This window comes from Typopeltis vanoorti, chromosome 8 (genome assembly GCF_054136105.1).
Source record: "Typopeltis vanoorti isolate ZY-2024b chromosome 8, IOZ_Tvanoo_1.0, whole genome shotgun sequence".
Taxonomy (NCBI): Eukaryota; Metazoa; Arthropoda; class Arachnida; order Uropygi; family Thelyphonidae; genus Typopeltis; species Typopeltis vanoorti.
In genome coordinates, this window is record NC_143556.1 from 143,479,950 (window position 1) to 143,552,038 (window position 72,089).

Consider the following 72,089-nt stretch of genomic DNA (forward strand, 5'->3'; position numbering starts at 1 on the left):
AATAACATTTCTCAAAGTGAAGAAATGAGAAATGCGGTCATACCTCACAGGATGTGTAGCTCTCATAACGATATTTCATACTGTTTATGATGGTGTGCAAGTGCTCAGTAGGGAATAGCAACCATTGCTCCTCCATAGCTCTCCTAATTCCTTCAAGTTTTAGAGAGCGGTGTTGAAATCAGAAGAATAAGATTAAAGTTAAGACGCCTGGCTGACCAGTCTATATGCATGATAGTTTCTTCTTGAAGATTAATCAACGAGTTTCACTCAATGCAGGATGAGCATTATCGTCTTGTAGGATAAATATCTTCCCTGTTATACCCGCATATGGACGAACATAGGGATCAGGACTTGGTCTCTATTATTTTCAGCATTCATGGTTCCGCGAGCAAGCACATACAGATCGGAGCGTCCACCCAATGAGATACCGTCCCCAAACTATCGCATCATCTTCACGATAAGCGTCCCTTTCACAGATCAGGTGTCATTTTGTAGAGCAAATCAACGCTCGTCTGTAAACAATTCCGAAACTCTACTGCTATTGGGTCCAGTTGACGTGGAGTCTGATCTATTTCAAAGGTTCTCTCCTGTGCCATGCAGATAGGAGCATGCAATCTACTAGTCGCCTATTATGAAGTCTTCTGCGCACAGCGGAAGCAGACACCAGGTCAGATCGTAACTGATTAGGGGTAGCACTCCTGTTTTGGCGAGCAGATAATCGAAGAGATCGGTCATCCACTGTGGTTATAGCCGGTGACATTCCTTCAATATCTCCAGAATACTGTGTGTGACTGTTGGAATTGATTCAACAGTATATGAACCACAGAACGACTCACGTGCAGCAATATGACCACCTCCGAATGAATTTAGCAGTTTACTCCATGATGGTTCACCACCTGAATTCATCAGTTAAGTTATGCCTTGTAGCCATATCCAGGAGTTTTGCTATCACGAAAGGTCCTGTTCTCAATCCAGACACAAAATGGAAAACAACTTAAAACGCCAACTTTTATATTGCTGTTCATATAAATATACAGCTAAAGCACCACTTATTTGAATATGTGATAAGCGGACGGCATCACTTTTAACATAATGTACCTGGCGTACAGATGTTTCTCCCCTTTTCTTTCCAAGAAATCATGATTTTTCTCTTTGTTTCTTAAGCTGACGACCAGTGTAATCGAACTAATTCTGTTTACCGAATGTATACCATCGTATCGTTGCCAGTCAATAACAGAGCTCTTCCAAAGAAGAAAAATACATCTGCACCCTCTGACTTCCTTCCAGTTCCAGCTGTTCCTGCTTTCTTTCGACTTTTTCATAAAGTGTTAGCTAAACATTTTCAGCCATACATCGAGCATGATTACAGGCAGAGCCTTCATCTCTTCAGATGGCTGTGCTGAGAACATTCTAATTCTTTCCTCTCTTCTTCCTCTGACTCTCTGGGCATTCGTGGGGAGTTTGGCAATGTCTCCCTTCTAGTTCTATCTATTGGAGGATGTCCAGAAACTGCTCGCTTTCCTATGCTTCAGAGATTTATTCTGTAAATTCCCGTTACTCTAGCTTCCAGATCGACGCCCATCCCATTACTTCGGAGTTTACATCAAGAAGACCTTATCTCTCTTCCACTCTTCTTTTCTTCAAGTGCGCCATTTATGAATTTCTCCACTCTCTCTCTTCCAAGCCATGTTGGCTACTTACTTGGGACAACCACAGTTAAATCTATATTTTTCTATAATCTTATAATCTATAATATTTTGCTATAATTAAGGTCAATATCTATTAAAGAAGGCTTACAGGAAATCCTACAACAAGCAATCCAAGTCTTCCCAATGTGAAGCCTAGACATCAACGTGACAAAGTTGAATACTCTTTCTGTTAACCCCTCAGGTAGAGACAAGAAAACGAAGGTGGAGAACTTTGAGTATTTCCTGCATGGCATATCCTTGCATTCTGTTTCGATTCTGGAGGGGGAAATTCCTTGCTGATCTCTCTGACAGGCCACTCCCCTTTCCCATCCATTATAGGATATTTTCTCTCTTCTTTCCGAAAATCCCCACTTAAACCTCAACAGCGGATTTTCAATCTGAATTACTTCCTTCTTTCGAGACTCTACCTCAGGTTAGTCCCAGGTAAAGTCGCTCTCTCTCTCTCTCTTTATTTCTTTCAGTGCGCTTTCCCGGGTGAATGTAGCTGTTCTCTCAGCAGTTCACTCTTGGTTACGTCTTCATCACAGTGTGTTATTAGCCTTTTCTAACACGCTACAGTAAACCATGAAGTTCATGAATTCCCTCGTTCCTATGCTTAGTGTCTAGATTTATGCCTACCCAGACTAAAGAAAATTGCTTTCTCCACTTCAGAATCATATCTTGCTGACTTCATGTATTGAATGTTTATCGATATACCTCAGGATGGGTGCTGGATGGAAGGACACCAATTACAATTACCTCAACTGAACAAAGGAAATGGGCTTTAATGCAGCAACATTCAGTCGATGGAGCTACAGTACAAGAATCTAAACATGTTCCCTCTCAAACATCTCATTTCTGTTGAGATGGACAGGACTCGCCTCCTACCTGGATTTGAATATATGATAATTAAAAATATTTAATTAAAACAAGAAGCAGTGCTCTGTTGACTCTAGTTCGTACAACTTTGGGAAGACGTCATGACAAGAAAGCAGAGCAGGCTGTTACAGTATAAAATCTTTTGCTCGTTTATTTAAGTTAAGGGATATTATATCCCATATTGTTTCTTAGCCGAATAAGAAACTCAGAGTTTCATGCCGAATATAGTAGAACCTATATAAAGTTCGGCGATTCCAATATATATATATATATATATATATATGCTTGTTCGGTGAATGTGGTGGGAACTGCTATTCATTGGCCAACACGTTAAATGCGAAGTTCTGGGCATTGATGAACATGAATCTATAAAAAATAATTCAGAACCAAGACTCACAACATGGGTTTCCATAGTAGTATCACAATAAATATTCAAGTCCCACATTACCAAAAACATGCAGTGAGAAGGGAAAGCTTGGAAAGTTGTTTTATGAAGCGCCAAATTACGCTACACCCTCTACTACGCAGATGTAAGAATGTGGGGTAGATATCTGGTGAACATCTCTTACCAGAGTGCGTAACCCCCAACTATGAAATTCAGAGGTGGCGATGTGATGGTATAGCCTGTTTTTTTTATCGGTTTGGCCTCATTTTTTTTTTTTTTTTTTTTTTTGGAACCACGAACATTGAACTCTGGTAAATGTCTGAACGTTGTGGACAATGCAATGCTGCCTACGTTGTAGCGTTTCTGCGGAACTGACCATTGTCTCTTTCAGCAATCCAATGCACTGTGTCATACGGCTGCTGTAACCACGTGGTTTGTGGGCATGACCGTCACCACGATTGACTGTCCTTCAGAGCCCTGATCTGAACCTTATTGAACATTTGTGGGACAAACTGGATCGTCCGGTGAGGTCAATGGACGTCGGTTCCACAACAGTCCTGGACCTTATTACATACCAACAGGAAGAATGGTTGCAAATTCCCACTGATCGCTATCGTGCTCTTGTGGAAAGTATGCCCCGTAGGATTGCTTTATTCATTGCAGCTTAAGTAGACGCCATGGCTGTTTGTTCCTCACACTCTGGTGTCCGTTGACTTCTTTCAATGCAGTGTATATAGAATAGTAACTACCAGGAAACGTTTGCAGATTTATTACATATACGAATTTAATATATAATCTAAAGTTTGCAAAATCATCAGTGTTACTTTAATACGTTAGTGACGGAGATTTGTAAAACAATAAATTTTTAGAATAAGCTAATTTTGTAAATATTAGAGAAAATAAATAAATTTGTCTGCATAGTTGGTCGAAGTTATTATATCCACGCACCATCTAACAGACTGCCGTTTCGTCATGGGATGTTTGTGACTATGTGTTTAGGTGGGAGATGAATTTCATAGCCCGGTGTGAGACCCCCCCCCCTGCATTTATTGGAGACCAGAAAAGTTCCATGCTGGGTGTCAAGAGAAATGTTTCTGCATTAAGAAAAAATAAATAATAAAAATAGAAAAATTATGTAATTAACAAAAATTGACAGAAAAGTCCTTTGCTTTCTCACGGTACGAATGTACTATAGTTGGCAACCTTTCGTGCTGTGTGGTTGTATAAAAAAGAAAGTTGCTTTATTTTTCCCAGCCAGAAATAAAATGCCCTTACCATTCGTTGTATTTCCATAGCAGTCATTCTAATAATATGATCCTCAATAATTCAGAAATGGAAATAATACACCTCCTGGGGAGCACTGCCATATTGGGGGCGAAGATGGCACTGCGTGCTTCGATGTTGAGAGTGACATACATATCAGAAGGGTCACCCAAGTCAGGCATGTGTCAGCTGAATTGTCAGTTTCACAGTGGTTTATTCCTCCCTCTTCCAACTTAAAATGAAAGCAAGAAGAAAATCACACAATGGATCTTTCGGTGCGCGAGTAATTCAGGACTGCATTAAACGACAGGTTGGTAACAGGAATCAAGGTCACCTTCTGGGCTACAAGAAACAGAAGCTGGAAATCGACTGGCGAAACCAAACAGGAAAGAATGGACTTTAGAAAAACATAAGGAAGTTGTGAAATGTTTTTATGAAACAACACTAGAAAAATTTTAGGAAGTGTATGCACATGATTTTGTAACAAAATCTCCAGAGTCTGCGATAACAGGAACAAAGAATTACAGACCAAAAGTATTTTATTGTCAAAATATTTACTGGACTCGAGTTTCAAGAGCTACTTATGAAATGTGCTACAATGGCAACAAATCATCAAAAGCCTCGAAATGTAACTCAGTGATGATCAAGTTGACACCTTCCTCAGAATGTGTTGAAAGAAATGCAGTGTGAACTGAAGTCGGCAGTATCAGAACACAAGGCCGCTAATATTAAAAGTACTGCATAAATGAAGCTAAAACAGATGCTGTTAGACGAAAATGCGGTGAACAGTGACAGTCGAAAGTTTAAAGGAAACAAATCACCTCTTGTTTAACACAATCAATATCGTCACCAACCAGCTTGATTGCAAATTGCAAGATGAAAGTCAGAGATGAAGCAATTTGCCCATGTAGTATCTTGTTGAAACAAAGAACACACACACACAAACAGGCAAACCTCATACCGATAATAACAAAGGTAATTAATTTTAAACTAGGGAGAGCTGGAAAATAATAGCATCCTAAAACAAACAAATAAATGTAATTTGACCAATAAAATAATTGCTGAACAGCCAAAGCAAAGAATTATTGCAAATGAATAAAATATTAACATACAAGACGCAAGATGCAACGAATAGACACAAAATTTCGACTGAATCAACGCCAGTTTTCGATCTCTAGAGGGAAATAGAAATGCAAACCATCAGTGGGGGAAAAAAAGAAAAAAGAAATACCCGAATTTTGATAATCAATCTGAGATAATCCTGTTTATCACAATAAAAAAAGCCTGTATGTATAAAATTACACGCAGAAGTTCAAAAGGGAAAAAAAATGAATTAAAACGTGGCATGGATGGACTACAAGAAAACATTTAATTCTTCAACATTCTCGGATCCAGAAATCTTCATAATATTAAGAATTTGAAACCCCCCTTTCAAAAAAAAAAAAAAAAAAACGTAAAACATACGTTCTTTTCTGGCTGCTGCTATGAAAACATGGAAAACAACTTGCATAAATAAATCTAATATGACTTATTAGACTTAGCATTTTCAAGGTGATTCCTTGTCACAACTAATATTGAAGATTTTGTTGATAACTTTGTCTATTATTACGAATAAAACACAACTTGGGTAAATAAATTCGCTGACGCCTTTTATTCTCTATAGGGAGTAGGCAAGGCTGTTTAAGCCCTATCGAACTTTGGAGACGAAGCGGCAGTGCAATCTTCCCCAGCAGCCAGAGATATCTTGCTCAAGAGCTACAGCAACTGTAAACAACATCAGATGAAACGTGGTTTCTGCGGTACATTTCCTTGCGTTTACGGCACGAAAAACCCGAGTTTTCAGGAGAAAAAAACTCGCTTGCCGTGCCAGCGATCGACTAACTCGCGAACTGGTCGAAGAAAGGGTCAGAAAAAGTTCGTCTAGTAGAAGACGAGACTTCAACTCGGAAAGGTTTCATTTGTTGTATGTGGATGACCTGAATACGTTCCTTAATGTGATCTTCGGAAATTCTGTTGAAGTACATAAACCTGGAAGAAATTGATTAATAGCCGTCATTTGAAATTCGTTAGATTTTTGATAATGCAGGGTTTTTATATTTCTTTCGCAGTTCTGTCAAATCATGTCGAAACTTCTGTTCACATAGTGTAGAAGCGCTAACTTGGAAAGAAAAAAAAATAAAACTTAGAATAGAGTTCTTTTGCATCCGCATCTTGATGGTATCAAAACAAAGGTGTTTTCAACTGGTGGAAAATATTACCTATACGTACTGTAGATATAGTTGTGGCAATTACATTTTGGATCTTTTGAATTAATTCTCTTATTTGAGGTACAGTTTAGAATAAAGACGACGGCATTTTTTGTTCAATAGAAATCGTACTCTTCCAAGGAGAGAGGGCAGTACTTTCCACATTTTTTGTCAATCCAAATTAGAAAGACATTCCTCTGAACCTGTCGTTGAGACCAAACGGGTTTCAATTCAACTCGGTTAATTTTCTTTAGGAAATTCATTTCAGAAAATAAAAGCCATTTTTCATAATACAAACACATCGAGAAAAGATAACTTTTTATTTCATATAATTTTATTGCTCATTTTGGTTCAATCATCTTATTTTTACCTCACTAGAAAGTTTTTCAGAATTTAAATTCAAGGTTCAGGTACAGAGAAATATAGCATTTGGTTCACTCGTAGTTCACGTTAATCCAAGGAGAGGGCAGCACTTTCCATTTCTTCTCAGTTTTATTTAGAAGTAGCTGAATAGTAATTAAAATAATTTACAAATGTGCATGAAAAACATAATTTTACGAATATACAGAATAGAATAAAGTGAATAAAATAAAGTGAAAATACAAGTAGTAAATTGTGATTTTACTTTGATTAAAAAAATCGTTTTTTGGAATATCTTCCTGCGGTGTTTACTAAAATTTCAGAACGCTATATTTGTTTACCATTAAGTTATTAATTTTTCTTTGAAATACTTCCTTCTATTGAAATACCTTCGATTGTTAATGCTTCACTAGTAGAGGTAACTTGTTTGTTTTCAATTTCAATCAGTAATGGATGACAGCACATATTAGAAAATAAGATGTTTTTTAACCTCGACACCAGCTTTGGAAAATACAGAGTCTTGTAATTGGTTTCGTTTCAGAAACCAACATTCCAACGACATATTATTGTTATTATTATTACATGACATCTCCAAGGAGTCCAAGGACTCATCGCTGGAGAGCATTCTACACACGTCTAACCGTCTCCCCTACTACCAACGCCATCTTCTTATCGCCATCACCAACCATATTTTTTGTCTGCAAATTCTGTATATTTTGTGTCATCGAATAACATTATGAAATAGTAGTTTAAACATTTTTATGGCTTTTTTTTTTCAGCCTAATTCCAATCATTCCTAATCCCAATCCTAACAAGCCTCATTTCCTATATATCAGAAATACTTATGAGAATCCTAACACGAAGAATTGCATCTAAGGTGAAAGAATTTCTTGGAGAAGATCAGTTTGGTTTCAGGAAGGGTAGGGGAACAAGAGATGCGATTGGACTATTAAGAATAATAAGTGAAAGAAGTCTGGAAGTGAATAAAGAGGTTAATATCTGTTATATAGATTTTGAAAAAGCTTTTGACTTTGTAAAATGGAGTAAGATGGTGGAAGTAATGGAAAAGATTGGTATAGATTGGAAAGACAGAAGACTAATTATTTCACTGTATATGGGACAAACTGCCATGGTGAGAGACATATCTGATACAGCAGAACCAGATATCATTGGACGAGGAGTAAGACAAGGCTGTTCTCTGTCACCAATTTTGTTCAACATGTATTCCGAAGCAATGCTAAAAGAAGCAGTGGAGAATTCGGAAGAAGGAATAAAGATTGGAGGTAGACAGATATTTGCAATACGATGAGCAAATGACAAGGCATCAAATATTGAAACAGGACTACACCATTTGTTGAACAGATTACTGGAATCCTGTCAATTATGGAATGAAAATTAACATCAGAAAAACAAACATAATCAAAATAGCAAGAAAAGAGTCAAATATGTATATCAGAATAAATGGGGAAAAATTGAATCAAGTAAAGACATTTAAATATCTAGGAAGTGTTAGTAGTAGCAGTGATGAAAGATGTAAAAGTAACATAAAAGCAAGAATAGCGATCGGAAGAGATGCCTTTAATAGAAAATGGAATTTATTCAGAAGTAAAATGGATAGAAACCTAAAGAAAAGAGTAATAAATGTTATGTGTGGAGTGTTGCTTTCTATGCTGCTGAAACTTGGACATTGAAGAAAGAAGCAATTAAGATTTTGGAAAGTTTTGAGATGTGGATTTGGAGAAGGATAGGAAAAAAATCAAATGGACAAGTAAAATAACTAATGAAGAATTAGTTATTTTACTTAGAAGAAGGAAGGTGTCTGTTAAAGAGGATAAAAAGAAGAAAGGGAAACTGGATCGGACATATTATGAGAGGAAACAATCATCAGATATGCCATTCAAGGAAAAATAGACGGGAAAAGACCCAGAGGAAGAGTAAGGGAAACAATGCTAGATGACATGCTGAATGGAGTCAGGTACACAACCTTGAAAGAAAAGGCTCAGAACAGAAGAGAGTGGAAGGAAAGTTTCTGCTACAAAAAGAAGAACCTGCTCAATTGCAGAATACTGAAGACGAAGAAGAAGACTGTGGTAAAAATAGTTTCGAATTACTCACTTTTCATTATATAAACAGCCTTCTGGAATGAATTAAAACGTCTTTGCGCTTATAATAATTTTAATTTGTAATATGTTAATGCCAAAAAATTATTTATCACAAATAATTATTCATTTTCTAATGGCACAACCCTTCTGCAGTCTATTAGTTGATCGAAACTAATGCGAACTGTGGCTTCACGCTAGCGCATGTGAAGTAGCACTTTGCTCCTGAAAAGTGGCCTTGAGTAATATGTAGGCTGGGTTAGCGAGGTTGTCCTATTAATGCTTTAACCTCGATACATTTGATTGAAAGAAGCAGATTTAAGCATGTTAAACCACAAACGTCTTTTATTTCCCTAGAGAGAGTAAGTGAGACATATTAGGTCTATCTAACATCTGGAGACTGAGAGGTACTTGTTGTTCACAGTTAGCCAATTAGAGATAGGTAGCCCAAGATTGTCACTAATTTTAAATAGCATCAGGTGTAGAGACATACAAGTGTCGCCATCTCGTGGTACTAACCCTAACTCAGTATATTATTATAAAATTAATACAGTACTGGCAAAAAAAAAAAAAAAAAAAAAAAAAAAAATATATATATATATATATATATATATAAAAGTAAGGCAATTTAATAAAATACTTATTTAATACAACAATATTGTGTACTGCAGATTGATACAATGAAGCACAAATATAACAGAGGTTTAACATGGAGAGTTCCAAATAACAAACTGTCTTTTATTTTTTTTTTAAATTCATTCAAAACGAGACACACGTTGAATGCAGGGACGAAATATCATGAGTGTGGGTTATTGTTAGAAGATATAAACGTATTTTCTCATAGCCTAATTCACTGATGAGTAGATCTCTTATGCATGCTGCTTAGAGATAATAATTATATCATCAGGCCTTCGTTTTTATTATACTAGATTAGACATCCTATCATCTCAGTAGCATCAGTATATTTGGAAGTATATAAGTATTAAATTCTAATTATGGAATTTTGGTAATTTATGGATCGACCTGATGGTTTCATTGGGTGGTGCGAAAGGCCAATCCTGATTTATGAGCTCATTTATCTGACATTATTTTTGACAGATTGCTCCAAAACATCCCCGTCTATCCAATGTAACAAATACCGCAATTGCAATAGATTTTATAAACTCCTGGTCTCTTCATAGTTGTGTGGTGTTCAGGCTTATCATCGTGAAGATTTTTTTAGTCTTAAAAATGGTCTTTTAAGGCCATTTTTAAGCTGTGTTCTTGTAGGACTTTGACTGTTTTGTTTGTAATGTTCTTGATATAAAGTAAAAATACCGCGCATTTGTAGTTGTCTGCGTGTAATTTTCCGGTGATATTTCGGGAGATTAAACCTGCTTGCCTTTTCCAGAGGTCGACGAATTTTTCCCAGCCAACAATGCAGGAATTGGAAGAGAATAGTAATGCCAGTAAATCGGCCGTGCCTTTGGGTGAAGTGGATATGATACCATCTGGATGTGGGCGTGGTGGAAACTTGGATAAACAAAAGTTGCACCCTATGACCTTGAGAAGGGAGCCAAAGGTTTGACTACCATTTGGACAAAAGGCGAGTTTGTCCTTTTACAGTATGATTTGGATTTGTTATGAGTTATATGCAGCTGTTGTGACCTGTGATATAGGCGGAATGAGAAGTTAGAGTTTTGGTCTTGAGCCACTTATGATATGCTATATTTTTCTTGTACTACGTTGACATTTTTTTTTTTTTTTTTTTTTTTTTTTTTTTTTTTTTTTTTTTATAGAGAATCCCCGCCCGCCATACAAGCTATGGCGGGCGGGGAGTTTGGGTGGAATGAGGACGCAGGTCTTCGTTAATATGAGGATGATTTCTGTTCTGAGCGGGTATTTATTTGAACAAAGCTAAAGACAAACCATGGAAAGGCAGAACAGAGGTCACGGAGTTCATTCCGTTTGGGCACCACTGCAGTGCCAAATGAAATGAGACTGTTGTGTGAAGATGGTTTTGTGGGCAAAGGCGGCGTATGAGGTTGTGGTCTGAGTCGCCAAGAAAAGAACTGACATCTACAGTGTATATGGAAGAGGAGCTTGTCGTGAAGAGATCAGTAAGGTATTCCAGTTTGAAGTTGTTGCTGATGGCGAATACATTGGTATCCCTGTCTCCCTGATCGGTGAAATTGGAGAATAGAAGACGATTTGAGTTGTGGACGTTGAGGTCCCCAAGAGGACTGACATCACTAGAAAATCGAACTTTTGAGGACAGCAAATGGAAGTGACAGGATGGTTTGGTAGAGAAATTTAAAAATGGAGGATTCCAGATTTTGCAATCTTTGAAATGGGATGTCGGTCTTACGAATGCTCAAGTGATGCCACTGTAGCAGAAAGAACTGTGTAATGTGCAGTTTGGGAAGTGGTTGTTGAACGTATTGCCAGCTGGGCGTCTGTCTGTTATTCTAGTTTAGATAACTCTCAATGGTGTCGCGCATAGTTTATATTGCTATTTGTGGATATGAACCCCCATTTTATTTATTTTTGGTAAGAACTAATGTTGATGGTAGTTTTAATTTTTTATTGGATTTTTGTTTATTCGGTTTCGATGGGAGAATGTTTGTGATCCGCAGCAAAATCCTGTTTTGTTGATCCATTATATAACATGCAATGACAGGTAACCGATTCCCAAACATACCACAGACACAGAGGGAACCTGGTCTCCTGTCTAGACGTTGCTCTAGCGACCGAATATAGCTGGAAGTCACCTTAAGCCGCCAATAAGCAAAGCAATGATATTTCACTGGTTAGATAGCATGGAAGTCGTGAGAAATCGATTAAGTTTGCTGTTTTACTGTGCCATTTATTATCATGCAAGGAAACTTCTAAATGCTTTTGATGACGAGGAGCCGTTACAACATGTGTGCTTTGGCTAGAAAGGTCAGAAAGATCGAATCTGTTATACAATGAAAGGAACATTTATAAAAATAATTTTGTAACTGAGGTTGCATTAACCGGTCTCAGTTTTCGTCTCCCACGAAAAACACACAAAAAAATGATAGTCTTATAAAAAGTAAATTGAGAAGAAAAAAAATTGAATTATTTGATTGTAGCAAGTCTTTTGTTCTAATACATAAATGTAGGTGATGAAAACATTTGTGCGTCAGAATGGTTGCGAAGAAATTTAGTTTTCATGGAAGTGAACTCAGCATTAAGCAGCATTGTGCAACTTTAGCACTAGTTAGCTACACAATAAACAAAAAAATCATATGCATTATTAAGGAACGTCACGTATGGGCCACATTTTACTCCTTTATAGCGTATTAATTATGACTGATACAGAGAGATCGCTGCTTATGGCTTTGTTATGTGTAATTGATGTATTTCATACAGAAAAAACGAACTATTCAAAATTCTACGAAATATGATCAAAACATTTCAGAGTTGACCACCAGATGACACCACTAAAGTATGTCGACTGCGTGCAAAGGTCGAGAAGTAATACCTTGTAAAGAGTGATTATACTGTATACTATGACCGTCTCGATTCCAGTTGCTTCATAATATAAACATCCTCAGAGATCAGACCGTTGTGTGTGTTCGTGTTCCTCCTCAATGCTAGGGAAAAATTGTCAATGCTAAATGTTATGTCTGGAGAGGACACAATAAACAGAACTGTTTATTGTGTTTTTTTGGAATTTAACAGTAGCGCGACGACTATTAATTACATGGATATGCAAATCGAGGGGCACAGATGAAAAGGGTTCCTGTAAGAGCTATGTTAAAAACTGACACCATCTTGAAATGGGAATACTACTAATATGGTAATTGATATCATAATACGAGGTTGGTCTGAAACGATCTCGGCCTAACAATGAAAAAACGAATTTATAATTTCAAAATTATTTTTATTTTTCAACATAATCTCCCTTAAGACTAATACATTTATTCCAGCGATACTCCAATGCTCCATTATTCGGTTCCTGCAGTGGTTCTCAGTAAGATCTGCAAAATTCTCCTCTGCAGCTGCAATCACCTCTTCATTCGAAGAAAAACGCTGACCAGTGAGGAAGAATTTTAGTTTTGGGAAGAGGGAGCCAAATCTGGTGAATAGGGTGGATTTTCCAACAATTCATAGTGCGAATCCCTTAATTTTCCCATTGCCAAAACACCTTTGTTGGCAGGTGCACTGTCCTGATGAAAGATGATTTATTTCTTCTGCAAATCGGGTCTTTACTCACAAATTTTTTTGTCTAGTCTGGTTGAAAGATCGAAATAACATTCCCCGGTATAACACTTTTCAAGATAATTAATAAACAAAATGCCTTTAGCATCCCAAAATACCGATGCCACGGCCTTTCCAGCTGATGGAACCGACTTTGTCTTCTTTGGCGCTGAACAATCAGCTCCTGTCCACTGTTTTGACTGCTGTTTGGATACTGCTTTGTAATGGTGAATCCAAGTCTCATCCATAGTAATAAATCGACGCACAAAATCAGTTTTATTCTTGTTAAAACGCTCCGAGCACTGTTCAGAGATTTTCATGCGAGTGCGTTTTTGATCTGCTGTGAGCAAGCGTAGCACCCATCTTGCTCAAAGCTTTTTCATTTGCAATTCTTGACACAAAATATATCCTACACGTTCTTTTGAAATGCCTATAGTCTCAGCAATTTCACGCACTTTGACTCGCCGGTCATCCAATACCATACCGTGCACTTGATCAATGATTTCTGGTGTTGTTACATTTTGAATGTCCTTCACGTGGATCATCTTCAAGGCTGGTATGGCCACGTTTAAACTCGGCAGTCCATTTCTTAATTGTCGAAAACGAAGGAGAAGAGTGCCCATAAAGTTTAAGAACTTCGAATGAATTTCTTTTGGCGTTAAATCTTCTTTTACAAAGAATTTTATACCAGCACGATCAGCTGCCATCCATCATTCCTTTGCAGTACACTTTGAAACTCACAGAACAAGTTTCTTCTCCTCCTCCTTCATTCCTGCAACTGCTGTACTGTGAAACAGTCTTCCTCCTGACGTATTTCCCAAGGAATACAATACGAAGGCTTTAATTCAAATGTAAACAAGTTCCTCCTTTCCCACCCCACTACCCATACACGGTTCTAACGTATCATAGGTTAGTTAACCAACTAAGTTGTTTGATCTGCTTCACATCTTTTTCGTTCGTTTAACTTGTTTTACTTGCATGTAGAGGTTCCCAAAAATTAACATCACGATTCAGGGCCATGCAAAGGAACAAGCTCCATTAGGGGCCGCCTCAAACATTTTGATGATTTGTGTTGTTGTTATTGTTATTCCTAAAAAATCCTTATTTTGAAATTTTATGTATACCTCTCTGGTGAGAATAAAATAGTTTAATACTATGGAAAATTTAGAAAGATTTTGTGGTTCAATCGCTCTTAGAATGTGTCTTATTTGAATATACTCCAATCCTTCCGAACAGCAAAAAAAACCAAAAAAAAACCCATTTTACTTCATCTAACTGGTTGCATCGTAAGCAAGAAGGAAATTAATTGCCACAAAAAAATTAATCATATTAATAAACATAACACTTTTGTCATAATTTTTTAAGAATTTCATTATTAATTTTATAAATTTAAAAATTTATAAATTTTATAAAATTAAAAAAGGAAAGCCATCAACAGAGAGAACTGGAAGGACATGGTGCTGCACCCTCTCACTGAGGAAGGTACATGAAGAAGAAGAAAATTTAAAAAATTAAAATCTACTAATCTCTTTTATTCTCCTATAGGGAGTATTTAACTTTTGGAGACTGAGGGGAAAGTTCAATCTCACACTATTTCGGATGTTTGTAATTTTCCAAAAGTTAGGGCTAAAATAGCTTTGCCTACCCCCTTTACGAGAATAAAACGCGTTAGCTGATTTATTGTTTTTTTAATATTAAAATGTTGGGATTCATTATTATTTTTGCACTTTGTTACTGCTTAAGAATAAAATTACAATCATCTATACTTCTAAATTCTAATTTTCATTTAAGAAAATAGAAAGTTCACAGTAAGCTATAGGTACTCCTCTTTTCAAACTCGAAATTTAGGCCAGGAATTTAATCTTTCCTGAGGCATGTTTGAACTGAGATAAGTCTGTTGATCATAATTAGCTAAACGACCGCTGAGCTTCTGCCACATTTAGAAAAAGGAATCAAATTACGAGGGTGGTCTGAAAAGTTCTCGGTCTCGACCATAGATAGCAACACTATCGTTAAGATTTTTTTTCTAAGTTCGCGCATCTATCATCAGCATTCGTGTGATATTGCAAGTCAATCTATCAAGTAGTTTGTTTTATACAGCTGTCTGAAGCAAAAGTGTCGTCTGTATCCGTTGAAATGGATAAAATCGAGTATCGTGCGGTTAAAAAATTCTTTATAAAAGAAGGTTTAGTGCGAAGGAAATTCATTCGAAGTTGTTAAACTTCATGGGCACTCTTCTCCTTCGTTTTCGACAATTACGAAATGGATTGCCGAGTTTAAACGTGGCCGTACCAGCCTTGAAGATGATCCACGTGAATGACATCCAAAAAGTGTAACAACACCAGAAATTATGTGTTTCTAGTGTTCAGTGATTCAGGCAGCGGTGTTCAGACGGACTTAGTACTGATCGGGGGAATTATGGATGCTATTTTAGATGAACATTTGTTATAGAAATATTTATAGAATTCACATATTTGCAGAAATCAAACGCCTGTGCGAAAGTGGGAGGAGTGGGTTCGTAAGAGAGAGGTTATCATTCAATCTCTTTGCCTTCCTCCTCTGTATTGAATGAAGCATTTTGAGGAAGCAGTTAGGGCCCCCCACTCCAAATGTGAGAGCAGTATTCAATATCTAGGCGGATTTGTGACTTGTAAAGTGTTTTAACAGCTGTTCAGAGGTGAAGTAACGTCTTGAGTTAAAGAGAAATCCTAGTTATTTAGAAACTGAGGATACAATGCTTGTGATGTGTTTATGCCAGGAGAGGCTTAATGTCAGAGTGATTCCCAAAAGAGAAATCTCATCTTGTCTCGGAATTTGAGTATTGTTAAAAATAATAGTGGAGGAAAATGGTTCTTTTTCGTGAGAAATAAGATGGAATTGGGTTTCACTAGTATTGAAAGTGACGAGGTTATCTGAACCCTATTGGAGGATGGCTTGGAAATCAGAATTGAGGGCAGTTGTGGTTGATGTTCTGTAGGTTGAGGTGAATTGTTGATAGTAAGGTTTCAAATGAAAGGGATATTGGATTGGATATATGTATTGGATTGGAGTTCAACAGAAGTTGGTCATTGATATATAGAAGAAAGAGGGTTGGTGAAAGAAAAGAACCTTGTGGAACCCAGAATTAGTTGAATGATGAGAGGATAAGGAACCATCCACCATAACATACTGTATGTATCCAGACAGAAAGCTGGCAATCCAACTGCAGGAATCCTGCGACAGACAAATGATGTTTGCTTAGTAAGCTTTTGTGCCAGATCCAGTCAGAAGCTCTGGAGATATCAAGTGCAACCACTTAAGATTCACCAAACTCCTCCATAGCATTTGTTCAGAGATGGGTGATATATGCGAGTAGATCCCCCTGTTGATCGGCAACGACGGAATCCATACTGGTGGTCATTTATTAGTTGAGTACGAGATAGAGTAGGAGTTGGGAATCGATGGTTCTCTCCATTACTTTAGATAGGACTGAGGTGAGTAATTTAGGGCGGTAGTTTGACGGCAGTGAGTCACCCTTCTTGGGAATGGGTTTGAATATAGGCCAATTTTCAGGCTGTAGGATAGACACCAGTAGAGTAAGAGAATATATACAAGCGACATAGGACAGGAGTCAGTTCTGGTGCACAAACCTTCAGGAGAACTGGAAAAATGCCATCAGGGCCAGAGAATGTTTTGTCTAATGTGGACAATATTTTACTGATCTCTTTCTGGCAAAAGTGGGCACTGCATATTGGGCATCTGGAATGGTTGGGGACATTTACCATTGTCAGTTATGCATGCATTAGAGGCAAGTGTGAAGCCAGGAGATTGTTTTTTTTTCTGTAGGTGATGATATAATAGAGCCATCTGGGTATGATAGGGATGGGAATAGTCTTGGGCAAAAGTTAAGACGAATTGCTCTGGTAAGAGACCAAAAGGCTCGGCTGCCGTTTGGACAGGCTGCAGGTTTCCTGCTTTTTGCTCATTCAAACTCTGCTTTGGAAGCAATGATCACATAGAACTTTTCAAAGTCTATAATATCGAGGGGAGTTGTTTCTGTTGAAGATGAAGTTCATCTCCATTTAGAGAAATTCTGTAAAACCTATGCTTAGTAGGGATTTGAATCGACAACCAGTTGGATGTTGAGTAGATATGTCACTTGGCATTTGAAGTCAGGTCAGTTTGGCCATGTCGATGTGCTGAGATTGCTTTTCAAAAAGGCGATTGCTGAACTGGTGATTTGGACTCCTTTTTACCATTCAAGTAGACACTGAAGGGAAGATTTCATGATATCAACAAGACTAAAATATTCGTAGGCTGTAATTTCTTACGGCAGTCCACTCCAAGTTGAAACTGTTTAGCAAATTAGTATCACGCATAATAAGGTTCTGTAATAAGGAAGGTTAGCTTTAGAAAACAAAGGTGGAACTTTTTTCAAGCTGTTTCCTTCAGGTGTCCAATGTTGTGGAATCACATTCCGCTCAAAGACTTCCACAAGCATCCCTGCAAGTTACGTCTCATACAGGGATGGAAAGGTGTTTTCTTCGTTACAAATCTGCCAGAGAACACTCGCAATTAACGTACATAATACACTGGCCTCGTAGCCTTGGTTGCTTCGGCTATAATTCGTTTGCGCTTTATTTTGCTCAAATACATTTTCTTTTAAGTATGTTGAGTTTTTCGACCAAAAAACTAATATAATAAAAAAATAACTAACACTGGGTTTATAGGTCGTAATAATTATTTAATAACACCTACTAGTTTTACCACTCAAGCTAATTGCTTCATATGAATCATTACATAACTAAAAACACCGAATGTGTAGGAATCGTTACACTCACACACACACACACACAGAGAGAGAGAGAGAGAGAGAGAGAGAGAGAGAGAGAGAAATAAAGAAATACCCAAATACCGACTAATTCTGTCGATAATACAGCTAAGTTGCTTTATCGGAGTTAAAACGCATGTTCTTTGTACTATATTTTTTTTTGAAAAAGTGAATTCAATAACCATTTATAGAAAAATGCATCTTTCAATTCTTTTATTGTTAATTTGAGCCCTTGTAATATTATATTGACAAAGGAAGGAACAATCAATAACTTAGTTTCAAAATATCAACGAAACGACGATGTTTTAATTTCATAAGGAAATAAAATACGTTTAACTTTATAAACTACTCAAGTATTAGAACTTCGCCTTTAGAAAAAATATTCTTAAATATGATCAAGACGATTCCGGCTTAATTAACATGTTTTGCTCATTGGTATTTTAATCACGCACTTCAATTAGTAGACATTTAGGAGCCATTTTCAAGCTCATTTATTAAGACGTTCCGATCGTTTTATTGTTTCCAATTATTTCAAGCAGCCCTGCAGTTATGTAACGCTGTACAAGCGGAAATGAAGCGAAGAACTGCTTTTCTTAATAATAAACTTCCACCATTAAAATTTATGTCATAATCAGCCTTAATTTAATTTACATAATTTTGACTTCACGTGTGTTATAGCATGTTTCGCAGTGCATCCTGGTTTCGAGATTGTACGATTTCTACTCGTGAAGCACACAGAGAAGTAGTGGGCGCGTCTGAAGGAGCGAGAGAAAGAGAAAGAACGTAGGAATAATATGATTTAATGCCATCCGTCTTGATAACATTTTCCACACGTGATACTGGAGAAAAATCCATATGTAAGGCGTTGTAGTTCTGAATATGCCCACGAGACTCCGTTTTTGAAGGAAAAAAAAAAAAAAAACACTTTTGTGATAAAAAGAAAGAGCGTGAAGAAGTATATTTTTCTCCAGGAAAAGTTTTAAACACAAAAATAGTGTCATATTTAAGTTTTACATAAAGAACGTACAACAGAGTATGCAGTTTTGACTAAATGTAAGCTTTATATGATCAACACTTTTTACCTGTTTCGACTTTATAAATAGCCTGTCCCCGCTTAAAAAATTCACCTGAGATATTAAAAAAAAAGCAGTGTAATGAGACTGATATAAAGTGTGGCACTGTTGCCATTTACTTGGCTCACGCACAGACACTGACTAAACGTCGGCATTGTTGATTTACTGGTGATTTATCCTTCTACCACATTATCCAAGTCAAACTACAGAGGCTCTAAAAGCTTCGCTGCATTTGCTGAATTCAGTGATGACTTTTTATATATATATATAATTGTGTGTGGGGGGGAGGTTTCTTACTTTCTCATTTTTTTCCATGTTATTTAGTTCTCGAGTGGATTTTTTTCCGATTGTGATCTGCGGTTGCTTGCTACACTGCAAACGACCGACAGCGAAGTTGTCTTTCCACTCAGAATTTGAAATTGGGTCATTCAGGTGTTGTGTCAGAGGAGGTCAGCCTCGGCTCCACCAAGGAAAATTGCTTTACTGTTCATGTGTACGTAAGAATTCCAGCCATGTAAAGGACGCCCACGAATGTTGTCTTTTCCCGGTATTAGTAATCGGCAAGTGCGTTGTCTACACGTAGCGTAAAAACATCCGGTTTCCTTCATAGCACTTTCTGCCCGGAGAAATCGTACAAAGGAAGGAACACCTGCTTCTTTAGAGTGGCTACAATGGGTGCAGAAACAGACGAGAAATGTTTTAAAAGTCAGCAAAAGCGGGCGAACGTAAAACAGTAACTTTAGAAGCAATGCATTTTAGAGCAGGCATTCGAAAGATTAATTATTGAAATAAGTGGAGGTGAGGTATGCGGTAGGGGAAACAAGCTGTTCTTAAATAGCCTCCCAATATCTCTCATTTTCAGGAAAGAATTTTCTGTCAGGGTTGAATCCAAAGGAAGAACCAAAAATAGCGACGGAGGGAAATCATTCTTTGGAAACGCACTGTTTTACAGTAAATAATTCGAACAAACAGCACTGTTGAAGCTGTTTGAGGGAGTGAGTGACTACACGATTAGTGAGTGATTACCAGATTACACGAATTTGTGCATTTAAAGAATTAAAAGTATAAAATCATTAAATTAACCAGAGACTGGAAGTGAGATACTTCTTTTTCTTTATTCTGAGAGAAAGAAATATATGCAGAAGAATATCTGTATAGAGACATTCTACTGGATATATTACTATGTGGCCTCACTGTCGCAATATGATTCTGAGTTGGGTCCCTAAGTGAGGTTTTGAAACTTGCTTGCAACTGGAATTGCGACTGAATGCTAACAAGTGCAGATCTCAAGCAGTTCGTTAACTGCTTGAGATCTGCTGGCAGGCTTGGCGGGTTGAAAAACTATTGACACCTCTGTATAATGATACTCATCTTATCGGTTTACTCATCTTAATTTGGAAAACCTTATAAAGTACTTTGCATCCCAGACGGGACTCGAACTCAGATCTTTGTAACCCAAAGGCATCGTCGAAACCGAATCTTCTGTGGAGATTTCCTATTAGAATAAGATTATATTTTGTTTACCCGGCGATTTCGTCAACTTGTAGCGGATTTAAATATCATTTTGAATTTTTGAAATGAACCTCCAGCTAACAAGCAAGTCTTTTCTTAATATCCATTTATCGAAGCAGATGGGATGAAAATTCACGGGCGTACTCATTTCTGAATAAGAAATGCAAAATGAAGTTTCTCGTCTGGTCTTCAGTTGTTTCATAGACGTGCAGAGACTCATAAAATACTCTTTTTCGACATAATTTCCTATTCAGAAAAGAATGCGTCAATGAGATTTAATTCAGCAGCAGCTGAAACAATATTTAAGAGGGGAAAACTGTCGAGTAATTTTTATGATGACTGAATACTAATCCCTCCCATTTCACAAAGACAAAGATACATTTTTCACTGCGACAACGAGAGGAATAACTTTTTATTGTGAGTGATGCATGGGTAGAGACTGAGTGGGCAGTTCAGTCTCCAAAAGTCAGATAGGATTAAAACAGCCTTGCCTACTCCCTATGAGGGAATAAAAGACGTGAGATTTTTCTGTGTAGCTCAATGGAAGTGGCATTTGCTTCTTCTGCGCTAGGCCGCCTGAGAAAGGCTTAAGTTCAAGTCTACTTGAGGAAAATTTTCTAAGTTTTTCTTTGACCGTTCCCGAGTTAGTCAATGTCTGGCACAGGCATTCGGTTTTTTTTCTCTCCAGAAAACTCTAGTTTTTCGTCCCGTCCCGTGCTGTCTAGTTTTTCGCCAAGAAAGTTGACCATAGAATCCACAATATTTCAAACAATAACATTCTGTTTGGGTTAGTGACCATGAGATGGCGACACATGTCAACCCTCTCTTCATCAGAAGTCGCTTATAACTAGTTATAGTCTGGGGGCATCTCTGATTGGTTACCGTTGAAGAGTGAGCTGCTGCTCAGTCTCCAAAAGTTAGGGCTAAAACGGGCTAGCCTACTCCCTATAAGGAAATAAAAGGTGTTAGCTGATTTTCTTTTATTCTATTTCCCTTATGATAAGGTTCCACTAATCTTTTTTGCTCTTTATTTAAAAGTAAGAGCGTTTAAGTATTATGTAAATATCGTTAACATGCTTGCGATTATTCTATTTATTTATTCCTAATTACTTTATTTTTGTATCCTCTCACATCTCCGGATTCACACACAGAGAGAGAGAGAGATTTTGCCAAAAGCATTTGAACACCCCTGCAGAAGAGTAACGTGATAATAGAGGCTATGCAAATTATACAAATAGATTTCTCGGAAGATTCGTATATAAAGACGATATCAATAAGTACTTCTTTTATTAGATTATAATGTACTTCTAAACTGACTAGCCAGTTCAAGGCCTCCATCTAAATCTGATTAAAAACACCTTCAGGATAAAACTGAACGACGTGTGAGAGCTCTTTCCCGGGTTGCCAACATCGCTTCTAGAACTTAAGAGTCTCCTGCGCAAAGAATTTGCCTGTTCAAGTTTGCCACGTAGATAAAAGGCTGCTGTGATAACAGACCAATGGTGAATATCCTGGGCTTATTAAAAAACTAATATTGTGATCACTATGCCCGTTGCTGGAGTGTTCAAATGCTTTTGACAATATGTGAGCGTGTGTGTGTTTTTGAATCACGTTTTAAAACAAAGAGGACGGCAAAGCATTTTTGTGACTGAAATGGGCTTTCTTTGTTGTCAGCTGTATCGGTTTGGATTTGTTTCATATTAATACTTATTTATCTGTTTATTTTAGTTTATTTTATTAAATATATATTTTATGTAAATGAATCTTATTGCAAAAATTGTCTTTGCAATAAGAATGATTTTTAACGATAATTTTTTTTTGATGCCATTTTCACTTTATGGTTTGTGCATCTTAATGCTGGCATGCGCACTTGCTGTTCATTGTTGGTATGCTTATCACAATACTGATCTAAAGTATATGATTAAAAATGTAACTACTTGAACTAGTTAACAACCACACTCAAACTAGTTCCACAAATTCCACGATACTGCTCAGTATGTTATGGAAGTACGGTAGCACACAGCAGTAGGATAGCGCTGGCTTATCATAGTTTCAGAGAGCGGAGTAAAGGTTACATTTAATACCTTGTTTGTTCTCTGTATTTTTAATGTCCATTCTCTGTTGCAGCCTTTTGGTTTCATTTTTTTATAACTGTATATTCTTATACATGCCATACTGAATTGTATAATATTCGGTACAATAAAAAGCAAAATAAATATTACACGCATATTTTCTTCAGTCACAAGAACTCTAGTGGAGTCTGTGGAACTGGATATTAATCTTTTTCTATTGTCCAGATGTTTTTACTCTCATTAACCGCCACCACATCGCATAATTAATCAGAAAGCTCTAAAAAACATGATGAGCCTCACGAAACCTTTTTAGCGGCAAAAAGACTTTATGTAGTGTTGATCAAGAAATAAATAAAAATTAACGACTTGATTATTAATTATTTCAAATGGAAATATTAAACTTTATTTGTAACATTATTTGACGACATGTACACAGTTCCTTATAACTGCGGATATTTTCAGAATAAGAACATTCTTTGTAGACTTTCAATGCCCAAGTTGAACGTGTTTTCGTACGTGACTATTGAAGCTTGTTTACTTGGATAAGAATGCACTTTATCCTTCCTCCCTACTATAGCCTGTTTGTAGGAAAACGACCTCTAAATATTTCCGGAAGAGGAGGCTGCGCGTCGCGTTTATATCAATGTCAGTTCGTAAATATGAATTTCTGACAAAATTGGCTCAAACTAATTTAATACAAAAGAAGAAAATGGTTTGAATTAAATACTATCTTCAATGAAAAGGCATTTCTAACGTAACTCGATATATGAGGTTAATAATTATATTTTTATGGCAACATTATTAGCCCGCTGCCCTCTTTTTTCAGATTAGATTATCAGCTGTTTACTACGAATAAAATTAGCTATTTTTGTAACCTCCAATTTATCAAAGTACATAGCGGCGCTAGGCATGGAAAAAAAAAAGTGACCTTTGCCTAGGATAAACTGCGTTAGTCTTCCGTTTCTCATGGAAGGACTTATTCAGATTTAACTCCTTCTCCCCCCCCCCCCTCCCACATCGTACTAATAAATGCGTATATTGCTTTTCTCTCTGGAAACATTTTGCACATGCTACTGATAAACATGATCGTTGCAAATCTGCACACTTCGAGAGGTTTGTTACAAAAATATCTTAAAGACCACGACTAGAGTGAAAGTACCGTTGAAAATGGCAACTCTTTCAAATATAGTTTCATGTATTTAAGTTAGCACCAGCTGATGTCAAACCTTTTAGCAGCTTCTTCTCACGCACAACTAACCTAACTTCGTCCAAGTGAATGAATAACTCTAGCCCAGTGCATTCCAAACTGTGAGCAGTTAGTTGTGTTGAGGGCTGGGCCCGGGAAATAATGAAAACAAATTTGAAATGTTTGAAGACTAATAAGATAGATAATATCTATCTATATAAAAATATAAGATAATGTTCCATGTTAAATGTGTATGTAAGATGCTAAATATATTTGCATTTAATTTTTGCAATAATCGCTGTGTATGTTTTGTATTGAAAATAAATACAATAAATATTGTAATAATATATGTCTGTATTACGATTTTTTTTTCGATGGGGGCAGTGAAATATTTACATTTTTCCAAAAGGGCCTTTAAATCCATAAGTTTGGAAAGCACTGCTCTAGCCTACCTCGTTCTTTCAGTGAATGAATACTGGATGTTGCGTAGAGATAGACAGGAGCCGCTCGTGCATAGGAACTGCAGCACGCCCAATTTTTCTCGATACATAAATATATTTATTAATATTTACTTGTAATATTTAATTTTATCATCAACAATGTTATACAATTCTCTTGTTTGTATAAAAAATAATAAAAATCCATCTTGTAGCACTTGGAGGGCGAAGGACGCTAGCAGTGTCATATTGCTACGCGCGCAAGCATATCCACGTCATAGTGAGATACGAGCCATTAGCGTAAGGCCGGACTGTTCGTCGCGCAGTTCCACTGTTGTTTATATGCAGTTTGCCAGTAGTGGAGTGTTCGTAGTGCTTATCGTGTTTACTCCATCTCTTTAAATATTTGGACATTAAAAAATGTTATGTCTTTAAATTGTATAGTTTTTATTTTAGAACATTATTGGGGTTATGATAACGGATTTTATTTGTAAATAATTTTGAATTATACTAAACTGTATAATTTTATCGATAATAAACAATATTTTTTCATGTTTATTTTTTTTTTAATTTTTACCATAATTTTGATATTTTATCCAAACACGTATACACTGTAAGTACAGTGTGTATGTATATTTCGAAAGTTTCAGAACCCCCACGCTTTCAAGCCACGAGCCGCCATTGGATAGAGACGAAACTGCTTTACGATTTCACCAAACTTTCAATGGGACTCTGAGTTCTTGAGAATTTTTGTTTTTCCTACTCCCAGGGAAAAAGTCCTCAGACTCGTGTAAACTCCCAGGTCGCCTTGCATTTCTAGGTTTAATGACTGGTAGCTATGCCGCTGTGTCTTTCAACAATAAAGATATACGTGCCCGCTTTCTTAATTTTAACTGTTATTGTACCGACACGAATCACATGCGCACCAGCTGGCTAACGGTTACTGAAGTTAGCTTGAGGATATAATTAGAAACTTCGAGAAATTATTTTCTTCTGTGTGCAAGTTTCCCTTCTGTTATGTCCTTCGTTTTTTATATTTATGTGTTTTATAGTGTAATGATCATTTGTATTACTGCAAGCCTGAAGACAGAACAGAGCATAAGCGATTGACAGACATAATGCAGTCAATAATGGTGTTAGTTACCTGTCATCCTTAAACATTGCTTGACAACTCGAGTTTTTTCTTAACCTACACAGAAACCAATGAACACGCACTTTCAACATGCATAAGAAACTATGGACACAGACCCGGCCATCTTAACGTATCGGTCTTATGAATCTCTTAACTTTTTTTCCCACCGGTCGGCAATTTCATTTACTCTCACTGCAGGATATGGCTTGCCAAGGTCTAAGCTCCCCCTCCTTTTCTTATCTTATATATTTAAATCTGTAAAGTGTCCCATCCAAGTAAGACTAAAACCGTACTAGGATGGGATTCACACATCGTCTCTTTTTGGTACGAATGTGAGGTAACACATTGGTATCTTTTTATGAGTGTTAAGAATTAGATAATCTCCGGAGACCAAACATGGAACTTGTTTCATGCAGTTTTGTAGTCTCGAACAAGTCGCTGAAAATCGTCTATCACCTAAGGATAATCACAAACATCAATCCTCAAGGTGGATTCGAACCAGAGTCTGGTGATTGCAAAGAAAGGACGCTATACAGTCGATCAACTTCGCCGGAAAGTTTAACATCTTCGTAACGCCAATAAATCTCGGTGTAATCATTCGCTGAGTGTGATCTCAGTGGTTGGTCAAACGCTGATTTAAAAGAAAAAGTCCCTTTGATTATTGCTGTTCTTCAGGTGAAGAGATCAAACTGAAGCAGAGCAAAATTAGGCTTGTGATTTCTGACACATTTTTGATTCGTCTACTTAAATTTGTAAAAAAAAAAAAAAAAAAAAACAGTAAGTAAATAAAACTCTAATAAAATATCAATATTCTAGTAGGGAAGTAATTATAATTTCGGAAAGGATTAAATGTAGAAATGTAAAGAGAAATTCAGTCATTCATATAAACTATATCTCAACAGATTTCTTATTTTCTGTCTATTTCAGAGTAATACTGGACTTACTAACTGTAAGAAACGTTTATATTAAGTTAAATTCTTGTTTTTAAGTATCCCTTAATTACCAGCAAAGAACGGTATAATTGTTCGCACTTACATAATGTCATCAGCATCTAATAAAAAACTTCCCAGCTTTTTCTGAAAATGTACCGCGACCACATTTTCGATGGCCTTCCCGCTTGACAACGGAAAACCGTAGATATGCTTTGACCCAAAATCTTTATACGGGGGAGACTTCATCCTGCCTCGTAACAATATAACTCGAGGCATAATGCGGTGTGCTTTACGAGAGTATTATCGCTATATCATGTAAAAAGAAATAGTTACCTAATGCCCTCGTTTTTTGTAAGCCTGACTGAAGAATCAACGTATGCAATTATCTCGTTTTACGCTTTAATTTTTGGGGGAGAGGGATTTTTGTTTTCTCATCAATAATGAAAAATACATTGATAGCCCTACTCCCGCTTTTGTTGTTTATAAAATATTAGTCTAATGGAGAAATATACATAATATAAATAGACGTTTTCGCAAACACATGAACTCAAAACCAATTTTAGCGTCAGTATTGCAGACTATTTTTGTCATATTTTTGCCCCAAATGGTCCGATTGAAACCAAACTTAAGAAAATGCATTAATATTTTTAGTAAATATCCCACACGTCAAATTTTAACTTGCATATTCAGTGCAGAGTTATACGAGAATGACTAATAAGGCACTGATTTCACGTTGTATGCATACAACATGCAATTTATCTTCTCCACTGCACTTAGCTTCAAGTTTAAACTTCATTCTTTAACTTAGCGATGGATGGATTAAAGTATGCATACAACATGCAATCAGTGGCGCAAACGAGATTTTTCGGGTTTGCAACAATAAGAATTTTTGCATGGCTTCTTTTAATTAGACCCTTCAAGTTCTTGACTTCACTAAATTATGGGATTCCCACATTGTAATTATTCCACTGCACAAAATGACGACTCTTATAAAATAAACTTCATCTACAGATGACTACGATTTTGGAGACCTTCAAAATCGTAGTCATCCAACTAAGGAATACTGAGGAATACTGAAGGCCCCCAACTAAGGAATACTGAAGGCTCAAAATATCACTTCGAGTTTATACTTTTATTTAATAGTATGCCGTTTATTTAGAAATAGCAACTGCAGCTTTAGTAACTTCTCCTTTGAAATAAAAATATCAAATTTTAAAAGCTTCGAAATTCCTAGGACCGGATACGTTGAACTCATCTGTCACTCTTTCCCATTTGACCGATTCTGACTGTACATGTGTACACGAATGGACTAAATGAACAAAAATGTTGCTTAAGAAACGCAAGTACAAATGGACTTATTTTGTCATTTGGAGAAAAATATGTTAAATTTACTTTCGAAAATCACGCTCTATAATTTTTAGTGGAAACAGTTTGTTTTTTCTGAAATGTGAGAAATGATTTAAGATCAAGAATTAACTCTGGAAATTCTCAAAAGACAGAAAATCTTTCTTCACACAGTTGGAAGAATGGGGTGCTCGTTGTTTTCTATGTCCTGATTCCAATCCTGTCAGCGACCCGTTATCCAGATCTGTTAAACCACGGTAGCGTTAACTAGCGTTGACCAAAGTTAATTTTCTCCGTAACTTAGATTTTAATTGGACAAACCGGCCGGATGTGGAATCCTAAACAAACAAATCTCTTATGCTATTACTTATGCTACGTATATTCCACATAAGTAGTGGAAGATATATTTGAGTACGAGTTTATGAATTTCAAAAGAAAGCTGAGGAGGTAATTATTTATCACTAACAGGCAAACCATCGTATTATTTTCTTCTTACAATTTATCTTCTCCACTGCACTTAGCTTCAAGTTTAAACTTCATTCTTTAACTTAGCGATGGATGGATTAAAGTATTGCATGATTCTTAGAGACTGCGGCGAGCTATTCCTTAGAGTATCGAGGAAAATTTTTCTTTAAAATTATTTGCAAATAACGAAATAAAAGGAGTGCATTTTTGAACGAATCAAATAAGTAGAATTCCGAAGAACAATGACTGCATTTTCGTGCCTCACCTCATTTTACTGGAGTACGGAATCTCATTGACCGATCTCATTCAGCAAAGTAAAGAGAAATGAAAGCGCGACCAAGCACGCTTTATACACAAGTTCAAAAATGCGGTTGATTGAAAGAAATAAAAACTGAAAACAAACTGCACGCAAAAATTATGGAGTTAAGCAAAGATTAATAAGGTTATCGAAGCGAAAAAGAAAAAAAAAACACGTTTGCTCATTGAACGATCTCCCCCAAACTGTAAAGTAGGATTAAGAAAATTAAGTCGGTATTAAATATGAAGAAAAAGAAAGAAGAGAACAAATATTTCGTTCACAACAGATTGTAAATAAAATGCGTTAACAAGAAAACAACTTAAATATTAAAATGAACTTCCATATTCAAATGCACATAAGAATATAGTCATTGTGGTAATATGCGTTCTATTTAAAATTATTTACTATTCAGCTACGTTGATATAGTTCATTTGCAACTAAATGAAATGCATTTTGAATATGAGTCGATTCAAATAACGTTGCAGCTTTATTACAAAGATCATTCGGTTTGTTGAAACTGCTGAAAAATCCAAATGCACAATAAACTGCAAATTAATAACAACAAAATGAGAAAAGTGATATTAATATGATTAACAAATACAATATAATATGGGTAACAAAAACATCTTGGCGGAATAATTTCTTGAAACGGAGATCTAGCTGAAAAAGGAGAGCGAGATGGTTATGGCCACTAGTTAAGGATTTATTTGTGTATGTAAGAAGACAGTCTAACTAAAGCATTCAATTCAAGCATCGGAAGGTGATACTACCCTTTCCCACCCGCCCACCCCAGTTGAGCGATTTATTTTAGTCTAGTTTACCAGATATTAACAGTTACCCATAATGAAATAAAAATAGCCAAATTAGCTCAACTTATCCAATTACACGGAGTTTCGGAACTAAAACTGGTCGAAACAAATTAGCTGACATGCGTATTGAAATCTTGTAGGGATTTTCTCATATTAACTCTTATTCATTATATATCGAAGCAATTCATTAATAAGATTTTTTAGAGCTGCTCTATCTGCCCAATGATATGTCTACATTAATGCTCAGATAGAAGTCAACGGACACCATGGTTTGAGGAACAAACAGCCGCGGTGCCCACCTTAATAAGATGTAGGACCTCCTTTAGCTGCGATGACTGCAGCAATCCTATGGGACATACTTTCTCCAAGTGACAGCGATCAATGGGAATTCTTCCTGTAGGCATGGAATGTGGTACTGGACTGTTGTTGGGCGACTGTCCCTTGACCTCACCCGAGGTTCCCATTCATCCCACAGTGGTTCAATAGGGTTGAGATCAGGGATCTGTGGAGACCAATAAATTGTAGTGACCTTCACGCCCACAGACCACGCAGTTACAGCAGCAGCAGCCTTCCGACACGATGCATTGTCTTGCTAAAAGTGACAATGGTCAGCTCCATAGAAACGCCACAACGTAGGAAGCATTGCATTGTCCAGAATGTTCAGACACCTCTCGGAGTTCAACGTTCGTGGCAACTGGAGAACGAGGCCAAACCGAAGTAAAATAGAACATTCCGTCACACCGCGCCACCTCCGAATTTCATAGTCGGGGTTACGCCCTCTAGTAAGAGAGATTTATCGGACATCTGCCACACACGCACACATCCGTTCATCCGCTCGGTTAAGGGTGTAACGCAATTCATCGCTCCATAACACATCTCTCCAAGCTTTCACGTTTCCACTGTACGTGATCGTTGTACCACTGAAGACGACACTCCATATTGGCTCGGGTAATGTGGGGCTTGCATATTGGGATCCTACCATGGAAACCCATGTTGTGAGCCTTGGTTCTGAATGTTTTTGTGCAGATTAGTGTTCCAATCGATGCCTAGAACTCCGCCTCCAACAGTCCACCTACGAATAGCGATTTTAGCACATTATCCTTCCTAGCACCCTACAGTCACATTCGGTGAGTGTGGTAGGTCGTTCACCAAAGGTAGCACTTGCAGTTGACTCTCTGGGCTTTCATCTCAGTATGGTATCACAGATTGTTGACCTGGGATTGTCCAATTTAACACAATTTGCTGAGCAGATAGGCCTGCAACATGAACATAATATCCTATCACAACATCTCCTTCAAACTCCGTCAGTTCCTTTCTCGCAGCCATTTCCGTCGGACACAGTTGCACTGACTTAAGGCATTATATTCGTCCAAGTTATACCGGCTAAAAACACGTGACTTTTACATGGCGCAATGTACCTTGCCCATGAGGGTGTCCGTTGACTTATTTCCAAGCATTCGATATACAGTGTATATATATACCGGGTGATCCAAAAGTCACAGAAAAAATAAAAATTCAATAATTCGAAAAGTATAGACAGTAACACGATGCGCTTTTCACAGAAATGCACAGAAAGACATGGGATTTTTTTTAATAACTAAACATTTTATTGCCAGAATAGTTACATTTGTCACCGACAGGTGGCACTGTAGCTGTCCCGGAGCTGCTACCTGTCACTATTTAAACCGTGAGGTACGTAAATTTCAGATGTAGTGAATACTGAAATTAAACTTTCATATTTAACGTTTATTACTGAAGTTAAACGTTCTGACAAGGTGAGGCATGTTATCGTTACGAGATAAAGCACTTTTAGTTAAGCTGTATTATCGAAAGTCCGAATGTGCAAGAGAGGCAGGCGCTCCATAGTGTAACATTCATGCAGGATGGAGCACCTCCGCACATCAGAGGTCCTGTCCGCACCTGCTGCGATCGATATTTGGTGATGACCGTGTCCTCAGTCGCTCTTTCCCGCACGAATGGCCACCAAGATCTCCAGACCTTACACCTTGTGACTTTTGGTTATGGGGCTACTTGAAGTCACAGGTGTACAGAGGTTGACCGACGTCATTGGCCATGTTGAAAGAAGCTATTCGCCATCATGCGACAGGAATTACAGCTGAAACCCTCTTCGATGCTGTGCAGTGTGTCGTGCCATGTCTGACGTCCATTCTCATGAATGACGGCCCCTCACATTGACCATTTGTAATCCTAGCTGCGTTGTGAACTGTGCTGCGCCACTACACAAACTACTGACAAAACTGAAGCGTCACCTTTCGGTGGCAAATGTAACTATTCTGGTAATAAAATTTTTCGTTATTAAAAAAAATCTCATGTCTTTCTGTGCATTTCTGTGAAAGCCGCATCGTCCTACTGTCTATACTTTTCAAATTACTGAATTTTTAATTTTTCTGTTACTTTTGGATCACCCGGTATATGCACATACATATGTGTGTGTATATATGTTTGTGCGCGCCTTCTAAATATACTGGTGTTGGACAAAATAATGGAAAAACGCGTTATGCATACATATTTCTTTATTATTAATGTGGTGTGCACCCGTTTTAATACAGCTTGAATTCTTGGAATGGAACTAAAGTTTTGAATAGTTTCTAGCGGAATTTTGTACAATTTTTCTTGAAGTAAATCTTCAAGTTGTTTTAAGGACGTTTGAAGTGGGAATCTCTTTTTCATTCTGGTCTCTAAAACTCACCATAGTGGTTCGATAATGTTCAAATCTGGTGATTCTGCTGGCTAGGGAAGATGTTGAAGTTCACCTTCATACTCTTCAAACCACGACAGTACATATCAAGCTGCGTGGATTTGTAGTCTTGGGATAGTGCATTGTTATTTGGAAGTAGTATTTGCATCTTGGAATGCACTTGATTAAAAAAAATGTCCAAATAATCACTTGCGGTAATTCTACAATGAAGAGTAATAATGGGACAACAAAATACCACGATATTGATGCCCGGACCATCACGGAACCGTCCCAGTGCTTTGCTGTTGGAACTATGCATTCCGGATTGTAGACCTCCTTGGGTGTTCTCAAAGCGCAAAGTCGTTCTGATGTAGAAACAGAGTCAAGGACGACTCATCTGACCATGCCACACGGTTCCAGTTTTCTAATCTCCAGGTTTGACGGCCGTGATACCATCGATTACTCATCTGCGCATTATTTTCAGTAATCAGAGGTTTAGCAATTGCAGCTCTACTGTGATTATTGGATTTATAGAGCTCACTTCAGACAGTTTTGTGGAAGTAGGTTTTTCAAGATCAGTATTCAGTTCTGCAGTTACCTGCTGCAGTAGTTCTGTGATTTTTCAAAACAATCCTTCTCAATGTCTGACGATCTCTTTGATTTTCACCCTTTATTTCTCTTCGATGATGTTGTCTTGCTATGATCTGTGTATCCTCCCGATGTAATCTTAGAAATTGTAGTTCTCGATTCATCTAATAATATGGAGATTTTTTCACTAATGCTTCAGCTAAACGCGCAGCAACGAGATTTTTCCTCTTTCAAAGTCGAACAAGTCTCCCATTTTCTGATTTTTAACACGAATTATCGCTCAGTACATGACTAATGCACTTGCATGAGAACTATACTCTTGACGTGCATGAGTGTAAACAGAACAAGAACCTTCGGTACTGCCTCCACACGTTTTTTTCAATTTAGCCAACACACACAAAGTCTGTTCCTAAATATTACAGTATTTTTATTAATTTATCCAAATCCTGTAGATGAATCGGTAAACAAATATAAAAATCATTGGCAAACAGACAAGTACATGCTTAGCGCGAGAATAATTTCTATAAGCTTAAAAACTTTGGTCAGTATCAAATAGGATGATAGACATTTCCAGAAACAGTTTTTAGTTGCTCATCTGTCTGAACCACATCATTACTATACTTAATGTTAATTCGGTTATGTTTTATTTTGCTTGCTTTCTTTATTTATAACGACCATTTGTTTTCCCATTTTCAAACTTGTACAAAAACTGTATATAATTTTTGTACTCGTAACTTATCAGCCACATCTCCGACTGTTCTCCCTTCATTCACACTCCGTGTGGTGGGCAGTTTCCTCCTTTGATTTCTTTTTCCAGTCATCCAAGCATTTATAAACCTTTTCCGTACCTTTCTCCAACATCACTGTATGTGGAGAAAAGTGGGGACACGACACACCTGACTAGTCTAGGTGAGCTAACCATGATAACCTTTGCTGTCAGTTTGATTACATCAATAACTTATAAGAAGACTTTACATCCAACATATCACATGGATTTGGGAGGGTGACACAGCGTTTTTAATTTCGACTGAAAAATGGTCTATCTCATCGAGTTTAGCGAGCTCTACATTGGCGGCATAATGTTACTCTTCAGCGCTCAATCAGAATAAAAGTCATTCGTATTGCATTTTTGACCTTACACGAATAAACGATTGAGCGCTGAAAGAAGCAAAATATCGTACAAACAATCAGTAAATGAACTCAGAAATCAAGATGTTTTAACTTGCTAATCCCTTTTAAAATGCTGGTCATATCAATGTTTTTGAGGCTATCAGTAATTGTATTTTCCGTACTACTTGGCAATAATTTCGCTGCAATTTTCTGCGAACTCCACGCTGATTTACCCGTAACTATTTAGAACTATAAGACAAAATTGCTCTTAATCTCCTGAAGATTGATAAATAATAAAATATCCAAGTAAAATAAACATGTTTGTGGAAATTGCTCGTATTTGGAGATCAGGTACCATGACAGTTCCGATCTAACTCGCGCTAGCGTTAACTATTCTCGGTGTTCGCTTCCAGCAGTGCATACGGATGAGTGACTCGCTTAATATTTCGAGTCAGTAACCCTGCAGGAATGGTGTTTGCTGCGGAACATTCCAGCTCACAGCGTGGTTCTCCCCCCACCTTGTGGGGTAAATATTTATTAGCACCCTCTGTGCCAAGCAGCGCTCATTAGACCTCTTCGTCTTAGTGCTTTTGTGATGTATCGTTTTTGCTTGCCGGGATGGAGATTTCTTGGCATCATTGACCTCCGTTGGAGGTTAGTCACAAAGTAAAAGGTTACTCTCCGATTCAAGTGGATCCCTCCGTAGGCAGCTGAATCTACTGCAACGTTATTTACATGCATTGGTGAAAATCGCCTTTCTCTCTCCCTCGAGGGAGAAGAAGGTATGCCTGTATGGGGAAAAATAATGGACAGTATGAGGGGAATGTTAAGATTATTAAAAAAAGATAATTGTATTTAAAAACCACCGCAGAGTTATCGTTTTTGGATAAAAATCAAACGCAGTTTTATCGTATTTGTTATCATCACTTAATGCAGTGGCTCTCAAACTGTGGGGAGCGATCCCAAGGGAGGGCGCGAATAGCTTGAAAGGGGGGCGCGGCATACTTTTCTACAGATAAAAATTAAAACTGTCCTAAATCAGTTTTAAAAATAAGAACAAATAAAAATACAGAAAGAAAAACTTTTGATGATACAGGTTTTAAGTATCACGAATTTCAAAATAACTAATAATTATTTTCTTCACTCGCACTTATAAAACGCGTGTGCCAGAGGCAGTGTTGGAAGTTCATTTCGAAAAATACTTTTGTGATGAATTTTATTGGATTAAAAATCCATTCGGTAATGCACCTGGGCCATCATCTCTGAACGTAAATGGGCAAGAACAACTCATCGATCTCACTAGTGATACTTCACTGAAAAGTAAATTTAAGGAATTGTCTTTGTCAGAGTTCTGGATACATATTGGCAAGGAATTCCCAAGTTTGAGCCAAAAAGCATTAAAGATCCTTATTCCTTTCGCAACAACTTATTTATGCGAGAAAGGCTTTTCTGCTTCGGCAGCTATGAAGTCAAAGTATCGTTCAAGACTAAATATTGCCAAAGAACTTCGAGTGGCCATTTCTGATATAACACCACGTTTTGATAAACTTTGTTCTCAAAAGCAGGCCCATCCATCACATTAGACTTTGACATTTAAATGTTTGATTATTTTTACAGAGAAAAATTAAATACCTGCTAGTTAAACATTGTTTCATTTCAATACATATTTTGGTTAATTGCAAGTGTTAAAACTAATTTTTATTGTAGGCCTAATATTGTGATACTTTAATTATTTTGTGTCAAAAACTGTTAAGTAGTACGTAGAAAACACAAAATAAACTGAATAAAACGAACAACTCAGTATGAGTTCTATTTTGATAAATAAAACCGGCGGGGGGGATGACAGTGTCAGGTGGGGCTCAGAGGTAAAAAAGTTTGAGAACCACTTAATGTGATTAATAAATTTGTGTCTAAAAAGCAGATGGGAAATGAGTGTCTAACATTAATTTTAAAGAATATAACACATTGTAATTAGCAACCGCGCGCGCGCACTTATCCAAAAATGAAATTGACTTCCACTGAAAGACGTGAGAGCCTTCGTAGCTCAGTCGGTATAGACGAAGCCTTTTGGTCGGAAAGACCTGGGTTCGATTCCCGTCAGTGACGTGAGGAACTTTTATCTGGTCTTTTTCGACTAAAGGTGAGTTAGTCGGTCTCATACGGAATGTAGGGGGCTTTTATCACCCGGAAACTCGGGTTTTTCGTCCCCCAGAACAGGTAAATCGGCCGCGTGAACACACATGGGTTACAGTCATGAATACGTCCCAGCCATATGCCGGTCCCAAGCCAGGATAAAAATTGGGAGGAAGCAATGGTGAACTACCCTGTAAAAATCTCACCAGGAATACTTTGTGGGCAATACGTACAAAGTCACCTACGGTCGGAAACGACTGAAAGGGAAAATCAGATCAGATATGCGTTACTGGGGGATGGGGGAGGGATAATTCTCTTCAAATATACGTGTTTTCGGTCAAATATGACATAAATGCATCAATTGTACTCGTTCTAATGCTTTATTTTAATACCAATGGTTAGCATTTGCTTTTCTTGTTTTGAAAAAAAAAGAAAGAACGTTTGAAAGCGGATGTCAGAAAAGAAATAAGCATAAAACCTATTGGAGCAGATGCCTTTTAATTTAATAAATTTTAGAGCTAAGTAAGCATATCCTTGTATAATGTTTCTTTGTGATTTGAGAACTGCATTTACCTTGCTTTGTGTCTCTGTAAAGAAAACTTCTTATAATATTCGCATTCTTTATAGTTTCAACAAATCCCCAAACCCAATAGATGTATGAATAGGCAATGATCAATAAATATTATGCAATTATTGCGCAATCGCACTGCCTCTGTTTATTTCTAGTTGAGTTCGAAATTAGTTTATTTTTAATCGATCGTCACGGTTTCGGTGTAGTAAATAAATTCCTGCCCAATTTAGGATTCTGCACTGCCGTGTTTTATCAATCGATGCAAAATCTAAAATTAATATCAAAGTCTGCTTATTATTATCAGTACTCTAGTTGCAGTATGCGGTTCTACAATAAATTAATAAATTAAATTACAACCACGCAAGTGATGTTCACAATTTTATTTCTACACAATCGCAGTTTGAATTCACTGTACAATTCCAATCATGTAAAAATATTTGCACGAAAATTTCTTTTTACATACCGTATCTTGCAAGTTAAAATGCTTTCGTAAAATCTCAGATTAATTTTATTTCGTCAGTGGCAAACTGTAGCAGTTGCGACAACACATTCTTGTGGATATAAATTTGGCATTTCCTGCAATACTTAATTCAATTTACTCACCTTTTCATGGGCGGGCACTACGAGATCTACTCCAATCAGCCAGAATTCGATCTTCTCACTAGACCTTTTCTAAATTATGCAGTATCGGTACGCTGCAATTCTTATATCTCAATACTTGAACATTTCTGAGTGAATACCGATCACACCAGTCACCTTTCCACATTTTCAGATTTATGATGATTGTTTTTTTATTAATGCTAATCCCACCTATCACGGTTTGTAGACTTTCTTCGGCTCATGAAAGTTACTTGGCATAATAATCTAGCCAGCTTGCCATGCCTCTGCTACATCCTTTGGTCCACGGCTCTTTATTCTTTATTCAGAGGGGGGAAACCCAAATGGGTTGCCATTTGGGTTTCCCCCATCCGTAATCCCACCTTACTTTTTCCAACTGAAAAACGAAGACCAAGAATTACCTGGCTGAAATTTGTAAAGAACATCTCGGGATGCAGAACATATAAGGAACTTTTTCGAACATCAAGGAATAGAGAAGAATGGAAGATCCTGCTCAAGAGAAGATTCAACCCGTATTAGACGGAAGAGAAGAAGAAGAAGAAGAAATCCCACCGAAAGGTTATACAACTGATAAAATATCAGTACCGCGAATACATTGAGCGTTAATAATCCGGAAAGTCTGCTCTAAAGAGAAAAAAATGGAACGTTTTTAAATAACAGAACGATCTTTCTGAGACGACAAACTAATTTACCATCTAAAACATTCGTAAGCATCCATCCTCTATCAAGATGGAAACTGGATATTGGACGAGTGGCCAATCTATCCACTTTCCAACCAGAGCGTGTTTATCGTTGAGAGGATGCGCTAAACTAGTGTTTCCGAAATTCTTTGAGACTGCGGTACCCACCGTAAAGATATTTCTTGTTTGTGTAATTCCTGTGAAAAATTATCGGAATGAACTCATCGCGTGCAAAATATTTAATTAAGAAAAGAAAATACATAATATTAAAAATAAAGTAGGAACTGTTCTAGAAAGTCAGTTTAATAAATACTAACCTGACTCATTTCTAGAACATCAGTTGAGTATTCTCTCCATTTGCTGATTTTCCAGAAACGTCATCAAATAGAAGTTATGAACATCTGCTGTATACTCTGGAGAATCCCTACAAACTTTTGCCGAACCCTAGAGTTCAGAGGAACACAGTTTAAGAAACGTTGCATTAAGCCACTCGTGTATGCAGACCGCAAAATACGCATTAGGATTTAAGTATTTCTTTAGAATATGTTCTGTCACTCTAATGTAACAATCTTTAAAGGAATTACCCCAGGCATCCAGAATATCTACATCTGTATATATATCTACATGTATATCTTCAGTTTTTATGCCACTTCTATAATCTCTGATTGCTTATACAACCCTTTCCTCCATTTCTCAATATTCGCGAGACGCCACGTTGCAGCCTTCGTGATATTTATCTTCTACATTCATCTCAGCCTCATAACTTTTGTTCAGCTACTTTTATACATGTTTTCCTTTACATTCTGTAAGGGCACATGCTGACTTACTTGGAACTTTCGATATGATTTCTACTTTGCCAAGTCTGCCTTTTTTAGTTTTCCAAGTCTGCCTCTTGAATCCAACATTTATGTTAGATTCCAGTTCTACTTTTCTTATTTACATATCATTTTGTCACACTGGTTGACTTCATGATTTCTTAAGATTTTGCTATTGGATCTCTTGGATTTTTTTCTTGTTTTCAGACTCTTCTATTTCCCGTAATATTCGTATATTTCAATCTATAGCTTATTATGAAAGCCACTCAACTTTGATTCACTTAAAAAATTGTGCATATGTTTCACTTTATTTTGATACTGATTTTATCCTGATCAGAAGTAACATGGTCACCTTGTTCTGACCCTATTTCATATCCCTTGTATATTCTATTAAAAGTTTCTTTTGACCTTTCTTAAATCTCCTGTGTACTGTTGTATTCAGTTGGGTTCTCTCTTCATGTGGATTTAAGCGGATTTTTTCTTCTTCTTTTTATTTTGGAACATGGTGCAAGTAATGACTACTTCATATTCTTAAGAAAGCCAGCAGGTTTTTGCCATTATAAAATTAGCTTCGCTCTTTTCTAGAAAATTTTCGAAATATTTCCTACACTGCGTGTATATATGTATATAATATGAGTCATTTTTTCTTAGATTTATAGTTTGCCAACGAAACTGAGTTTCCATTTCTAATGACTCGAAAACTTCCCCTAATTCTTCTCTAGTTACACCTTTTGTGTTGTGACACTTGGTGTAAATAAGTCATCGTTCAATTCTTCATTTCTAAAAATTTCCGTCATTACTTTACTTTAGATTGTCTGAAATTCAAGATGATTTTCTTTGTGTTGAATGCTCCAGCTCCTCTTTCCTTTCTGTCTTGCCTGAAGCGATGGCGCCTACCTTAAGTGCCATTGAGTTTGAGATTATCTAAAAATAAAATTTAAAAATTATTTCATGCTTTTCAGGCATTTCCAGTTATCAGAAGAATGCGTTCCGTTTTCTTTTCATCTCACGTTTATAAAATTCTTGTTGCTCGATTCTTCTTATAGCAAAATTAATCTTAGAAACAGTTGAGGATGTTCCGTAGTTGAGTTTAATACAGATTTCAAGAGGCGCATTGTATTTAAGTATTCTAAAATGTTTTCTTCTTGAACACAGTTTGCAAAATCTGGACGAAAGATTTGGAATCAAGACACTGGAAATTACTTCAGGTAGGTAGTATTTCTCTGAGATTACTGCTGTCTTCTGAGAAACACGACATTCCAAATATCTCAGCGATTGATGCAAATGATATTTATTGTTGTATTCATTATGAATTTATTTAATAAATTGCATCCAGCTGAATAAATCTATCATTTAATTTATGACTACTTCTGTTTTGGTAATATTCTTTTCTACGATAAACTAGGAAAGTCGTTAAAGAAATGCTGTTTTTTTTTTTTATTATTTTGAATGGCTCAGAGATACTTTTTTTTTTTTACTCTGAAGAAGTTATTTGTTGCTATAAACCGGACGCCTTCTAACCAGGGGCCATTTGTCTGATTAGAGTGTTCAAGCCAGCACTAAAGATGCGTAATAAGGGTGAGAGCTCAATTCTGCTATTCGAAGGAGAAGCGAAATTCGATGTGCTGATGTTATCATTATTTGAGTACTTCTATTCAGTGACGCAAATTGAGGACAGCAACACTTGAGCATTTAATGGTTCTGTTCTTATGTGGCCATTCATTCCAACGAACAGCATAAACGTCATTCACGCTGAATTATGAAATCCTTGATAGGAGTGTGAAACGATATTTAGGTTGCGAACAAAGTTAATTACATAGTGCTTGCAAATATCACTAATCTTTCCCAGGATAATAATTATTTACTACATTCAGTAAATAATGATTATCCCCAAACTGACTTAACCAAAAAGAAAAATATCCGATTAGAACCAACCAGGGGAAACTGATGTTTGAACTAACAACTTCAAATTAGTTATACTGTCAAATGTTATACTTTTAAGATTCTTATCAATTTAACTCAATACATTCCTCATTAGATAAACTGTTTAATAAGTTATATGCGAATAAAGAAATCATTTAATTCTCTTATTAGATTTCTCTTCTAATTTCTTGTCAAAACTGACTTAACCAAAAAGAAAAATATCCGATTAGAACCAACCAGGGGAAACTGATGTTTGAACTAACAACTTCAAATTAGTTATACTGTCAAATGTTATACTTTTAAGATTCTTATCAATTTAACTCAATACATTCCTCATTAGATAAACTGTTTAATAAGTTATATGCGAATAAAGAAATCATTTAATTCTCTTATTAGATTTCTCTTCTAATTTCTTGTCAAAATATCTTTTGAATTCCATGTTTGCACAGAATGTTCTGAACCGGAAACCATCTCTCCTGAAGGAGGAAGGACAATTCCGAGGATTCGTGTGGATAGAGTTAATTCAGCTGTCGCACTGCTTAATACTAAATATGAACTCAGAAGCTCTTGGGGTGTTTATGTGTACGCATGCAACCACTGCCACTTTATCCCCGAAGCAGGTAGAAACACAATGGCCAGCGTAGAATGCAGATTCACTCACACTTGGGATAATTTACGGCACATGGCTGGAAAACGGTAATTAGTTTGTTTCGCGGAAGACGCAACAATCCATTTAACAGTTCGGGGTGCATGAAACGGCAGAGATGCAAATTAGTGGCTTCACTGGAAGTGATCATTGTTAACTTGAGCAATACATCTTTATTTCAAGCTGAAACCGTGAAAGAGTTTTGCCAGTCCTTAATGCAAGCATTGGACTAGACTAACACAGAGAAAAGCTTAATACTGGTGCATATATTTATCCTTTCGTGAATATATACAAATGCCAGTATATTTTAAAGCACGTCTGATGTGAAATCATTTCTGCAACATACTTGAATTCGGGTTTCTAAATTGTTCATTTTAACGAACATCGTTTTTATTAAAGCTTGACTCCGCACCCTACAACTTGGGGAATGTTGTAGGGTGCGGAGTCTGTTAGTTCCATGTCGGAAAAATCTGCTCAGTTAATCATTATTATTTGATAATTATCAATAAAGGTTAAGAATAAGCAGCATATAATTTATTTTATTTTTTTTTGTCATTATAAGAAATCGTATTTTTATTTTAATTGATATTTGAGAATTCTAAGCATAAAAATCTGTTAGCTTGTTAGCATTATTATTAACCGCATTAATAAGGATTTTAAAAAAATCCAAAATTTCTGCTTTAAGAAGCCTCCCTAGCTAACTCGATATCGACAATACCCTCTGGGTGGAAAGACCTAGGTTCGAATACTATCTAAGACACGAAGTGCTTTTATAATGGTGTTTCATCTGAATATTAGTCAGCAGATCTCATACAAATCCCAAAGAGTTTTGAGTTTGGAAAAAGAAATGTTTAATTCCGTATAACACGCAAGTTGGCCCGAAGAACACACGCAGTTTAAAATTTAGCCAAAGAATCAAAAATCCCTGTTATAGATACTTAGGACTTTTCAGTCTACTTCAGGCCTCCAATAAGTGGAACAGTGGTCTACGATTCAGAAAATATCCACTTCCAAGGTGTGGGGTTTTAAATGTCTAGAGTGGTGATGAGTAAATCTCGAGTGTTTTACAGGCTGTATTTATTTTAGGAAAACCTTGGTCATAGCAAGGCAGAAAAAGCACTTGATATTGTTTTGGTTCTCAACAGCATGAAAGATAAAAGGACACTAGAGAGTTTTTTTATTTATTTCGAGAAATAGGACGAGACTGTTTTAGCAGTATAGAAACCGCATCCTTTATCCCTCTCTTTACGTGAGGCGTCAAGCACCAATCGCAAATATTCCTGAAAGTTTGATTATTCCGGAACAGCATGGCACGTCAAAAAAAAAGGCGGAACGATTGTTACAAACAAAATCAAGGAAGAAGATTTGAAATCGGTGGAAGATCATGGATAAGATGCGCTTGCATTAGTACAGAAAACTGAAGAAAGAAGACCATTCGTCATGACATGTAATAAGCGACAGGAAAGGAACGATTGATTACTCTGTGAAGGTGAAAACAGAATACTTGAACATCTCTAAACCTTTCACGGCATTGCATGGGTTTCAAATGGATCTAGAGAGGGCAGGATTCATATTGATGAGTATTTACTTCAGTTAATTAGTCAGAGTATGGATTTTAGAAGGTTGTAAATCAAGTTCTAACAAGATTTAAAAGTTTTTATTGTTTTTTCTAATTTCAATCTAAAATACAAAATATGAATTCAGGAGTTTTTATGTACATATTAAAGGGTGTCTCACGATTGAAAATGCATCAGAGAGTGATAGCAAAAATTAATGCATTTGACAGTTAGTTTTAATCGCAAATATACAGTATCAATGGCGTCCATTTTATTTGCTTGATAAACCTGGAAAGTATAATAATGTTTATAAATATAGCAAGTTATAACGTAGTTCAATTGATACAACGGTGTTTTTCCTCGTGGATTTTTCCCATTAATGCAATATTTTTCTCCCGAGACGATTAAACACAAAGCCATTAATGGATCCATTGGCTTGTCACACCAGATATTCATAAGCTGAGAAGTTAATGATCAGCCTTTTATTTGGAGTTGGAATGTAGAACACATTCAATGAGCGCAGTTAAGAAATTCTTTAAAGCGTGTAATAACTGGTACACGAAAAAAACTTTGGAACATCACGGTCTACATAAAGCACGGGGCAGGGACTAACTGAATAGAAATTAGAGCTACCGGCCCAGATTATTACAATTCTTTGGATTGTTAAGTCTGATCGATAAGTTTACAATATTTTAGTTCAGAAACAAGCCTTCGTCGCAGCTTATCTTCAACTTTGTCTCCTTCTGTGTATCCCTGTGACAGAGTTTGTCCCTGAAAACTTCAGCCATTAGATCCTGTTCAAGAATGCTGCTTCCCTTGCTAATGAACCTCATTAGCAAGGGCAGTGCTCGTTGCGTAATATGCAACCGGAAGTGAGTAGGCTCTGCAGCACTTCCTCTGTACAAATCTTCTATTAGCATGTGGAGTGTTTTAATGAATAAGATTCGTATTACAACCAGTCGGCGTTTTCGTTTTATCTTTTCTTTAAGCAAAAAAAGTGAATGAAAGATCCTGTTATTCAGAGATTGGTACAGATGTGTGACTGCTGTTTTTATAGAATAATTAATTGTTGAATAATTATTCAGTTTGGAAGAATAGTTTAAATACTTTCATTACAAAAATATACACATATCATACTACGATATGTATTTTTATTTCATTTTTTTTATGTCGCTCTTACGAAACGTTTTCTGCAAACCTGTAGTACATTCATAGCGTGGATGGGCTAAGCATTTTTTTCTACTTGAGGCCAAACATGAAAATTTTCAAGTCATTTCAGGCCTCCAATAAGTGTGTGTGTGTGGGGGGGGTCTCACACCAGGCAGTGAAATTCTTCCTTCACCTAAAAGCAATCTCAAACATTCATACCGACAGTAGGATTCGAACCCAGTGGCTGGTTGGTTGAAGAGCGGGTACGCTAACCATACGGCAACCAGGCTTGAAAAAAAAAAAAGTTGATTAGTCTCATGACGTAACATAACAGCGTAAAAATTGAGTTCTTCTGAGACACTATGGATGATTACCTTCATAACTGCGCATAGCTGACTCTGATTATACTGTAGTCCAAAAAGCCTTAAAAATGTACCCTCTTCCGTCTTATTATTAGTAAGAAAACAAGATGAATAATCTAAACATAGTATATGCAGAGTAAGAACTTTAAAAATAACGAAGTGGCGTGAAATGAGCTTGTTCTAGTTTCTTATATACTTTTCCGCGCACAAATCATTGGATTGATTTTTTTTTTATTCATTGTAATTAAATAATTTCAACTTGTAACTTTAATTAGTGTTGACACCGTTATAGATTCAATTGTAGTCAATCCTTGAAAGTTCAACTGCATTGCCTGCCGTACGTACGAAAACCCACGGAGGTCAGTAGTAAGAAATGTAAAAGAGCGTCAGCCCAGTACTCGGTGCAGCCACAAGATCACTGAACTAGAGCACCCCATGACTGCCCGTTTCCAGCAGCGCCCGGCATGCTAGGTTCCCAGGTGGGCTGCACGCTGTTGAAAATTGTAGATGCAATTAAAACCCGGATATGACACAAAGTGGCATTCAGAACAACGAGCTGTATTATTTACAATCAGTGCAGGGAAGAAGAGGTCTTGTTCCTTATTGGATGAAATTCTAGTAATTCATTTTGCATTCGACTGCTAATCAGTATTTTATTATTACTTTTCTCAGATTTCTTGTAGAAGTGTTTTACTGTTAAATTCCATAGATAATTGGGGAGCACAAAACCCCTTTAACGATAACAGACGCTTTCGTTTCCGAATGATTTTCCAAGCATTCATAGGATACGAACGATTGAAGTTAATCAGTATACGAAACTGACCATAATCGCTGTTATTTAAGCTTTCGTTCATTATGCATTAGACAGCAGAAAAATTATAATGCAGTAACAAACAGCTTAACTTGCAGTTTCAAATCATCATTTTCTTATACTAATGTTCTAGCAGAGAGGTGTACATCCCTCCCACATAGCAGAATAAGCCAGAATTCGTTGAACCGCACCTTGCGCACGTCACTGACACTGTATTCCTGCGTCTAACAGGTGATATGTTCCAGCTAGTTAAGAGCCTTTGTATCCACCCGAGTCGTAATAGTCACATTTTTAATCTTTTGATGACTAAAATTTACAGAACGGTGAAGCACGAAGTTCCAAATGTTCCAAAGGTGTGGAGCATTGGAACTTATTCATTCATTAATTTGTTCAAGTATCGTTCTCTGATTTATGCGTTTTGGCGGCCACAGTACTTCATCTCCTCCTGTTATGTTCAACTTTAAATATCTTGAAGATTCTTTTACTTATCCTCTCTGCCCTTCATCTAATATTTTGGCAATTCCCTCTTCTTCTTAGGGCTTTCCCGTGATGAGTGATGGTCATATTGTCAGGCCTTTTTTCAAGTTGTGACCTAGTGTATCATTCCTTCCTGTTCAATCTCATTCGCACACAGATTATTCTTTTTTTCGATTTATCCCCCCCCCCCCCACTTCGCTTTATTACCTTTCCAGTAGTAGCCTACGTTTCAGAAGAATAAATTAAAATAAACAGTCATTTATTAGTCACTTTCTTGAGTCAGTTTTCATTTATTTTATTTCTTGTTTGAATTTTCCATTATTATCAGCCTTTTGCATACCTTTCACTTTGTTCTGTATGACGACCAAAAATGTAAATACTTTAGAGCTCTTTTTTAAATTTATTAATTGTTTTTTTTTCATTTATCCAACTTTACTTGTGATGATATGTTATTTAGACTAATACAGAACTCTGTTATTAACCCTGAAGATAACGATCTTGCACATCCTCTTCACTCTCAGTAATTAGCTCATTTATGAAGGCCATTTCGTAGGTTTCGCTACGTCTGTTATAAATATCAAATAAAATTAATGAAAAACACACAAGTAAAGAAGTAATTTGAACGTTTTGTTTTCATGGGATACGATGCATATTTCAATCTTCTCTCTCTCTCCTCCCTTTATTTGAAAACAGAATAACCTTTCGAAGTATAAAAGCATTGCTTATTGCTATTTTCATATCTTGTTTTAACATCTAAAGCAAAACTAAATGCCTGCCTGATTAGCGGAGTAGAGAAAAGGCCATTCCCTGTCAAATACTGTACAAGTTGTGGGTCCGGATGCATCTTAAAGCAAGGATAAAGTCTCCTCCAGATAAGCTTGTATAGCTCTGAGTTCATAAATTGTTTATTTATTTATAGATTTATGTTCTGTTCATCCGGTTTCTTGTCCATTAAAAATAAAAGATATCTTTCTTTCTGTGCGAAGATGTACTCAAGATATTTATCAAGTAGACTTCGTCACCTATGAATTTCTTGCTTCTTCGCTGGAAAACCAATCTCTAAGCCAGATTCGTTTCGGAAAAGAAGCTACAGTACCATAAGCCATGTTACCTAATTAGAAATGAAAAGTTATCAAATTCTGTAGAGAAAATATTTTTAACAGTTTATTATTCAGATCAGTTTATTATTCACAAATTATACATAATATACTATTCAATTTGTATAATTATGACAATATTTCGCAACACAATTCAATGCACAGTACAATATTACAAAGTAAAATTCAAGTATTACTATCATATTCTGTTGGTACTAACACTTGTTTTGCCTATTATTTTATTATGGTTAATAAAAAGTTTTCTCATATATGCAAGTCGAATATAATATATTTCGAATGGTTTCATAGTTATAAGTAACTGATTTAGAATAATGTAAGTTAGTTAATGCAAATATGTGTAACCAAAGGCCGTAGCCATACGGGTTACTAGAGAAGTAATTAGCTCAAAACAGACATTGAGAGTCCGGGGACCGCATCTGAGAGGGCTACCTTACCAGTTATAATAGTGAACATGTTGATATTTTAATACCTAATTGAATGAAGCAATTTGTAAATCAATACCTTAATTGGTTATGACATATGAGTTATAATGATCTCTTATGCTATACGTTTAAAATAATTGTCAACATTCTTTAATCCAATAAGGTAGTTTCTCAATCTTTTTCTGAATACATATTCTGAGGTTATAGATTTAATTTCATTCGGAAGTTTATTATAGCTACTCGTCGCAATGTACTCGAAAGATTTATGAAAAATTTCTTTGTTAGTTAGCCTTAGGTACTTCCAGCGTGTTTTGACCGCAGCGCAATCCATAGTCTACATGATATACCAAGAAACTTTCAGTGTATCATTTTACATATAACAGACAACCATAGAGATATAGTTTCTGAAATGGTAGAATATTATGAATGATATACAGATCATTGGTTGAGTGTGCGAAGTCGGTAGTAGTTATGGCTCTAATTGTTCTGTTTTGTATTCTTATTAATGGAAGCAGATTGTTATAATAGTCTCCACCCCAACAGGTAATGCCATATTGCAGTGAGGAATTTACTCAGAGTATAAACATCTTAAGAATGCTGCATTTACAAATATTTTAACATAATAGATTCTGTTAATTATGAACCTAAACTTATTTGTTAAGAAGGTGGTGTTGGAGTTCCACTTCAAATTGCTATCAATATGGAGACCCAAATGCCTGACGGTTTTTGTTTTTTTGATTAAGCTACATTTACAATTTAGAGTATCACTACATTTCTTTTCATGCCATTTTATTGTTATACTGTGATCTAATTTGTCTGTTAATATAAAGTACATATATCTCGTTTTGTCGGTATTAATATTAAATCCGTTGTTGCTAAACCATATACTTAGTTTTAACATATCGCTATTAATCCTATTTTTTAGATTTTCAAAGGTTGTTTCGGTGTATACTAAAGCCGTATCGTCAGCAAAGGATATCATTTTGCCAAAAAGTTTGTATTTACATAGATCATTAGCATATATTATGAATAGGATGGGTCCTAGTACCGACCCTTGTGGGACTCCGTATTTTATTATGTTTGCTGTGCTTTTAAATATATCATAGCTGGTATATTGTTTTCTATTATTCAGATAAGATCTGAACCAGTCATTAGTAATTCCCCTATTGCCGTATTTGGACATTTTCAGATTTTCAGTAGCAATAGATCATGATGAACACAATCGAACACTTTAGATATATCAAGAAAAACAGCTGCCGTGTGCATTCCTTCATTTATTCCACTATAGACCTTTTTATGAAACCTCAATAGCGTTTTTTAAGTATTATATCCAGATCTAAACCCGTATTGATTAGTTGCGTAAACGGATATTGTATTTAAATAGCTATTTAAGCGTTATTTTTTATCAGAATTTCAATAACCTTTGAGATTGTGGATAGTATAGATATTGGTCTGTAATTTTTGATTTCATTTCTATTCCCTCCTTTAAATAACGGTACAACTGAAGCAGTCTTTATGTGTTCTACAAATTTACCACGTTCAAAGGATTTATTAATGATATTTGTAAAAAATTGTAATTTATGCTTAATGATAAGGCTTAGCTTTTTAACATTTATGTTGTCACATCCCGCTTTTTCCCTTTTTTTAATTCGCTTACTACATTCTTCACTTCATCTTCGTTTACTGCATGTAGATACAAGAATTCTTAATTCACGGAAGGTGACTGACATACTTTGCCCTTTCTGCAGGGTCGAAAACACAACTGCCATAGTTGGTAAAGTAGTTGTTCATTTTGTTCAGTATATCAGTGATGTCATTGTCCTCTGGGAATTCTCGCGTTTTCTGTTTTGTGTTACCTATTATCATATTGACCAACCTCCATTCTTTACTTTTATCATTACAACAAGAAATAAATTTCGATAGCAGATAATGTTCTTTTGCCTGTTTTATTTTTTCCTTTAGATGTTTAACGAAATTTTTATAGTCATATTCAAAATTTAAATTCTATGGATTTTTTTATGCTTATAGTAGAGCTTCTCTTTTGTCTTTATCATATTTTTTAGTTCATCTGTTATCCAGTGTGTGTGAACCTCCTTTTTTGTAGTAATTGTTTTATAATATTGCGATTTACTGTCTGCATATTTAATCATTTTGATAAACTCATCATATAACTGATTTGTGTCTAATAAGTCAGTTTGTGGCAGTTGATAATGTTTTATGTATCTTTCAAATTTATTATAATTGGTGCCAATTACAAATTTATTCTGACTACCTGTGCAACTCATGTTAACACTTTCAGGTATAGATAGTTTCAAAAGTATCGAATGGTGATCTGTTATATTACTAATGTAGATTGCAGTGGATACCTCATAGGCCATTCTGTTTCTTATGAATATGTGATCAATGCAACTAGTCGAGTTGTACACTTCTCTCGTATTGCCATCGATGTAAGCAAGAAACCCTTGAGTAGATAATATATTTTTATATTGTTTAGTTTTATTATTACTCTTATAAAGGCCCAAATTTATATACCCCACTAGTATGACATTGTCATATTTTAAGGTTTTTAAGACATTATTTATCTCTGTTAGAAAGATATCTACTGGGCCATCGCATGTACGGTATATTGCAATTATAAGTATAGTCTTTGCTGTATCGTAAATCATTACACTTTTAGCACTTTGCAATTTTAATTCCAGTCTGTGAAATTGATAAATATTTTTTTTTTGCATATAGAATTAATTCACCTGAGCGATATTTTTTGTATATTTTTAAAAAATATTTTTAAAAAAGGATAAGAATTGGAAGACAGACAAATTTCTTAAATTCGACAAAATTCCATAATGGATGATTTTCGCCATGAAATTACTTCATTCTTTCCTTACGGAACTTGAACAATACAGGGGCCTGAAGATTATTGAAGAAAAAACAACTAAATTTGTGTTTATCTTGTGAGTTATCGAACTGCCACATGCAGGGTATTGATAGTGAGAATGCATCTTTAATTTTCCTTATCTTCACATCCGAACTCCAAGAACTGATAATTAATGGATGCAGTGTTTACCAAACTGTGAGGCACGCCCCGCTAGGGAGGGGTAAATGCGTATATGTCAAGGGGACAGGAAGTAATGTCCAAATAGTTTCAGTCAATTAATTTTCTGGTTTGTAAATGTAGCGCCGAATAGTAGAGCAACTGTTTATCGGGGGGGGGGGGGGGGACAAAGAATCACTTGAAATGCAATAGAACGCGGAATTTGTGCAGATTTCTCAATTAAGAATGCGACCACGGCATGAGAAACGTCTCGCGGAAAAACAAACCCATCCACCATTAATCCATTTTTAGATGATATAACAAGATAGAAATCTTATTCTTCTGAAATCAGTATCATTTAAAAAATGCGATGCATTAACTGTAGTGGACTAGTCTCATTTATATATCTCCTTCAAAAGTTTCGTTTACAGCAGGAGAACTCCTTTACATAAATGGTGGAAACCCCCACGCTAAAGAATGCCTTAATCAAAACGATATCTGTGGCTTTTGTAAAAGGGGTGTGGGACAAGTCCATGACGATCCATCTGAGCTGTTCGGCACGTGCGACAGAGTAGTCGAAGCGGGAACTTATTATGCTGATTCTTAATTTCCAAACACGAAGAAATGGTTCTTCACGAGTTACTCATATTTTTAAAAGACTCACAAACAGGAGTTAAAATCAAGACTTTTGAATTCTCCGTTTGTCAGATCAGGTGGAGAGTGCAAAACGCCAAAATGAGACTTCTGCTCACCTCATTGAACATAGCGTCGAACAAGATTTCATCTGCTATCCGGTAGGATGTGGAATTCAGTAAGATATTTGAAATGGCGAAGAGTTTCCGTTTATTATAAAAACGCATCTTCGGTCATTACACAAACAAAATTCTCATCGGAAAGGAATTTGATATAATTAAAAAAAAAAAAAAAACAGTAACTCATGAAGAGAGAGAAAAATTTTGAATTCGTTCTTTTCTCTTCTTACCTGATACTTGTTTTAATGATACGCAAATAAACAATTAGGAAATATTTTAGTCCTTAACATTACATCTGCCAAAGACCACCGCTGAATACAAGAAATCGTATTGATCAAATATCCGGGCATTAATAAAATCTCAAGAAACAGGATGATTGTACTGAACGTTTATGAAACACTAAACGTTTTTTTTTCTTCTTCAAAACTAATTCTTTCACGTAGTCAAACAAAGGAAAGGGAGGGATGAACCATTACCAGTACTATGCTGTTGCGGAAATACCGGTAGCTGGTATAGCAAAGTTCCAGGGTCATTTTTCTAATAGTTGGATGGGCGGGCCAAGGTTAATAGTGGGGGGATTAAATACGTAGATTGTCACATAGCACCTAAAGATTCCGTCATGTCCCAACAACTATCTTTATGTTGCGTTGTGAATGCAAATGAGACATGGATCAAGCAAAAACTTCGTACAAAAATTACGATAGTTTTGCTGTCTGTCCTTTCACGTAAGGGAAATTTCATCATAAATTATTTTCTTTCAGTAAAAATTGCTTATTGGGTACCTTTGGAACAAAAGTAAGAGTCAGAAAGTATTTTCAGAGCATTTATTTTATTTTATTTTAGTTTTCAGCTCCTTGTTGCTGAAAGCGGCTCAACTGTTATTTACGCATGATATCCAACTTTGATTTAACAGTCTCATTGCTGAACATTCGCGTTAACACTGCTGTTCCTCCCAAGAATCGCTCTAATTTGATTTGGTTGTCGTTTTGTTTGTAAGAAATGTAGCAAGTGCAGCAATTCATCCAACTGCACACATTGGCCACAGCGAGGTGAAGTAGCAAAGGAAACGCGAGTGGACCTTCGCCTCAAAAAAAACGTGTCACCGACATCGGCCGATTAAAGCACCGATCTTCATCCAATGAGAACATGGTAAAGCATGCCATTATTATTGGCAGCTGGAAGATGACTGTCAGGAACTTCACAGGAGAACAGTTAGGACTATGCTAATGAAATCACTCCAAATACTTCACAACGTTTTGTAACAAGGAGTTTCCAAGCGGCTTAGCACCGAACGTAAGCAAAATAGAATGGAACTCGTGTATCGCTTTTCCCAAAGATATTGTAATATATTCCCAAGATACGTTATTGCTGATTATAAAACGTACTTCTCCCCTACAAGGCAGTGATAAAACGAGAATTTAGAAATGAAATATAACTGATCAAGAAAACCTCCAAATCACAAACAGTAATAAAGATGATGGCACTTCTTTGGATTCGCAAGGACAAATCTAAGAATATTTTCACGAAAGGATTTGAAGATCAGAGATTAGAAAGAAACGTCTAAGTTTGCTGTCATCACAAGGGCTGTCTCGTTGTATGAATACGCGCACTCCTCTGCTGAGGATGAGACTGAAAACAATACAAACGTCACTGTTTGATCTGCCTGAAGCAGTGGAAAGGCCACCGTCTGCTAGACCAAGAGATGAAGGCGATGCGTACATGATTTGCCTCACAATTTCTGCAGGTACACAAAAGCTGACGCTTCTCTTTACCAAGTAAATTCAATATTGAAGGACAGGGGGGGGGTATGATTCATTATATGGTCTGTATTATTACCGTTATGATAATTTCAGAAATCCACTACGAAAAGTTCCTGACTATCCCTCGTGATTAACGATCTCCTGGTCTGCGATGCTTCTCGAATACATCGCAATCCTTGCATTTCACTTCCTAATAAATAAAAGTGATTTTACACCAGCCACTTTCTGACGCCCACAATTGCTAACATGTGTAATCGTTAAACTAAGGAATATACAGAGAGAGAGACCTCCGACCCTGACTCGCAGGAATAGGATAGCAAGTTGACAGGAGTATTTACTGCATTTTAAACAATACTGCAATAAAACAAAAGATAAACCGGGTTAATCGCTAGTGGTTTCACTGGTCCAAATGCTTTTAGTACCCACAATTCTTGTTGAAGCAGTTGCTAGGGATAATTAGCTGTCTTGATAATAAGCGCCTGTTAAATTTATGATTTAACTTCGATGATTTCTAGCCGAGAGCTACTCAAAACGGAAAAGAAGTTCGTAGAGGACTTTAAGAACATGGACTTTTCACGATGATCGTTTCTTTTTCATTAATCTAAGAGCAGAGTACGCACAATTAGAACGTGAGTATATGGACGAAGGAAACTTATTGACAGAAAGGGGTTGTTAGAAGACATTTCGATTTTTTATGTGCATAATTACAAAAATGGTTCAGTTTTACTAGAAACAATCAATATTTGCAACTTTTATCTTCTTCACTTTTTTCTTTTTTGCTTGCATTCACCAGAAATATATTTCGGATCTGTCCGGATCTGGTGTTCTTGTGTTCGCTGAATTGTTGAGACTTTCGTTATAGAGGTGTGTTGGGAGGAAAATAGTTGTTAGTGTCTCATCAGGAGACTAACTTATACGACATGGATCATTTCCAGAGTTATAATCTCCCATTGGCTTATGCGTTAAAATGGAGATATATTTATTTGATAACTAAAACATAGAACTGACTGCTATATCAGACAAATAGCAGTCTTTTTTTTTATGTTGAGCCCATACACAGAAGGTTGGTTGGCCAACCTATAGTATAATACATTAGTACCATGTATGGGTAGTGGGTTGGGAAAGACGAAACTTGTTTACATTTGATTTGAATGACTTTAAATTGTATTCGTTGGGAAACACAGCAGGCGGGAGACTGTTCCACAGTGCAGCAGTTGCAGGGATGAAGGAAGAGGAAAAGAAATTTGTTCTGTTTGGTTCTAGGTGGACCGTGAAGGGATATTGTGCAGCAGCTGCACGTGTTAAAATGAGCTTAGTACTGAGCCGGGTAATTATTGATGTTATTTCGGATCAGCATTTCCCATGGAAATATTTGTAGAATATACATATTGCAGAAACCAAACGTCCGTGTGAAAGTGGGGGGGGGGAGAGTTGGTAAGGGATAAATTATTGATAAGTCTCGAGCAATTTGAGAGAACTTTTAGGGGTCCCACCCCATATGTGGGAGCAGTATTTATTCAATAGTTGGACGGATTTGTGATTTGTATAATGTTAGTAGCTGTTCAGGGGTGAAGTAACGTCTTGCGCGATAGAGAAATCCCAGTTTTTTTGAGGCTGAGGATGCAATGGTTGTGATATGTTTATGACAGGAGAGATTTGATATGAGGGTGATTCCAAGAAGCAAGATCTCAAACTGTCTGGAAATTTGGGTATCGTCAAAAAGGATAGTGGGAAAAAATGGTTCTTTTTTATGGGAAATAGTACAGAACTGGGTTTTATTGGCGTTGAAATTTATGAGATTATCCGAACCCCATTGTAGGATGGCTTGTAGATCAGAGCTGAGGGTGGTGGTGGTTGATGTTCTGTAGGTTGAGGTGAGTTGTGTAGGGTAAGGCTTATCAAGTGCAAGCGAGGAGTGTAGTGTGCTGTCGTGTGCATAAATGTGTATTGGGTTAGAGGTCAGCTGCAGTAGGTCATTGATATACAGTAGGAAGAGGGTTGGTGAGAGGACAGAACCTTGTGGGAACCCAGCATTAATTGAATGGTGAGAGGATAGGGAGCCGTCCACCATCACACACAGTGTGCGTCCAGACAGAAAGCTGGCAATCTAACTACAGAAGTCCTGGGTCAGATCGAATGATGTAGTTTGCCTAGTAGGCCTTTGTGCCAGACCGGGTCAAAGGCTTTGGAGATATCTAGTGCAACCACTTGAGATTCGCCAAACCTCTCCATAGCATTTGTCCAGAGGTGGATGATGTATGTGAATAGATCTCCTGTTGATCGGCAGTGGCAGAATCCATAGTGGAGGTCATTTATTTAGTGACCATCTTCAAGATAGTGTAGGAATTGGGAATTGATGATTTTTTCCATTACTTTTGACAGGACTGAGGTAAGCGAGATAGGGCGGTAATTGGGTGGCAGTGACTTGTCACCCTTCTTGGGAATGGGCTGAATATAGGCCAATTTCCAGTTCGTGGGATACTGTAGATGCCAGTGGAATAAGAGAGTAATATATATATAGGTGACATAGGATAGGGGTCAGTTCTGGAGCACAAACTTTCAGAACAATTGGGGGAATGCCATCAGAGCCAGGAGACGTTTTTGTGTGTAATTTGAACAGTATTTTTCTGATCTCATCCTGGCAAAAGGATATAGGGTGCATTGTATGTTGGGTATCTGGAATGGTTGGGGGATATTTACCATCATCAGTTATGCATGCATTTTAAGCAAAGTATGAAGCCAGAAGATTGACTTTTTCTGTGGGTGATAATGCAGTAGAGCAGTCTGGGTAAGATAAGTGTGGGAATAGTGTTGGGCAGAAGTTACGTCCAATTCTTTTGGCGAGAGACTAAAAGGCTTGGCTGCCGTTTGGACAGGCTGCTAGTTTCCTGCTTTTTGCTCTTTCGAACTTTGTTTTAAAAGCGTTGATTGTTTTTTTTGTATCTATTACGAGTTTTGAAGGAGGATGAGGTTGTTGATTTCAGCCAGTTGTGGTATGTCTGGTGTTTCATCTCTATAGCTTTGGTACATCTTTTGGGGAACAACCAGGGTTTCATTAGGGGAATGGCAGTTCAGAGTGCTGTGTGGAATGTATGTATTCATGCCGGTGAGGATTACTTTGGTAATAAACTCGGTATATATGTTTGGGTTGGAAGGCCGGAAGCAATAGTTCAACCATGGGAATGCAGCATAGAAGTTGCGAAGGCTGTCCCAGTTGGCACTGTTATAGTGCCAAACTATTCTTGTATGAGACTGTATGTGTAAACGTTGTTGCATGGGGGAAGGAGATGATCTCTAGGTTGTAGTCAGAATTACCCAGGGGTCTCACTACTTTCACTGTATATTTGGGGGGGGGGTCATTGAGGAAGAGATCTAGGGTGTTTGGGGAGTGGTTTGGGTTTTCTGGTATTATGGTTAGCATCTAGACAAGTTGTGTAAGGTCGTTAGTGATGGCAAATACTTCAGCATCTCTGCCTACAAGATCTGTACAACTGGAGGAGGAAAGCCAGTCAATGTTGTGGACGTTAAAATCTCCTAGGAGGATGATTTCGCTGTTGGGAAAGTTTGATTGGAGAAAGTGGATTTTTAGGGAGAGGAAATTAAAGAGCTCAGGGTGGTTGATTGTGTTCGGGGAGAGATAGAGACAGCAGATGAATTGGACTGAGTGGGGAAGGGATATTTTCAAACAAAGAAGGTCTAGGTTGGGTGCTCTCTGGCAAGGTATGTCATAGCGGATGTATGAGCAGACACCACGCTTAGGACGAACGTTGTTAAAGAGTGAGTAGTTTGGAAGGTTGAGATAAGTGGTGCTGGGGGTAGGTGAGATTTGTAGGTGAGTCGTTGAGTTTCTGCCAGGAAGAGTAGATGGGGTTTGGTAGACTGTAGGTGGTAGTGGATACTATTCAGGTTGGAGTTTAGGCCACGGATGTTGATGAAGTGGATGTGTAGGGTTTTGTGAGTCATATGTTGGACCGCATGGGTGTTGCACATTTCCTATGCAGTGCCTGCATGCTGGTCTCCATGGTGGCTGCTAGTGGCATCACTTGGTTTTTTCACCAGTTTATCTTGTCTGTAGTCGATGGTCCAACTGTTGTCGCCATTTTGAGGTTTTTCTTCGAAGCTGGCGTCTTTGTTCCTTTTGTGCAAATGATAAGTCTGGTTGTGTACGTATGCGCGATTGTAGACAGGTGTATTTTAACTTGTTGTTGATCGCTGTTATTATTTTTGATGTGCTTGTCGCCGTGTCGCAAGTCACTTTAACTAGGCGAGGAACGTTCGTTCCTCGCCTAGTTAAAGTGACTGCAACGTTCCGTCCTTTCTTTTATTTATAGGCCTGAAATGATGGCACCTGACGATATTCTTAGGATCGATGTTGCATTCTTCAGCTAGTTTGTTGATGTCCTTTTGTAACGATTTTCCGTTTTCCGTCGGGAAGTTCAAAATGATGGCGTTGAGTTTTTTGTGTTTAGTCTCCATCAAGTCGTTTACCGTTGATGCGATGAGATCGCGAAGTAGAGCTTATGTTGCGCTGGTTTTATTTGTTCTAGCTTAGCCTAGCTTCGACTGCACACATTTTGGAGGTAAAAGTTTCATTTAAAGTTTCATTGATTCGAAGTTTTCGACACGTTTACCTATGTTCAGAAGTTGTTTTACCGAAGGAAGGCACAGCCAGCGAACAGAAGAACGGCTGGCTAAGTTCGATGAGTAGCTTTTGCGCAACTTCGTCTAGTTTCGCGCAGAAAGCGTGCAGCCAGTAGCAACAGAACTCACAGAACATGCCCTTTTTTCTGTCTGTGACACCAGGTTTGCAGCTGCGGCACGTAATAGGTTTGCTGCGTACGGTAGGCATCGTGAGCGCTTACACGTGGCTGATTTAGAATTGGAAGGATAGCTGATTTATAAGTATTATACTTATAATACACTATAAGTACTTACAGATTGTACTGAAGTATTCCACTGCTCAGCACCCGCTGTTAAGGTTTCCGTTTGATGGTTAATTTCGATGAAAAAACACTCACAATAACGGTAAACTGGGGAGTACAAGTTTAGAGTAGCTTATTCACCGACACCGCCTGATGAGTCTACTGTCGGTGTCGCACTGAGATAGACTCGAACTAAAAAAGAGGTGCCATCGTATCAGTGGCTTGTCTGTTCATGATATTTGTGTTTATTCACCCAAAATCATCTATAATGCAACATTATCAGCTGATGGGAGTTTGGAGTGCCATTTCAGCTAAGAAAATCGCAGGACAACCTAGCAATCAAACACCAAAGGATGAAAGGATGCTTGAAAGGCTGGTGGTATGGCTCTCGTCAATCACATGCATCGATCAACCAGGAGTTCAAAGAGGCTCGGAGATTCAGGTTAGCATAATACCATATCAAGTGAGCTATGGCACTGACTAACAATGATTGGCAGCGCTTACTACAGTGGTGAAACGGCCGCAGAACTTTGGGAATCTGCGATATGGAGGAAAGAATCAAACTTCTTCCATTTCTGATGTGAAGGACTGATGTAGTGTGGTAAATGCCATGGGAATGCCCTGCGTTCGAGTGTATCATCCAAACTGAAATTTAGTGGCGGAGATATAATGATTTGGCATTTCTCCTGGTATAAACTTCACGGAAAGATGAACGAATATGTGACATTTCTGTGTTAGGCTTCCTGTAATATGCAAGTATTATGGATGGACCTACGCTTCTTTCAACTTGGCAATACATCATACAATACTGTGCAAGTGCTATTTCGGATATGGTTTGAGAAAAAATATGTGTAAAAACAATTGACTGGCATTCATGGAGTTCCCATATCAGGACAACAGACCTCTCTGGAACAAAGTGAAACGTTGGATGCTGCCACATCCATACGTTAAACTACAAGTGGACAGATGTTATGTCGAAGAAGAATAGCTCAAAATACGTAAAGGACTATCAGAATGTAGAGTACAACTAGAAGGTGGAAATGTGATCGATGACCACATCGTTGAATTGTGTGCACATCATGTTAATCCGAAATACAGTGTTCTTGCCATACTTATTTCACACAGTGTATTTGTGATGCATAACGTTTTATACAAGGCATTTATCGTGGCTTCCTTTTCAGCCCGCTAGTACAAAAATAAATATGCAAACCAGCTTTTTTTAAATATTTTCTTTATATTAAATAATACTAAGAACTAAATTGGTGAAAACTTCATTTTTAACATCTGATTTATTTTGTCTTTTCTTTATATTAAATAATTAATATTATTTAATAATAAATATTTTCTTTATATTAAATAATACTAAGAACTAAATTGGTGAAAACTTCATTTTTAACATCTGATTTATTTTGTCTTCAAGTAGGTTTTTCTGAAAACTGATTTTTATCCATGTTTTAAGTTTTCGTATTTACCGATCTGACCTTCTGATAGCGGCTTTTCTTTTCATCAGACAATTTTCCATTTTTATTTTTTAATTGATGGTAAAAAAATTCAGTTATTGTTGGCAATGTCTATTATTTTTCTTTATAAAAGACTTGTAATTTGGATTTATCGGTTTAGTCTTAGCATTGTTTCTGACAACGGTATTTTGTTTAAGTATTTACGAGTCGATACTCGCACAAGACCTAAACTGCATGCAACCGCACTATAAGTCGGGTGGCGAATTATAAGAGCAACAGTCACATTTCGCTGAATCGTTTTTTTTTTTTTTTCTTTTTTTTTTTTACACATCACATTTCATAAATGGCTCCACATTTTAATTGCTGCATACTGTGTGATGAATAACAATTCTTCGCAAATGTAATGCATTCTCTTTCGACTTAAGCATGTTTTTGAAAGAAAAGATGAACAGAAGTATTACTGAAGTTGACTGCAGTTTTCTTTCTTCTGGCTGGTTGATTTAACTAGGTCAAAGCAACTGTAACTATAGGAAATACCTAGAGAAATACTATCTATTGGAAAAGTGAATCGTTGATTGCATGCCACGTCTAATACGCATCTATTCGAACAAAGCTATCTGAGACAACTGCAACGAAAGATCAAGTTTTGCTTCGGACTCCACACGATTTTCGATAATTGTCTCGTTAATGGCAGTACATTTGCTCCTTTGGCTCTTTCCTTTTATCATTGACGCCTGTGAGTGGGTACGTCTGTAGCGTATTCTCGATAACGTCACGGCATTCGACCTTCTGTTTGAGGGACCTAGGTTCTACTTCTGTACAGAATCTTTTTAGACAGAAAACACTAGGACTGTCCAGTGTTTACTGTCTAGAATAATGATATCGTTTTATTTCTTGTCAAATATTTGGTTTCGAACTTAAGCTGAAGTATTTGGATGTGAGATTATTTGATTTCGCTTGAGTTTATGTATTTCGAAAAATTAGGTCAATCCTCTTACTAATCTTTTTTCTCGATTGAATTAACTTTAAATGGACCTGACTTTATTTATATCCCGTGCTGACAATAGGGCGAGAGGCAATACCGTTTTCTTTAAATTATCAGTGTTCGTCCAGTATACGAATCAGCCCCACTGTTACGACCACATTTTGTGTTGCATTCTGGTTTATCAAGGAAATGCCATCAGTAGGGTTTTTTTGTCCACTAGAACAGGAAAACCTGCCTGTGAACACACGCATCTACAGACATAGGATACCATAGGACACACCGAAAGCATAGGGTTAACCACCTTATCCTCGATATGGTAGCGGTTAAAAGTAGAAAATTCTCGATGCCGCAGAGTAGAAGATATATATATATATATATATATATATATATATATATATATATATATATATATATATATATATATATATATATATATATATATATCGCTTAGATAGCTTATCCTGTGTTATCAGCTTTTTGGCTTTGCATCACAAGCACTATTGGACCCCCCTCCCCAATTACAGGATTGTGTATAATGTTCCTTTCACTATAGAAGAGCGCGAACTCACCCATTTTTTTTTTTTTTTAATCTCTGGAGAATATTTTATGCAGGTTTTGATTGATATCTCAAGAAATGGACGTACTCTACCATGCTTTGTGTAGCCACTCTATTTGATATGAGAAAAACGTATATTTAGTGTCTGTTAAGTTTTGTTCGTCTTTGGATAGTTAGCCGTTACCTCATATCAATATAAAAAGTGTTTGGGGTTATTACCACCGCCAAATTTTGCTTTCTTTCCCACTTTCGTGTGGAACGAATGCGTCCTATTTTCGAACCCAAAATTTTGATTATATTCAATAATTTTTTTTCTACTTTTATGCGATTTTTCAGTACAGGCAGTCTCTCTCTATTGGATTATTATTATTTTTTTCAGTCGATAAAGAACGAAAAAAAGTGTTTTTACAATATTGGTAAAGGACATAAGTTTGATAAAAACGTCTTACTGTGGAAATATTTTTGGGTTTTAAAACTCTTCTGAAAACTCTTACTGAGTGTGTGTGTGGGGGGGGGGCTGTGAATAGTTTTCAGCTGGGAAAAATGGTGATTTAGCTATTATGTTGCCCGGAATTTGAAACAAGAAATAAATCGTGTTTGCGTGGGATACCACAGTAATATATTAGCAAATAAAATATTGGTTATTAAAGTATTAAACTCTGAAGCATTAGGTATGAAATAGAGCAGGAAAAGCAAGGAGAGTCAGGAAGTACGAGGGGACGAACGACCGAGGATAATCTGTCAACGACTAGAAGGACAAAGCAAGAAACATAAACTTTCCAAGTAGGCCATTACGGCTGACATGACCCGCGAGAGTGTGTAGCCGCCTATCACTCTTGCACCTAGATCAGGGACGACGATAGCTATGACAAAATGTACAAATAAAGAAATAACGATGAACCTTGAGCAGTGTTTGCAGGGCTCTCTGGGTGCTTTCTCGTTTGTTTATTCTTAGCAAGCATTAACTCCAGCAAATGATGTGACTAATTAGCTGCCATTCCGTATTTTGGTATGAACCCCCTGTTACGGTGTCACAATGAGGACGGAATCATGGAAGGGGGAAGCACAGAAAAACGGAATAACCAAATTGCAATTCTGTGCCGATTTAGCGCAATAATAGACGCTAGAAGAGTGCTGTGGTTCTGCTAATTAACACAAATGAAAAGTCGTTAAGGGACAAAACAGTTTTTGGTCTTATTAAGGCTAGTTTTTTAAGTATTATTAAGTTCCAATTTTTTCATTCTGCAACCCATGTAATGTTTTGTTTATTGATAATGCACCACCGGCGCCTGACAGTGCCATTATCCCTTTAGTGTGCAAGCCTCCGGGATATAACAACATTGTTCTTATAGTTTTAATTATAAACTGTGTTTCCTTTTTGGATATTAACGCTAGAGAGAAGTAATGTTTCCTTTGCCTATTTTTTGTAGTGTTAGCATCTTTTACGATACTCTTTTTTTCTTTATGCATTTTACTTTTATTTGTTAGTATTTTAATATTAAAATACTAACGGAAAAAAATTCGCATACAAAGGACGGAAGATCGGGTGGAAAGCAAAAACAGAATCGAGGTGGACATTTCATTGCTCGAGTTCCGGTATTATATTATATTATAAGAAAAAAATAATAGATCAGAAGTTTAAATTCACTGTTTCACAGTTTGTCTCATTTATTAAGTTAGATTAGGTTATATGAGATGGGTCTGTAATATCATCTCACATGATTGAGTCCAAAGGATGAGAGAAAACATGGTTATTACAGATTTCAAAAAACTTTGTAAGAGTGGAAGTAAAAAGGTCCCTCAGTGAAACGAGTCTCTTTATAAGTGAGTTTTTCATGAGATGAATCGTAGCGGTTTTTTAATTTTTATTTTTTATTATTATCAACGAGTAGAGCTGCAGTAGAAACGATCATTTCTGATTACGAAAACTCTTAGACCTGTTAAATAAAGAGACTAGAAATTTGTAATGAGTATTTCCGTAGTATTGGTAGGTAGTAAAGCTAGTAATATTCATGAATACTTTAAAAGTGTTGCGATTACTACCTTACGGGATGCTCACTGAATGGATGGTGAAATGTCATGCGTGGTCGTCTTTTGTTTCTGACGTCTTATTCAAAGAAACAGGATTTCAAAATGATGGGAGAATGTTCCTTAAATCGGATATTATGCACTGAAAGGTCCGCATGTTTCATGTACAGTAGCTGATATTATAGAAAAGTATAAACGAAGGTTCCTTATCGCCCTATATTCCTGACACGAGTCCTATAGATTTGGATCTTTCCTGAGTTGAAATAATCACTCTGTGAACAATACTTCGCTACTGTGACGAGGTTTCTGATGAAGCGATTCAGTTTATCAAATACATCATCATCAGCAGCAACAAAAATAACCTGCTTCTCTTGTAACCCGATGGGGATACAAGAGAAAAGAGATTCAAGATATTTTCGATGTTGCAACCATATTTTTAATGAATTGTTTGGTCTAACAATAGTAGTGTTCAGAGATTTTAAAATCAGTCCCGTATATGCTATTAATAAATAGTAACAACTGCTGTAGATAAGATACGGCAGTGGGTCCTTCATTCCGCGAAGCATTAACGGAGAATGCTCTGTTATGAGGAGATTCCAGTCCAGGAGGTGGAGCAGGAATGTGCCAGTCTTTTGAAGAATACAAGCAATTTCAATGCGTGTTATCTCGCAGGTAAGGAGAAACGGAGTTTGATTTTCATAAAGTTCAATCCAAATGCTTTGAAATACTTAAGAGAGGGAGTACTTCCTTTAAATTTTCTGTTTTTTTTTTTTTTTTTTTGCTTGTATTCACTCATATTTCATACTTAGGGAGAGATAGAGCTCTGGAACCGTCCCCTGAATGCGACAAACATTAGATCAATTAGCAGTGTTCAATTAAACTCATTTATGCATAAGGTCTATCTACTCTGCTCCTAATGTTCGAGTTAGGTGCTTGAGTCAAAAGGATAACATCATGGAAATCGTGGCCGTTACAGTTTTCAAATAAAGTTGTAAGAGTGGAAGTAAAAATCCCTCACTCAATGGAAGTAAATCAATGTTCCTGTTATAAGCAATGATCATAAACCATGCTTGATCGAATATTTTCATGGTGTATCAATAGACACATCGGTACTAAGAGAGAGAGAGAGAGAGAGAGAGAGAGAGAGAGAGAGAGAATTTCTACATGAATCTTAAGCCACTTCAAGCATCTAATAAGCAGGCTGGTAATCTCATCACAAACCCGTACGCGGTGATAATGTACTATAGGCTGAACAACTGACTTCTCGTGTATGAGCTCAACATTAAAAAAAAAAAAAAAGATGTTAGATAATCATCCTTCACTAGGGACCGAATATGAAACTTTAACAAACTGCTTGAGGATTTCAACATGCAAGGTGGTGGCGGTGCCAACGAATTTCACTAACTGCCTAAAAATCTGTCTCACACCCAGATTATTTTCTATCGTGAAGTTAATATCGTGAAGCCATGAAGTTAATATTTGAATTAATTCCGCTCAAATAGGAAGCCAGTTACAGATCGGATATTTAAGTCAAATCAGGCGTTGCTAACAGCTAACCACCAACAGAAGAAAATAACACTATTCATTTCATATTTCTTCATATTAAAAAAGGGGGAGGGAGGGAGGGAGAATACAATAATTATAGGAAGACATCGATAATCCCACTTTCTATCATGACTTTCAGAAATAATTTATTATTTTCATGTGAATCCCATCAAAATGACTTTTAGTCCATAGTATTTAACACAATGTTAACATTGCCATTATAGGTGGGTTACTTCAGAAACCCTTCTCTAGAGTTTAGTGAATCTTAAGCCATTTCACGCCTCTAATAAGCAGGCTGGTAATCTCAAAACCAAGCGAGGGATGTATGCTTATATTTCTTAATGATCTTAGTTTTTGTTTGCCCCTCTTATTACACGAGTGACTTAGAAGTATGAGTTTCTATTAGAATGTAGAGCCTAAAAAGGCTTAAATATGGTAAGCTGTTATTAATATGGAGTATCTTATTAATCTCTCATTATTATAGCACTGAAAGTAAAAGTTTCAAAATTTCTCAGTGAGGTTAATGAGAAACGTTGGCTTGCACTACTGAAAAGACACGACTCTGCCTGGGAGCCTCGTATCCGCCTTTTATTAGTGATTTTAGATTTCACTGGCCTAAAAACTATTTCAAATTGTGGGTTCTAATTTGGATTAACAGAATTCCTCTCTTGAAATGCGACTTATATTTCAACAGAAACTGAGTGCAAAAATTTGAAACCAAAATTACAAATTCCGAGAGCAATTAGAGAGGTCAGTTGAAGTCGATGGGATCCAGTGCGCGTAGCATTTATACATTTGAAAATCTGATTGGTGGTGGAAAAGATAAGAAGCATATAATTATTCTCTGAGTTGAGATAAGAAGGTTAAAAACACTCTGGTACGTTTCCATAGTCCAGAAGAATGGAACATCTTGAGGGCATCAAAAAGCACGTTATCAGATAATATTTCATTACGAAATACACCCACCGAAAGAAAAACTTGACAGCACCACAGTCAGTAGACTCTAAGTCTGTTAGGAAGGATAAGTTTTCTATTCTCGTCTGTGTTAGTTTTTTCTTTAATAAGAATTCTTTTTTCTCTTTTCATAACTGCAAAATACATGTTCCAACTTTCATTATCTATTCGATATGGTTCGGGTGCTTATATGCTTGTACGCGCGCGTGTACAAAAACTATTGAACACACACACACAGAGAGAGAGAGAGGGAGACTCATATATCACTGTCTTGTCTGTGTAGACTCCTTTTCATTAGCCAAACGCACTTATTAAAACACACACACACACACACACACACCAAGGACTGCATGTTATAAGCTATAATTTAGATTCCTTGCTGAGCAGGCACAGAGCCAAAACACAAGGAAACAGGTAGTGCCAAGCTACTGTTAGAAATCGGATTTTTAGCGAATAATTATAGAGTTGCAAAATTCTGCAAACTTGACGTTCATAAATTCTTCGAGAATTTTCGGGCATCGTATCTTATTTAGCTGATACGCTTCATCAAGCTGCTTAATATCACTTTCAATATTTCAATAGTGTTTGTTACTGACCCGATTTTCTCTCTCGACCGTGACTGACCTACGTCATTTTTCCAACACTTCTTGTCACTTTACCATATTTACTTTACTCTCAAGGTAGCTGTCAGTATAAAGTTTTCATAGTGCATTCGACTAGTAAGTACTCATCAAAACAAAAGGGTTTTCCCCCGTGCTCTGCTGAAATCCGAGGTAAACGTTCCATGCTAAATAATATACTCCTTGTTGATTTTTCATTTGTAAATTTAATTAACAGCTAACCTTTTGTGTGTTTGTGCAATAATGTGTAACTGTTCATGGTTGTGTCCAACTCCAACATACCGCCAAATTTAGTAGCAGAAATCTATCGTATGAACTGACAGTACCAGAAAGAATGCAATTGACAAAACTGGTAATATAGAGGGAGCTGCTGTGTGAAAGTCTGCATGTAACTATTGTTTTCCAAATCGCTCATCGTCAAGGAGATTGTTTCCCCATTACACTATACTGCAGTGGCGGCCGGTGAAAATTTTAAGTGGAGGTGCTGCATATACAAAAAAAAAAATAATAAATAAATAAAAATAAAAAAAAAATATATATATATATATTTTTTTTTTCCTAATCAGTAAGGAATTTATTAATAAAAAATTTACATATTAAAAATATTTCATCCTCACGAACAAACACCAATAATAAAAGTTTCTTATCAATAGCAATGATACGCGCAAACGAATATCGACGCGATCGAAGTGCATTTGTTTCGTGTAACGATAATTGAAAAAATATTACTCTTTTCAACAGTGACACTCTTCATAATTCAGCCGTATCTATAATAAATAAATAATTATATGTTATATTAGCAGAACAAAATAAGATTGACAAAAAATAGTTCACCACGCACACGCACCAATAATAAACGTTTCATATCTCACAGAAATAGCGTGCGTATGGATACTAAAAATACACTGCTGTTTGGGAAGCGTGGGAATGACGTAACGTGTAATGACAAGCGCAAACGAATATCGGCATTAGATCGCAGTGCATTTATGTCGTAATCTAAAGCGTTAATCGAGCAATTCCAATTAACTATTCAGTCAATGTCAAAACATAAGCTGTAACCTTTAACATGTTGTACTGCATTTATATAATGTTGTAATCATTGTGATTATTTATAAAAACGAACAAAATTAAAATTTTTCATTTTTTCCTTGGGGGTGCTGCAATGCTTATGTACGGGCTGCCACTGTCTAGTTTTCGAAGCGATGCCATTTCGACTACAGACTTTTTTAAAATTTAAAAAAAAAAAAAAAGCAAGCACCTAAAGTCTGTATGAAGATTTAAAGCTGCTGACATCTTTTTGCGGTTGCCTGGGATAGAATCAGAAACGAGACAGGTGATTAGTCTTAGAAGTTTCATATAAATTGCACTGATAGATAATATCCAATTCTAGGCAGTGTACATTGTTAATTTTCTTCTGCAAGGCTCAAAAGCAGTGTCGTATGTAAATGTTATTAGAATAACATTTTATGGTTTTTCATCCCTCATACCGGCAAATCGGCCATGAGAACACACAATTTACAGGCAATATATATATACTAGTGATGGTAGTGAGTTGAAGTGGAATAGCGTGCCCTCCCACGATGAGTCCTTGGAGGTGTCACTTGATGATAATAATAAAACTGGGTGGGCTGATGTTTATTATCCAGTTACTTTTATTTATTTCGAATTTTTCAGTAAGTTACAGCAAGGTCAGACCATTTATTAGTCACTAGTTGTTCCTTGATAAGCCTATGGTGGCGACCCCCCATTTTAGCCGCCATAGACACCTTTTAAAAACTGGGTTTGTTGTTACTATTATTATTGATCACATTTGAACAATTCCTAAAGCGTGGTCTCGAAAATTATTCACCAACGGAAATCACCATATTGAGTACCGCCAAAACACATTCCCACACCTCCGGGTTGCCTCGTGCTTATTCACCGCACATCCATAATCACTCCCTATTTACTTTATTTTTAATTATTATTTATACAAGCTCAAAGAAGAATGCCCACTTCATCTACAGTGCTAATATAAGTAAGGACAGATTTTTTAAATATCCTTTGAGCAAAATGTAGAGATGTTTACAAATTTGCTCTAAATTCAAATTTGATTTAAGAATTTCTGTCACCAACTTATGTTGGAAGAATCATCTGTTTTCCTGATAAGAAATCAGAACTATAATCAGCCGCGTTGCCATGGTGGTCACATCCGTGAAACCTTTCGCGCTGTGAACATCGCTCACCGTTTCATCCAGAATAGATATCTGCACGCGCCAATTAACGAAAGGCGCCTATAACATATTGCAATCCGCAGATTTATGGAATCTCAATATCTCATTCACAAAAGAATAAGATTGGATATGCTGCCAAGGAAGTTCAAACAAACTACTTTTTTTTTTTCACTTTATTGGATTTTTTCCATTAAAAAGAGAATTGACGAGTGTGAGATCATCACCACTCTGGTTAGAAGAGACTTGAAAAAGTTTTATGTTTAGTCTCTAGAGCTCTGGAATCAATCAAAATATTTACTATTCTTTTGGATATTCCTTAAATAAACATGTGAGCATTCTTATTTCATCCAGCTTAGTTTAGTATGGAAATGGAAAGGAAATAATTTTTCGGATCTGCTAGAGTCTGAATCAAAACTACAAACTGATTACAATACAGACGGATTCCTTCCTGGCACAAAATTCTATCTCATATGCCAGTCTTTTGAACATCATGGCGGCTTTTCATCAAAATTATTCATAAAGCGTGAGTGATTTTAATGCACCAAACATAGTTTTCTCGAAAAAAAAATGATAGTTGATGTATTTTTATCTATATTCGTAAATATAACATTGCTCATTACGTTATTTGCGATTTGCCTGTGCAAATGGCGAAATGTATAGTCCAGTGCTTTAATATCAGCATCTGACTAATTGAATTCATTCTTAAACACTTTAAAACTGTTTGCAATTGTTTAAAGATTCTCAATATTCTCCATCTAACCTCAGCTGGGAGAGGAATTTCATCTGCTGGCGTGAGGCTTTTTCAAGTAGTATTTTTGGAGTAGGGTTCGGGACTATGTAAAAGTGAATAAAAATACAGTAAAAAATAAATTAATACAAAAAAAAGAGAGAGAGAGAAATATCTATATTCCACCCACAGCACAAAAAAAAATAATCCTGAGAATAAATAAAATGAATTCCGTACAGTATTTCTCACACTATTCATCCACTCACTTTTTATCAACGCTCTCCACTACCACCTATAGAGTCCAACAAAGCTTAATTCGAAGTCCGCATTGTATTTCTGGACTAAATTGTAAATTTCAGTTTGTTCTTATCTGCTAGTACTAAGGTTATCTCTCAAAATACAGCTAACCATGCAATGTTTTGTAACTATTATCGTGATGTAGCCTTCCCACACACGTAGTGCAAATTCTTAAAAGTTGTGCACTTTCTTCATTAAAAAATATGGGTGACCAAAGATGAGAGCCGTAATCCAATATTGAATTTATATATCCTAAGTTTCTGTACGTATAGTTAAATATTAAGCCCACCTCTGTTAACCTCACATCTTTTTTTGAGTTCTCCTGAGATAATATATTCTTGTGATCAAGTGTTGCTGCATATAAAAACCAAGAGCACTACAGACCATAATGGATATGACGAGCATCATTAAAGGGTAGTACAGCCTTTCCTAAATGGCGATTACTCCTCTGTTCGGCAAATGTCGAATTATATTTGAAATGAGTACTCCTCTGTTTTGGGTATAACTTCTTAGGTATTCTATGCCAGCCAGATGAAGGTAGTTTACCATTTGGTTATTAAGAAATTCCAATGAATTTCTTATACATGCGTGGTACTCCATCTGCTAATTTAAAGACTATCAGAACAGCGTCCATATATTTGAAGATGGTGCCCTGTCGTCCCCCCCACCCCACACAACAATAATAATAAATAATAACAAACAGAGTGGTTATATTGTGTCTGGGATCCTTGGGGTGAGTTTCCTATAGGTCGCTAAGAGTGATGCGGACCTCTGATAGAAATCGAAGGCTCATTCATAAGTTACTTCCACCAGTGGCGCACCCAGGATTTAATCTTGGGGGGGGGGGGTTGAAGGATAAAAATATTTTCAATGCAAATTCATTGCATTAAAAATATTTTTAAACATTCAACTAAAATTCGTTAAATTTCATTCATTCAATAAAATTCATTAGGTGATTATAAAAATGTATTTAAAGAATAAAATCCAGTTTTCTTTTCTTTTTACAAAGCTCTTGAATTATTTTAGTCGTGGTTACATTAATCTCTCTGTGTATATACAGCAAAGCCAGTCCGTTCAATCGTGATTGTGTCATGCTAGATCTTAAATAGGTTTTTAAAAGGCGTAAGTTAGAAAATGACCTTTCACTGACGCACATGTTGTTACCGGAAACGTTGTTGCAAATATTTTCAATAAGTTATAGATGTTAGGATATATCATTTTGTCGCACTTTGAAATTGCATCAACGGCATTTTTTGCATGGAGCTATTGCAAACGGTTTTTCAAATTGCTTATGCCACAACTTGAATTCGGCGTTCAAAATTGCTGGATTTGTATAAGGCAAATCACCGGCATAAAATTCACACAACTACGAAAATCTTCCATTGTACTTGCTGTTGGAGCGTCTTTTCCATTTGATAGAAGAGAAAAATATATATTTCAAAATGTTGCGGTGCCGAGTGAAACGTTAATGAAGTTAAGTCAATATTTGGTCAATAAATGGAATGAAGTATTTCTCCTGAAATACTCTTCTACAGAATCGGCTTGAACATTGGACCTTAATGTTTGTTTTGATGAAGTCCTTGGCTTTTTAATGTCAAGATTAAAATTATTGGCTTTCATACATGCTTCATCGTAAATATCTTTAAAAGAAGAATCTGGTGTTTCACGAACGGTATTTAATTGAGCCATAACATCATCAACAAAATTTAGGGCAATTAAGAGATCACTGTCAGTTTTTTGCATTATTTTAGACAATGGTTAGGTGCACGCAAATATTTTTTGCAAGCTAAATAAAGATATTATAAATATTAAAAGATATTAATATTATAAACAAGGACGTCCTGTCCTTTAGGGGTATTGAAGAAATTGCGTACCTTTTCAATTATGCCAATGCAATTTCTTATTTGTCACAGATACAGCATTTCCAAGTGCCAAATCAAACTATGTGATGCACAATGAACATATAAAGTTTGTGGATATTATTATTACATAACCCTTCAGGTAGTCCAAACACATATCGAACCAAACTCTACAACTCTCCGTCTTCACCAACCAAAACTACATTCATCATCATCTACACCAACGCTATCTACTGCCGACCACTACCACTAGTATTTTCACAGACAATCATCGAATCCCGCCATGGGCACAAATATCCATGCCCACGGCGGGATTCGAACCCGCAGCCTTTTAGATTTAGAGTTGGCCAACCAGGCCGGATATATAGATAAAAAATTAAATTTTGTTAATAAAAATTAAAACAGCGTTTTAATTTTTATTAAACAAATAAATAATATGATACATTTATGTTACTATTTACTTTTAACGAGAGGGATGAGCTTCTCGGCCTTGCAGAGTTGCTCGATATCTGGCTCAATATTGGTCAACTTCAGTCGAAGATCGGCACACACTCTAAGACGAATTCTGTATTTTGTTTTTATTTGAAGGAGCGATGAAAATCCTTTCTCGCAAAGATAAGTTGTAGAAAACTGCATGACAATTTTCGACTTTTTCAGATAATTCGGGAAATCACTTCTCACTGAAGGCGAGATCCAGAATCGAGCCAAACCACGATCACGGAATTGCATTTTAAGCACACTGTCACTTGAAAGCTCAATTAGCTGCTCTTTTTTCGATAACGAAAGGTCGTTCTCGTGACTGCAAGCCTGAAATGGATCGTGAAATCACAGCAATTTCTTATAAAAAGTTATTCGGAAAATGTTTCCAAATTCTGTTTCAGAGTTTTGAGGTGGACACAACCCTTTCCCAGTGGTTAAATTCTAAACTAATAAGTTTCGGGGCCCTATACAAAATAATCAATTACACATTCAAAGCTGTAAACAATTGCTGAATAATAACACAACAATGTAGGCATAATTACCGTAAAGGGAGAAAAGTCACAAAGCAGAAAAATTTTCCTACAAACTAACCAATTGTATTACTTTGAATGTGATCCACTGGTTGGGTGTCCAGCAAGTCAGCAAATCTTTCCTTTCGTTAAGCGTATTAATATTATCCCATTGCAACTGATGGGAATTGTGTGTTTCTGTGGATTCGTTACAGATCTCTTTCTCTTCAGAAACCACACACAACTGTCATTACAAACTTGTTTTGTATTATCACTGTCATCCGAGATATTTTTCCGTTTAAAGAAGGTACCAATGTACTTATCCATAGTTGAAATACCGTACTTACTCGCATATAACTCTCGCCCCTGATTTTACTTTTCGAAAAAAGAAATTAAAAAGTTTCGCATATACCTCGCAAATGAAAAAAGCTGAAACACGTTCAGAGCAGGGCGATAGTAACTTGCTCCCGCGGTAAGCAACACGCCCTCCCCCAATAGCCACTATATTGCAGAGGCAA